General features: G+C 38.6%; 1 protein-coding gene and 2 long non-coding RNA genes across 6 annotated transcripts; 1 reads left to right on the forward strand and 2 right to left on the reverse strand.

The window, feature by feature from the left end:
- Positions 1 to 3,259: 3,259 nt before the first annotated feature.
- On the reverse strand, positions 3,260 to 16,751 carry ARRDC4 (arrestin domain containing 4). 4 transcript variants are annotated; one of them, XM_004311794.4, is made up of 8 exons: positions 16,327 to 16,751; positions 12,036 to 12,102; positions 11,638 to 11,785; positions 9,085 to 9,187; positions 7,826 to 8,082; positions 7,138 to 7,300; positions 6,402 to 6,556; positions 3,260 to 6,048 (listed from the first exon to the last, which is right to left on the reverse strand). In XM_004311794.4, exons 1-8 carry the CDS (start codon positions 16,613 to 16,615, stop codon positions 5,992 to 5,994), a joined length of 1,239 nt encoding a protein of 412 aa, XP_004311842.3. In that variant the 5' UTR covers positions 16,616 to 16,751; the 3' UTR covers positions 3,260 to 5,991. The 4 variants fall into 4 exon arrangements, with proteins under 4 accessions (XP_004311842.3, XP_019801464.2, XP_073657459.1 ...); XM_019945905.3 differs by having other exon boundaries at positions 16,609 to 16,733; XM_073801358.1 differs by lacking the exon at positions 16,327 to 16,751 and adding an exon at positions 14,236 to 14,453.
- LOC141278054 (uncharacterized) lies at positions 16,687 to 28,574 on the forward strand. The gene is made up of 3 exons (XR_012330261.1): positions 16,687 to 16,790; positions 24,259 to 24,488; positions 28,451 to 28,574. It is a non-coding gene; the product is annotated as an uncharacterized lncRNA (long non-coding RNA).
- On the reverse strand, positions 23,706 to 31,493 carry LOC141278053 (uncharacterized). The gene is made up of 3 exons (XR_012330260.1): positions 29,757 to 31,493; positions 27,990 to 28,568; positions 23,706 to 26,267 (listed from the first exon to the last, which is right to left on the reverse strand). It is a non-coding gene; the product is annotated as an uncharacterized lncRNA (long non-coding RNA).
- Between the last annotated feature and the right edge of the window lie 40,596 nt (positions 31,494 to 72,089).

Genomic DNA, 72,089 nt, shown 5'->3' on the forward strand with positions numbered 1-72,089 from the left:
CAATGCAGATACCATTTAAAACATCTTCCCATTGGCATCAGGGATTATTCTTGTTTTATTTCTGGGAGGACAATTCTGGAGCTGGTTGTTTTAAAATAGTTTCAAGTACAATGCAATTAATTTTCATAAAAACATCACACTTATCAGATGTGATCCTGCCACTCTCTTAGAGGAGCAGCTGTTGGTGTTTGCAGCCCTATGCGTTTATCTTTTTGACATGTTACGGAGGTTTTTTTGTTATGTCAGATAAGATAAAAGTAGGTGTTTGTTGCTACAGTTTCCCTTAGTACCTAGAATTCTGCATTTATCTAAAAGAGCCAGATGTTGAATTGAGGATGGAATAATAAACAGAGATTTGCTTTGAAATCCACCTCTGTAGAAGTATGTTCTCTTAAGAGATTTACAAGGAATCTTTGAGTTCGTCCTCTCCTAAAGAAGATGAACTAGAGATTTTGCTTGGTATTATACTCCTCCTATATATACACATACATGTACTTATGTTTTAATTTACGCAAGGGAAAAAAATTGTAAAAGTGCTTAGGTTCCTAAGCTGTTTTTCCATAATCTTAACTCTCTTGAAACTATTAAAATTAATCTGCAGTGAAGCTCTCAGATAGTGAATATTCAGTATAGCTTCTTACATTTTCTCACATGGGCTCCTGGATCCTTCTGAATTATGCCAGGGACTATTATGGTTCAATAGTAGGGTTTTGCTTTCAAATTCCCGAACTGTAGTGACTCAGGGTGTGTTATGAAACATAGAATTGTTTAGTTGAAAGCTTCTTTAACCCTTATCTGTTTACTGCCCACCAGTATATCAGCTACCAAAAAGAAGGCTCACCCTTTGTCTTCTAGTAGTGGGATACTTGGTGATGGTAATGTGCCCTCTTTTGAGTTCCCAGATACATAAATATAACTTTTGATACCCATCTTGCCTGCAGAGGGAAGTTTCCAGGCAAGAAACTGTTCTGTGTGCGCGCACATGCGCGCACCGTATTTTGAAGCTAATTAACTATAGATCATAAACCTTTATACTTTACTTGAATCAACTCAATAAACCAGTCCAGTCAAAACTGAATATTTGGAGTGAAAGCTAATACAGATAAGCTTTCATATACAGAATGCTTATCTCAGGGACTCAGATGGATTTTGGCATCTAAAAGACAAAATAAAAAAACATGGACATCTTTGTTATTATAAGGAGTTCCTATATGTAAAGTTAGCATTTTGTTTTGGAACACTTTATGTCCTTTAGTCATTAAATAGATATGGTACTGGGGTCCCAGTGGGAAATGGCTATAGTACCAGGAAGTAACTTTTTAAAGAAAAAGTCTTCCCCTAGACAGTACAAGACTAGTAGAGAGGTATTAGGGAAATATTATTAAATGAGTAAACCGAGGGCAGCAAATGCCCTTGCATTTTTTTGTATTTATCTTCAAAGACTTCACGGACTTTGGCAAGCTGAAAATGACCCCTAAGTTTGTGGAAACCTGCATTTAAATATTTTCTACATAAAAGGTAGTTCTCAAATGTAAAAACAATATTTACAAAGGTATCATGTGCACGTGTTACATATTTTCTTTGAAAATTGCAAGAAGGCATTTTAAGTAATAGCCGATATATTTCTTTTGAAATGTTGCAGCTGAAACACAAAGGAAAAAACTATCAATATGTACAACTTGCATGGATCTTAATGGTGTTATGCAGTGTGAAAAAGGCAATTGCAAAAGGTACATACCTAATGATCCCATTTATCTAAGCATTCTCAAAATGAGAAGATTACAGAGATAGGGAACAGTTCAGTCAGGGGTTAGGGAAGGGGAGGGTGTGATTGCCTAGGGGTAGCCCAAGGGAGTTTCTTTGTGGTGATGGAACAGTTCTTTATCTTGATTGTGGTGGTGATGTGAACCTAGACATGTAATAAAATGCCATAGAATTATATAGGAAAACATGCAAGAGAACAATGAGTTTATTCAGAAACAGGTGAAATCCAAGGAAGGCTTGAACTCTAGTTAATTCTTACTGTGTCAGTGTCAATTTCCGGATATTGATAATGTGTTATAGTTACGGTTGGGGGAGACTGGGTGATGGGTACACAGGATCTCTCTGTACTGTTAATGCAACTTTTTTGTGATGCTATAATTATTTCAAATTATAAAATTAGAAACAAATGCCTCTGCTGAAGAAAGGATTCTAGCTACCAATCAAACATACTTATGAAGCAATTTAGTCAAAGACTGGCATCCTTTTAGGAGGCAGGGCTTTTAGATATAAATGCTGAAGACTCTTGATTTAGTATATGCTTAGTAGTATTCAGGTCTGCCAAGTCTTAAGGTATGTAATTTAAAGCAATTCCTGTTTCCATAACTTCTATTAAAGTTGTAGAATCAGGAAATTTTAGAGTGAGCAGGAATCTTACAAAGAATGTAGGCCAAATTTTCAGGTTACACCTCTGGGTTTTGGTATCCCCATTTGTAATATAAGGGCTATGTCCCAGACTGCCATGTCCTGAAACTTTGCAATACAAACTACAGAAACTTTAATGGTAATCTTATAAATTTTGCCTCGATATTTACTGCATGAGACAAATATCTCGATTTATGTTGATTGCAAATGTGAATGCAGAAAAGACAATTATTTAACATCATCTCACACATTATAAAAACCTGGAGAGTAAATTACCTGGGTTAATTGTTACCACTTAGCTAAGATTTAAAATCTTCCAGGACAGAGGGTCAAGGCAGTTTTCCTGAGATGACATATTGTTACATATTCCCTGTACAAAATATATGACTTTTGTCCATTTGAATATGTGCGTGGAAAGGGGAGGCTTACGTACGGGTGTTTTGCAGTATGAGTCCACTGACTGCCCACCAGACCTACTACATCAATCCTGGAAAGGTTCTGGTCAAACAAACATGAAAACTCAGAAAGCTTTAAAGAAGTGGTCATTATTATTTGAGAATAAATGGAGATAATGTCCTCTCAATGACCAATATAGCTTAAGCTTAATCACTCATCTCAACTACTCTTTTTCATAGAATGCTAAAAACTGATTACCTTGGGGGAAACTGAGGCCATCATAAAAACAGGTTCAGAATCCACCAGGGCTGTGCCTGGTCTGATGATATAGCACACATTTACAAAAGGATCTCAACAGCAGTAACATTTTGTCTCACGGTATTGACTTCCCTTAAGTCTGTAACAATTTAAGTCATAGTCTTACAAAAACAAAAAAACAAAACTAGCAACTCACAGCATCAGTGTAATCATTTTATTAACAAAAGGAACCCATGGGGTTCAGACAAGAGTACAAAATACAATCTCCCCACCCCACCCCCCGGGTTAAATTGTTACATTTTTATAATAAAAATAAAAAGCTTTTATAGTTAACTTATCAAAAACATAACCCCTGCCTATTGAGTTTATTGTGCAAAACAAAAACATGAAAGTAAAGTTCTGCCCATGGAAGAATTTTGTGTGCCAGAAGATGCACTTTCTCAATTTCAAAATTTTTGCATCAAAAAGAAAATTCTAAGGCCACAGTTTCTTTGCAAACTAAGCAAGAGGAGAATAAACAAGCAAATAGCAGCTAAATTTTTACCTTCATTCCCAAGTATTCTCTGTTCCAATGTAGAATCTTCTACCTTCATCAAATAATTTGATTATAGAAAGGTATGCAGTTTCAACGTACTGCTTAAGGTCAGACGTACCAATATCAATTCAATAAGGCAAATCATACCTTTTAGCTATTCTCGTAAGTGCTAAAAAATCAGCTTTGTTTTAATTTGGTAGGTGCACTTCATTTCTTTAAAAAAGGTGACAAAACGATCCTACTGAAGGATTCCAGTAAGCAGCTGCTTTTCTACTTGCAGCCAGATAGATAATTAAACTTTCTCTTCCTCCATACCATTTTGTTTTGTTTCTTTTACTTTGTTTTGGTATCATGGAGATGGAAAATGTCTTGACAAAACATGTAAACTGCAACTCAGAGGTCAAGAAATAGCTGAAGGTGATCTTTTTTTAAAGTAAAAATAAAACTGTTTAGACAGCACATAGCTACCAAACACACAAAAACAAAGCAAAATAAAAGATCACCAAAAAACCAAAGCAGGGAAAAAAGATTTGTGACAATTTCAGTACCACAATTATTGGTAAAACAGTTTGTATTGTGATTTTCATTCAGTGGCTTAAAAGATGAAAGAACGGCTTAAGATGCTTATGTGATTACAGAGAAGAGAGGTATACCCAAGGGTGAAAAGCGTACATTTACCTAATGTTTGTATAAAAATCCCTGATCAAATGTCCAGCTAATTTTTACATACATAATTTAACCTTAAAATTTTTCTAACGGAATATACTGACTGAAAGAAAAGCTAATCGTTCAGCTGAATGAAGTACAGTATTCTGCATGGGAAGCACCAGGGTTTCCAGATCTAACCCTCAGGACATGGAGAAAACCAAAGTACTGGGCTGGTCCAAAATCTCTATCATGGGAACCCCTACCTCCCTTCTACTTAGTGTACAGAAATGCTCTCAGCTCACAAAACCAACAGATTAAAGTAAAAACAAGTGAACATGTGACTGTGACTAGGAGGGGACAGAGGGACAGTAAAAACACTGCTCAGTCTTTTAGCAGCAACACAATCTTGTTGGTCTGAATATCCTGAGGTTAAAGGATAATAAAATATTGCACCAAAACAATAAAAAAAATCACAGTTTAAACAGAATTACTAAAGAACTGGAATAACAATGAACAACACAGTGACTGCCATCAGGAGACTTAAGTCTCTTAACAGAAATTAAGTTTATATGACTTTTCAAAAAAAGGGAAAATGGTATTTCTGCCTTGATTTTGCATTTATTTTGAAATACCCTTTGGTATACACATATTAACGTTCAACTGATGTTAACCTTATAGATTTTGCCCTTGGTCCAGTTTCAGGTTTAGGGATAGGAGAGATGAGATTGCTACTGCAAATGAGCAGAAACTCCAAGGAAGACTTCACCGGCCTGGAGTTTTAAAACATATCTGATTCTGATAACCCCACCAGAGGTAGGTAAAAAAGGCCTTTTTTCCCCCTGTGCAGTTATCAAGGCATCCTAAGGATGCAAGCTTTTTTTTCTTCTTTTTCTTTTTTTAACCCTGTCTTTTTCTAATATGCTCCTAGGTAAATAAGATATGAGGAAAATTAAACATGTACTCTGCTGAAGTACTTAAAGGGGATAAAAAGTGCAACTTTCAACAAAATGTGTTTTCATATTGAAGTACACCTTTCCCCTTTCAACTGACAAGCCTTTCAAGGAAGGAACTCTTTCTTGGTTTCGTAATGCTGTATAGCCAACTTACAAACTACCTCTTAAACTACCATTAGAAGAGTGAAAACTGTATTACTTCATTAGAACCTCATAAGATCATGACCTCCGAAAAGGATTCTTTTAAGGACTTCAGTCCTATGGAATATGGTTAGAAATCATGAAGACCCTGACACCAGAGGGTCTCGCTTCATGTTTAATTTAGAGTGGGCCCCTTTCCTGTTCATGCACACCCTGTGCTGCTACGTTCTCCAAAATCAAGTCTCCTCCCAATGCGTCCATACTGCCTTAAAGCTGAGGATACATCTGTTCTACTTTGAGAAACCTCTGTAAAGATATGCTCGCATAGTGTTTTCACTGTTTACAGGCACCTTTCTCTTGGGTCAGCATAGGCACTCTTCACTTACTCTATCACCATCAGGACTTCCATTACATTCTGTGACTTTTCACATCTTTGTCCCATAGTTCTAAAGGGATACAAGACCACATCACAAACTTGTGCAACAATCCTGTTGGCCCACTGGAAAGTACATGCATTCTTTAATTTCTATCACCTTCAGTCTTGATGTCTATTTATGTTCTTAAGCTAATCTTCCCTCCCTCTTCCCCAAAAAGACAGGGGGAAAGAACCAACATTCTAATTTGGTGATGAACACAGTGATTTCTGAAATACGTTCAGAGAATGAAGGAAACAGGCTGGGTCTCTTCTACATCACTAGGATGTGGATCAACCTGCAAAAACGAGCAGACCAAGATTACTACTGCAGCATTCTTTAACGTGATTCTAGTATCTATTTCTAATTATATGGTCATAAGCCAAACTGCTTAAAGCCTGTTATTAAGAAGTCCCAGTAGGCCACTTAAGTTCTCTGTATTCCATGGCCTTAAAGGCAATCCATGGTACTCTACATGTATGCTACAGAGTACCAAGAAAACACCACAAAATGTGGTAAGTGGATCAGTGATAATCTATCACCATCGTAAAAATTTTTTTGTATGTATCCTCTACTAATTGGGAGTCAAAAACAGACACAGAGGATTATTTACAAACAGCACAACACAAGTCTAATTTTCTTTTGCTTTACCTCTGAATAAAGAGGCGGAGGCTGAAATCTGAATTCCTGAATGCAGGCAAACATAGGACAGCACGACTCCCCCTCACAGTTAGGGGGTTGAGGGTAAGGAGGAACGTGTCTAGATAATTCTTCCTCCGACACCACGTCTGCGTAATTTGGTGGTGCTGAAACAAAAAAGGAGTTGGCTCTAAGAAATCCACGCAAAAACTAATTACATTACTCTCTTCTGAACTCTTACAGGAACAAGAAACTTAGCTTAATTTGAAGATAAAACATTGGTATTTTTTCCTCTAAGCAGGAAGTTTTTGTGCCCATTACAACAAAAAAATATTCAGTAGATTCTGCTTTTATTAAAGTACTATTAACACTGATTTATATTCTCTTTGAGACGTGTGTGTTTTAGTCTAGGTTAAAAAAAATCATTGAAATGTGGCTACGGAAAACACCAACATAACACACTATACTCTTACTCTGATTATTTTCCATTCTTCTACTATTATAAATAGGAATCAGGAGATGTAGATTGTATTTCTGGATCTGCCATTAGGAGCTTTCTGTCTTGGCTAAGCTAAACTCTCAAAGTCCCCTCTGGGAATAATGTTTGATGATTTTTAGTAATAAAAAGAGTAATAATAGTTGTAGTGGCAGCAGTAATTATCATTTGAGCATTTCCTACCTCATACTTCCTGTTCTTAAGTACTCTATGTGTAAAACTGCATTCTGAAAGAACCTCAGAACATTTTACCTTCAGGCTGTTCTGGCAGAGTCAGCGTCAACCAGCTCATATCCATAAAAAACTGGCTGGCAATGCTGGAGTTTCTGCTGCCAAAACCATTGTATGGAACCGTGCCAATCACTACGGGCAGCTCAAGCATCAATTTTTTAGCACCGGGAATGTGAATATACACCTAATATGCCAAAAAACAAAACAACAACAAAGAGAGAGAGAGAGAGAGAGAAAGGCACAAATATAAGTTAAACCTCATAGTAAATAACCCAATTATTTTTTCATAGAAAAAATGCTTTTGTTGTCTGCTACCACCCCCAACACAACTGTAAATTGTCCTGACGAATAAAATGAAGAACTAAATGAAGAGCCCACGAAATACAGTGAACGCTCTGTGATGGGGAAGTGTGGCCTTAATACACTTCATTGTAAGTGAGCACAGCTTACACAGAACCATAGAAAGTTACTTATGTCTTCAATATAGCAGCCCTACTGCACCTTCATTCTTCCATGTTATTTAATTAAATACCTCAGGGGGATAGTTTTTGATTAAAAAACAAAGGCCAATCTTCACATATTCCACAATTTGTTGTAATGCTGACATAAAATGACATTTTCCTGGGTATTAAAGGTACATCTTCTCAGTAACATGGCACCAGGTATGGCTCCATGCTACGTCTTTAATTTCACCAAGCGCCATGCTCACAGCTAAGGAGTAGTCCACTCGGATGATGCAGCAGTCCAGGATGGATGGCGTCACAGGCGGGATCTTGAGGGTCTTCCCGTTCCAGGTGTCGGTGCTCCCGGAGGCGATGTGGTTCCCGCGCACGTGGGCCACCATGAGCCGCACGGTCTTCGTTTTCCCACTGGCCAGGTAAGTCTGCGTCTGGAAAATGGCAGCTTTGGGAACAATCAGACGAGAGGAACAATTCTCTATTTCTGCATAGATTGGAATAGCTTCTCCTAAAAAGAAAACAGAAACACCTTCAGAGACCCTTGAGGAAATTCTCTCCACAGTGGAACAAAGCTGTTACTGATGAAAGCTGAAATGTGGCAACGCTGCTTTAACAAGTTGAGAAGCCTCACGGAAAACTTACATTGCAAATCTGAGTCAGAGAAGTGAAAATTTATGGCAGTTTGTGGTAGATACTGTTTTCTAACTATCACATGATTCACTTTTCTAATGTAGCAATATTAGGCTACCAATTCTAAAGATCTGTAAATGACCAGTATCTATAAAAGTTAAGAGAAGACATACAAATAAATGATTCAGTACTACGTTAAGTACAGAAGATCACTAACATACTCATTAGTGCCTAACAAATTAAAATCTTCCCAACAGAAGAACAAAGTCTTCCCATTTTAGGAACTGATAAACACAAATAAAGCAATGGATGGAGTAGCCAAGTTTTACACCCACATTATACACCCACCATCATACTATTCTATTCCATATTCATTTCCAAGAAGCCAGAACCCTGGAGTGGGGGCCAAATCCACTGGATGGAATTGGGCCCTTCACAGATTGTTGTTCTGATATCAATCTGACTGTTAAGAGTGTCAATGCTCTACATTCTAGCCCCTCCCATATATTTGAATTTCCAGCATGGAGTCAGAATGCCTAACAGTATTTTCATATGACAACAGCTCTCTTCTGAGCAACACTGCTTGGAACATTTTTTTGCAACATTAAAATAAAATGCTGGCATTTTCCCACTCTACTGGTTTTAGTCTTTGCTATGAAAGTACCAGGACTAAAGTCAGAAATACCAGGATTATTGGGATCCGCTCATCTATTTACAAATATTTAAATATCAATTATTTATACTAGAACCAGACAACTGTATTATTCATGTTTTAAAATACTATATACTTGGTAAATTACAAAACACTATTAAAAATCACTTACAATTAGCTAATAAAATGAATGAATCTTGCATTTGGATTTTTAAACAGTTTGCTTACCATTACAGTATCCCTTTCTTTCAATTTTGGCACTCAGTGAGACTGGACCAGAAGTGAAAAACCAACAGCCAACCATTTTCTCTTGCGTTTTCAATACAGGGGTCTTGAAAAGTTCAAATAATAAAAATAATTAAACTGGTCTAGAAAACTCATAGAACTTAAAGTTATGTCATTTTTTATTAAACAGTTGTACAGCAATGTCTTCCAAAAAACAACAAATCAACCTTTCTTATCTTCCTGTGACAAACTAGGTACAATAGTTAAAGACAAAGCATTAAAAATCATTCCCTTTTCAGGAAAACTAAGGTGAATTTTCAGATTCAAATTAGGGTGACATCATTCTATTTTATCCTATGTTTTCATTGTGTTTCTGGGAAGTGATACACCATCCTTTAAAAAAGCAATCAAAAACTGCAGTAGAGGGCTTCCCTGGTGGCGCAGTAGTTGGGAGTCCGCCTGCCAATGCAGGGGACATGGGTTCGTGCCCCGGTCCGGGAGGATCCCACATGCCATGGAGCGGCTGGGCCCGTTAGCCATGGCCGCTGAGCCTGCGCGTCCGGAGCCTGTGCTCCGCAATGGGAGAGGCCACAACAGTGAGAGGCCCACTTACCACAAAACCAAAAAAAACAAAAAAAACAAAAAACAAAAAAAACTGCAGTAGAGGGCTTCCCAGGTGGGGCAGTGGTTGAGAGTCCACCCGCCGATGCAGGGGACACAGGTTCATGCCCCGGTCCGGGAAGATCCCACATGCCATGGAGCAGCTGGGCCCGTGAGCCATGGCTGGAGCGTCTGGAGCCTGTGCTCCACAACGGGAGAGGCCACAACAGTGAGAGGCCCGTGTACCGCAAAAAAACACAAAACAAAAACAAAACCCAAAAAACTGTAGTAGTACCTATTAATATGACAGAACTACTTTTTTTTTTTAAAGACTTTATGTGTAGATCAGGAAAAGGAGAAATGGTATAAAAATCAATAATCAGAATGTTCTTTTTGTCTTGGCATTTAAAATGTGGAATAAGGAAACAGCCTTTTTTCCTTACTTCAAAATGATTAGGCAGAAATTTCAAGCGTCCTTAACTTAGAATGATTTTTGGGTTTTGTGTAACGGTAGTGCAATAACACACCTAGTGTAATGGATCTAAAGGGTTATTGAACTCACCACCCCACTTTCTATTCTACAGTAGCAAGATAAGCGATACAAGACGCTTATATAATACTGTTTATAAAACAGTATTATAAAATACTGTTTAAAATGCTCAGTTTACAAGACGCACAAACCAAAAGTTCACTGTAAAACCCAAAGCTGCAATATTTTTTTCTATTATAAAAGGATAGTAAAGGACAAATAGTATCTCTTTTTGCCAAAAAATAAAAAATCTTTAAATTATTTGCCACAATGGCCCCATAAATAGTTTAGAATTAGTTAACCACCCAATTCCAAGTAGTTTTTAGAAACACAAAGCAGTTATCAGCATCATTAATTTTCAAAATAGGTGCTGAGCAGGTGATAAGTCATAGTTATAAGCTGGGTCAGCTGGGTCTGGCTATTGTACGATTTTGGCCACAAGGGACCATGCAACTAGGCCATATCTGTTACATTTTTATAATCTAAAGGTGAACATCAGAGTAAATTCTATTTCACTTTCGTGTGGAAGTAGAGTTAAACAACTTTTAACTCCTGTTTCTTTTCCTGATCTTTAAAAACACTGGGTAGAAAGAGAAACCTCCAATATTAAAAATATATCTCTGTAACATCAGTATCATGATGGAAAGTTTAAATTATGAAGTAAAAAATCATTCATTCATATTTAAATGAAGAACCATTAGGTCCTAGTAGCTATCATGAAAGTACAAGGTATAATTTTATATTATTTTGATAATATGGGTTTAGATAAAAGAATCTAGCTCATTAACTCCCATCTTGCCTATTCTGTTGTTACTTATAGCCTAATCTTTCTTACCAGCCTACAGTATTTCTGGTGATTATTAGAAGTTCAATGCTTTAATGTGGCCAAATCTGTCATAAGGAAATGATAAGTGAAAGGGTCTCCAGAGCAGCTGCATGCACTTACTTAATGTTAGAAAATGACATGCAAAATGCAAGGAGACACAGCATAATGGCCTGAGCTTCAATAACAGGCTGGGAGTGATTAATACTCTTCCATAATTACTGTTCCTCAACCTGCTATTAGCGAAGAGTTTAGAATACCACAGCCCTGTGAATGTGGCTGCTCTGGGAAAAGTAACTACTCTGTGTGTGTGCATTATTATTATTAAGCCTTATTAATGCATTTTAAGCCCATGTAACTTTCTGGCAAAAGAAGCCCTGAACAACAGGGACACAATCAATAGTACTAACACACACAATTTGTAATTTGCCCAACTTAGAATCACATATTTATAGTGAATGCCTATGGGTTATAAGATTGTATCGGAAAGTGACAGGACAGGCTGCCACCAGACTTGCTAAATGTAGAGACCACAGTTGAAAGGAAGGAGGATGGAAGGGAAAGAGGAAAAGGGGAAGGAGGAAGAGAAGGAGGAAGAACTTACTAGTAATGCTGGTGTGTTGACATCGATGTGACTGACGACCTGGAGTTCCCGCTTAATGCTCTGATCAGGTGCCTGGGGTCGTTCCAAAACTGCTCTCACACAGTACCGAATACTTCCATATTTCCCGGAGAATGAGGTTACCAAAGGTCTGAAATCAACCAAAGAGATGACTTTTTAACTTTGTTTTTCAGTTTAACGAAACTGGGAAAAGCCCTTAAAGTGTTGGGTGTTTTGTTTTGTTTTTGTTTTTTTTTTAAAAAGGTGAGCAGGGTTAGGTCTACTCAGTGGTTATTCAGGATAAACATGCACACCTGAATGTCAGAAGGTACTTGGTGCCCATACAACTGGATAGACAGGTTGCAGGGAAAGGAAATCCCCAGTTACACAGTTTCACTTACTCAGATGGAAGTTGGAAGCTAAATGGAAATTCATGTTTTCCAGGCTGTAGTAAGAGGATGCCTTCACCTAAAAAAGAGAATACATTTTATTTTTACTAAGGTTCATATTACATCAAGAATTTTCACAATGTAAATCATAGTTTTTTTAAAAGGTTTTCCTAGCTATATATAACACTGAACATACATCAAAAAGTACATTAAACTGAGATTTAGAGAATTAAATTTTGAATCAACTTTTACCAAGTTTAATCAATTTCAAACCACATATATATGTATATACATATGTATCTTCTATCTGCAAATAGACCAATTACACAAGTAATTACCATAAAATGCCAGAGCTCCCATATACATATATATGTGTATACAACCATATACACATACATACCTACATATACATAAACATTTATTTCCCCCACTTGTATACTAGCATGAGTATACTAATGTTAGTATACTATTATATTAACATGAGGTACCAATATTAAACTGGACCTAAAATTAATCTAGAAAAAAATAGATCTATTTATTTTGGGTATACCACAAAAATCAGACTAAATATTTTTTGGGCAGAGATGGAAAAGGAGAGGAAAAATTTACTTGGAATATTATGAATACTGAATACTAAATAGCCAAACCAACAGAACAAATTATTAGGCAGGAGTCATTACTGATTAATAGGGGATGTTGTTTAACTTGGGATATGGAGTGGGCCTGGCCAAGCATGGCCACGACTCCTTCCTCCTGCTCTGGGGTCAGCCAGCACCATTTCATTTCACGCAGAGGCTTATCCTTGACTGTGAGAAGGCCAGTAGGCAGCGTGTGGATGGACCTAGCAAAGCCAGAGGCAGTGCTGGAGCCCTGATGAGTGCAGAGACTGTATCGTTCAGATCTGAAGCCAACTCCAGGGCTATCAGTGTTGGTTGGGTGGCTCCCCAGAGATACTTACAAATGTTCCCTTCATTTTATGTGCATAGATTCAAGTTTAGAACTAAATTCCCTCATCAAGGGTGGGATGATTAATATGAAGAAAGTGCAGAACAGACTGAGAACTTTCTCTGAGATATGCCTGGTCAGTAGATATGAAATGGAGATTTCTACTGTAACCATTCATTAAAAAAAATTTAAAGGCCAGAAATCACGAGTGAAATGGGATAATTTTTCATTTAAATACTAGAGTTCTAAGACCATCATCAACTCAGTTAACATTTCAACCTTATACTTTTAGGAAACAGGAATGCATTACTGGCCCATTAAGTTTCCTGAATCTATCTCCAATTTTCAATGTGTAATACATTAGAAAAAAAAAACCTTACAAGTATTTGCCACTTAAGATCATTCAAATAGAAATACTTAAAAGGGGGGTGACTTGGAAGCTAAGTGAATAAGTCAAAGGGACATGAGACCATGTTAAATGACAGTGACAGAGTGAGTCCCAGAGCTCAGGTGTGTCCAGAGCCGCCCTATAAGTCCCAGCAGTGCTACAGCACTGGAATCAGGGAAGCCTCTCCATTTTATAGCTATCAGGTACTAGGCTCAAGGAATCCCAACACTCCTTAGAGCTGGGCTAAAGTTCTAATTTGTAATCATTAGCTTACTGAATATGACAAAGTACTTGAAACGTTTAAAAATGTGGATTTCATTTATGTCCAAAATTTACAGTGCTTAAATGTCAAGCACAAAGCTGATACGAAATGGATACAAACCTAAATAACTTCAATCCCCAAATAGACCTTGGGAGGAAAGGAGGCTATAGACACTTGTACACAAGTAATGACCCTAGCATGCTGGAGTCCACGGTAGTGGCGGGGGCATCTTGAGGACCACTTCTGCTGTTGAAGTAAGAGTTGGCATGGAAACAAGTGAGAAGGGGTTTAGATGAAGGGAAGGGAATGAGGCAGAGCATGACAGGCAAGTGTGAAGAACAGAGTTGCACAGGACATTGGAAGAGGTTGAGAGAGAGATGAAGTTCCCTCTTCAGAGAAAAAACAAATCAACATAGGAACTAGAACATTTAAAATGAGACTTTCAACTACCTCAAAACATAAACAGGAAAAATTTTTGAGAAAGTTGATAAACCTGGGTTATAGTATTTGGAAACAAATCTTTGCTTGCTTGCTTTCTCTTATTTATTAATTTTTAATTAAGTAGGTCCACAAGCTGAATCACGTGCCCGTTTCTGCTTCTGCTCATAGTTTATTACCTTTGTCTTATGCAACGAGAACTACAATGTCACAAGATGTTTCATTCGCTAATGGTCCTTCAGCCCAAACTCGTAATTCAGAGCACTGGTGAGCGTGGGAGCTAGAAGACCATCACAGAGGCAGACTGGGGCTCAGGAAGGATGAGTAACACGCACAAGGTCATACTCCTGGTGTGCGACCAAGAAGTGAAACCAACTCTCTGATGTGTCTTGTCTTTCTACCATAATTATTGAATAAAAATATGAAGAAAATCAATCACCATGAAAGCAAGTAGTTAGATTAACAATGCTGAAAAATTATCCAGTAGATTTTTTGAAAATAGATCCCACAGCCATACTTCCTGAATATCTGGATTTCTAAAAATCTCTACAGGTGGCTGAAATTCAGCTAGGTTTTGGAATTAGATGAACCTAAGAGTCCACAACTATGTAAAGTTGCTAGCCTCTTCCAAGCTACAGATATTCGGAATGATTCTTTTTCTCAATGAAATCAACTAAAACAGACTATGATTTTACTTTTTGCAAAGGTTTGTTTTGGTACATTCTAAAACAAGCTAAGATTTTCAGGTTGTCTAGGGTTAGCCATTCTATTCCGTTAGAATGACAAGACAAAACCTGACTTGTGAATCAAACACTATTTGATAGCCCAGATTTTACCAAAGCGGTTTTTTTACTTCGAATCCCAGGTCCAACTGCTATTTATCTTACATCTATTTACTGAGGAGTTATGGGCACAGAAATACAGAGTCCAAAGTCCTGGACAAAAAAACAATTTACTTCCCTTTTCCATTGCCCTTGACTCCAGTCAGCCATCTTGAAAATCTGTGTTGTCTGTTACCTTGGGGTAGGCATGTATAGGTTGATTCTGGAAACCATATTGATGAAAGGGCATAAGGCAGGTAAGAACTGTCACCTAACATACTATACTTGTTAATCCAAAAGAGGGCTTTGGTTCATACATGTTCTCCTCACCACAGTTTTTGGGATTACTCGATTCTCACATACCTTGAGGATTTAACTGTGAATAGTCTACTTCTCCACAGCAGGACATGGAAAAACTGCACTTACTACTGATTTTTGTATAATACATAGCAAGGGTTAAACACTGATACGCCGTATTTTATTCTTCAAGGGCCGAGAGTCTATACCATTATTTATTTTACAGATAAATGCTGAAGCTGATGAGGCAGAAAAGTAAAATAGTTTAAAGTAGCTCCTACCAACTGAAAGAAGACTAAGACTCACCGTTCCTAGTATTTTTTTGCACCTAATATTGATAGAATACCCATGTAGTGAGTTTCCACATGGGCACTTTTAATAGTGTAAAAGCCTACACTATTAACTGGACTTCACAAGAAGGGTCATCAATCTTCCAGAAACTCTTACAGTGCCCAGATCCCACTGTCACTAAAGGTCTATGGGGGTGGGCCAGGGGAGGGAGGAAGAGAATGCAAAGGAAACAAAAAGAAGCGAAAAATAAATACAAAGAAAGTAAGACAGACGTAGAACTCTTAAGTTACCCCACTCCCCAAAGGAGAGAAACCAAGTATGATGATCAAGTCAAAAAGCACTTCCTTTGAACTCGTAACGCTCAGGAACTACTTCCCTCTTCCTAAGACTGAGGTTTTGCTAACTCATCACGAACCAAGAACTAGCATCTAGAGACGGGGCGGGGGAGATGGGGCCCCCATAAACTGGGCACCCGAGAATGGAACCTCGTAAACTCTGGTTCCGCCCTCCACTCCTCAGACCACAAGAGAAGGAACCTAAGTCCCCAGATCCTCGATTCCTGACTGCCCATCACAGGTTCCCATGGCAACGGCTCACTCCCAGAGCTGTCCTAGATGGTCCTGGGACCGTGGCGGCAGTCAGACCCCAGCGAGCCAGGGGCGGGGCGCCAGCAGAAGTGAGCACCATCTCCCCGGTGCTGTGAGATGGGGGGCGCAGGCATTGTTGCCCGCCCGTCAAGGCGACCAAACTGAGGCCGGCTACCCCGTGGGCGGACCCCCCGCCCACCCAGCCGGTGGGCATCCGCCGGCTTGCCCTCTCCCAGTCCCGCCAGCCCCTCTCCGGGCCGTGGCCCGCGCTCACCGGCCGGGGGCTCGCGCAGGCTCAGGCGCACGTTCAAGTACTCCACCTCCGAGGCGGCTGCCGGGGCAGTGGCGCCGGCGCTCGGGCCCCAGGCGGCGGTGGCGCGACCCTGGGCCTCCAGGCGCAGCGCCCGGAGGGTCACCGGCTCTGCAGCCTCCAGCAACACATGCCCTGCCACCGTATCGCCGCTCGAGTAGCAGCCCTTGCGCTCGTCCTCGAACACCAGACCTAGACTCTTCACGCGGCTCTCGGGGCCCACCACCGCCGCGGACCCCGCCTCACCGCCCATCCTACCGGCCGACGCGGCCGCACCAAGGACGTCGGCAGCGGCCCGGAGCCGGCGTCGCAAGCAGAGCAGCGCCGCTGTCACGGGCGCCAGCTCACGCCGAGGGCCCGCGCGGCCGCTTTGCGGTGCCCGGTGGAGCCCCGGTGCGCCGTAGGGCCTGTCGCTTTAACAAACCCAGGTGGGAATGGAAAAGGGCCGGGACACCCCACCCCCGGCGCGCGCCCATAGGCTGGCTGTGAGCCGCGCGGCGTGCTGATTGGTTATAAATGGCTACTGAGTCATTTCATTGGCGCCGCCGCGCACGGGCTGGCGCAGGAAGGCAGTGCGTGATCAGGGAGTGGTGACCAATCAGAGTTCGCGGTGTACACGTGCACAGTCCGTTTATTGGCTGGGGCAAGGCACAGTCCTGGGGCACTGACCAATAGTGAGGCGGTGCGCCCATGTGGACAGATAGTGGGGAACAATATTGGTTAGGGAGGGGGCGGAACCGGGAATCTCAGGCTCGCGGCGTGCCAGCCGTTCCTATGGTTACAAACGGAGGCGAGGTTTCTAGCAGCTTGGGAACTGTTTGCGGGAGTCAGGGGGCTTCACACTAGAATGTGAGGTTGTGGCTGCGACCAGCTTGTGTTTATGATTACATCTGCAATACTCGAGAGGAAGTAGATACCCTGGAAAAAGGAATTTAGCAGTATTTCCTTGTGAGATTTGGGGGCCGACCGCCTCGGAACTTTAATGGACAACTTGGCATCTACTAACCTCCAGGTTCCTGAGCCCCGCCTCTCTCGGGTTTCAGAGTTCGCAGCCTAAGAAAGAGCTGCAGAAGGGAAGAATGAAGGCTGTGGTTCTCAACCTGGAACAACCCTAAGGAGTTCTGCTGCCCGGCTCGTCTTGCAACCTCTTTAAACTGAGAATGGCTGGAATGGTCATTCTTCCTGCTCTAAATAAGGTCATCAGTCTCGTTTCTAAACAACATCTGCCACCCAAGTTTCTTCCCCACCCAAAAGGAGTTCCTGACCTCGGTGTCACAGTCCACGAAAATTTCCAGTTGCCTTGTTCTCCATGCCCACAGCTCCTGTCGCCTGTCCTCGGTTTCATTTTCTTCTTTAATCCTTCATTCCTTTTCTATTCTAATTTTTTGTTTTTATCATCTAACATCGCTGCCACTATCTAGCCATCGTATTCTAACCCTTATAAATTCTTCCCTTATAAAAATACCAAGGTTGTGAGCTATCACGGATTGATCAATGTCATATCGAGATTTAAAAATCTTTCCTGAGGTAGTTGTTTCTTTTATTTTTTAAAATAATTCCAAACAAAAGGTTGCTTTTCTGCTCTGAGTTTAGAGTATTAACGTGGAAATTTAATAAGGCTTTTCAAGTCCAACTTTTTCTTACCACTCCCTAAAGAAAGTGGAAAAGGCCAGAAATCTCGCTCTGCATAAATTTCCGAAATAGCTGCTATTCTGTTTTTCACTTTATCTAGACTAGCCCCCAATATGCTCTTACTCTGCCACTGTTCTTTATGTCACAACCTGACCATGTATACTTATTTGCATATAGTCCTCTCCCCCACTTGAAACACAGAACTTTTTCTCATTATTGTTGTCCCTCTAGTACTGAACTCAGAGTTTAGCACACAATTAGCTGAAGTACTTGGTAAGAGTTTGTTGGCTGATTGAATCTATGAGTCCCAACCTGTGCAGTATTATTGGTTCTGAAATGAATCCTCTAGAGGCAGATGTTCTTCTCCATCCAAATGAAGTGGCTGAGAAAGGGGGTAGGACAATGGCCCTAATAGTGCCCAGAAGGCAGAATTGCCCAGATGGCGTTCTGTGCTGAGAACGACCAGACTATCTGCTCATTTATCAGTTAATGTTATTCTGACCATAGGTAGCAGAATGCATGACCAACAGGGGCTTAAACGATAAGAATATTTCTTGTTTACTTAATAAGAAGCCCAGTAGTAGGCACTCTTAGGGATGATTCCCAGACTCCCTTTATTTTTCTCTTCTGCCACACTCAGCACTTTTCCTGGTGCCATTGGTTACCACAGCTCTAAGTATCTCATTCTCATGTAACAGAATTCAAAAATTAAAGCAAGGGAAAAAACCCACCAAAAAGGGGGAATTTTTTCTTCTCCTACTCTCTCCTCTCAGAAGGAAAATATATTTCCTAGATGCCCCCTACAAACTTCTTATGTGATGTGGCCAAAACTGTCACATGTGCACCAGTAGGTCATTAACTGGCAAAAAGAAGTAAAATTTTTACAATTCATTCAGACAAGTGATTTTTTTCCTCTGGAGGCTGAACAAAATCAGAGCTCTGTTAACAAGGAAGAGGACAAATGGCTGTTGAGTGGTTAACCTGGGGCCGTTGGACTGGCTTACATGGGCCTGGACATGTTTGCTATAGAGCAGAGCTGCCTCAGCCAAACCTTAAAAAAGGAGGATATTTAAACAAACAAAAAATATTGTACAACTAGGCAGAATGTAGTTTATAGTGACCCACCTGGTTCACAGATAAAATTCCATTTTTATTGTGCATATATTATTGTGACTATTTAAGTTCTGCTAACATTAATATAGCAGCATATAGCATTTTAAAAAGTCCAATCTGACAGTCTCTGTCTTTTAACTTTGTGTGTTTAGACCATTTACATATAATGCAATCATTGATATGGTTGGTTTTAGGTGTATTATTTTATTATTTGCTTGGTTTGTGGATGTGGTGTTTGTTTCTCTATTCCACCTTTCCTGCCTTCTTTTCGATTGTTTGCATATCTTTTAGTAATCTGTTTAAATGTATCCACTGATTTTGAGCTATATCGCTTTGTAGTTTTGTTTTCTTTTAAGCACTTGCCCTAGGGGTCAATATCCCTCTTTATGCCATAATTGGCATGTATATTACATCCACATGTATTGACAACCCCACCAGACAATGTACATTCTTGCCTCAGGTAGTTATATGTATTTTATTTTATTATTATTATTATTTATTTATTTATTTTTGGCTGTGTTGGGTCTTTGTTGCTGCGCGTGTGCTTTCTTTAGTTGCAGCGAGCGGGGGCTACTCTTTGTTGGGGTGTGCGGACTTCTCATTGCTGTGCCTTCTCTTGCTGCGGAGCATGGGCTCTAGGCTCACAGCCTTCAGTAGTTGTGGCTTGTGGGCTCTAGAGCGCAGGCTCAGTAGTTGTGTATGGGCTTAGTTGCTCCGCAGCATGTGGGATCTTCCCAGACCAGGGCTTGAACCCGTGTCCCCTGCATTGACAGGCAGATTCTTAACTGCTTCACCACCAGGGAAGCCCAGTTATATGTATTTTAAAGAATCTAAGAGAAGGTAGTCTATTATAATTATCCAGATATTTATCATTTCTGTTGCTCTTTCTTTATTCTGAAGTTCCAAGTTCCCTCAGGGAATATTTCAGGTTGAAGGATGCCCTTTAGTATTTTAGAGAAGGCCTGCTGCAGTGAATTCCCTTAGTTTTTCTTTGAGAAAGTTTTATTTTGACATCATTATTGAAGGATATATATGCTGAATATGGACCTTTGGGCTGGCAGTTCTTTTCTTTCCCTTTTTTTTTTCCTTTTTTACATTGTCATATACTTTATTTTTACTAAAATAATAAGAGCATTTTAAAAATTCAAATATAGCTGGTTTACAATGTTATATTAGTTTTAGGTGTACAGCATCATGTTCTTTCTTTTAGTACTTTATGGATGTTATTCCATTGCCTTCTGATAACCTTGGTTTCTAATGAAAAACCAAACAGTCCTTCAAACTGTTATTTCCATATTCATAAACATAAAGGGAATCTTCTTCTGTCTGCTTTCCAGATTTTTTCTTTATCTTTAGTTGTCAGCAGTTTGACTATAATGTGGATGGGTTTGGTTTCCTTTCAGTTTATTTTGTTTGGGGTTCTTACAGCTGTATATGTCTTTCACCAAATTTATGTTTTCTTTGATAATGTCTTCACTTTTTTTCTGCACCCATCTCTTTTCTCGCCTCCTTTTGGGACTTAAATATCATGAATATTAGATCTTTTTGATATTGTCCCACAGGACCTCGAGACTGATTTTTTTCAATCTTTTTTCTTTCTGTTATAGAAATTGGATACATTCTATTGATCTGTTTGCCAGTTCACTGACCTTTTCTTCTATCACCTTCATTGTGTTATTGAGATCATCCAGTGACTTTTTAATTTAATATATTGTATTTTTTAGTTCTAAAATACTCACTTTAAAAATAGTTTTTATTCCCCTGCTAAGAACATCTTTTTGTACATTTCAAGAACGTCTACCTTTATCTCATTGAGCATGACGATAATAGTTGTTTAAAGATCTTGGAAAAAATTTCTATATCAGGGTAATCTTCAGCTTGAAATCTGATTGTCTTCTCCCTTGAGAAGTTACATTTTCCTTTTTTTTTGTATGTTGAATAATTTTAGATTATACCATAGACATTTTGACTCTTATAAGACTCTGAGTCCTGTTAAAATCCTCTGCAGAATGCCAGCTATTTTATTTTGACAGTCAGTGAACCTGGGAATGTTCACTGTTCAGACTGTTCTGAACCCTCCTTCTGTGGGCAGAGGTTCCAATGGCAGTTCAGTTCTTACAGGCTTTGCTCTCCTGCTATGGGTCTTTACCCCAGGTGAGCAGCTCAGAGTGAGCCTGGGACTATATCAGTTCATACACAGAATTAGGGGATACTTTTCCATATTTCTTTCCTCTTCATTATTTCCCTCATTCCCTGTAGCTCCCCAGGGCCCCTTCCTCCAACCCACTGGGTAGAAATTTGTTGTTCTTCTAGGGATTATAGCTACAAGTGCTGCTGCTATTGGGGTTACTCTCAAGGCAAAACAGTGAGGAAAAAGAGAGAAGAAAATGGGGATCTTCACACTCCTGGCCACAGGGTCATCTTTTCCCATTTCCTCCAGCCAGATAGACAAGTATTCTCCTTGGGTTTTAGGTTCCTGTGCCACCAGGGACTCCTCTGTGGAGCTCTAGGACCAGAGCCACCCTTAGGGAAGGGCCAGGAGGAAAAAAAAGAGAAAGAAAATCCCAAATCGATGTGAATCCATACTGATACAGTAAATGATTACATAAATTAAAAAATGGAGAAGAGCCAACTCTTCCTTACAGAAGAATTCCCAATTATTGATGTAGATTCTCTTCTCTCTCCCGTTGAGTGTGCACTAGACTTAGTCACTTGTTTGCAACCCAGCAAACATATTTTAGCCAGGTTAACATCACCAGTCATTAGTTATGTTGACAGCAGTTACCCCTGATAGGATAGCTTGAAAAGGACACTTCACCTCTTTGATATTCTTCCCTAAAACCCATAACTCCAGTCTAAGCATGAGCAAAGCATCCAGCAAGCCCAAATTGAAGGACATTCTACAAAACACCTGATGGGTGTACCTCAAAACTCTCAAGGCCATGAAAGCAAGGAAAGACAGAGAAACTCACAGACCAGAGAAGACCAAGGAGACATGATGACTGGATGTAATATGGTGTCCTGGATTGGATCCTAGGACAGTAAAAGGATGTTAGTTGAAAAACTAGTGAATCTAAATAAAGTCTGAAGTTTAGTAATATATTGATTTCTTAGTTTTCAAAAATGGAACATATTAATATGAGATGTTAACAGTTGGGGAAACGGGGTAAGGGGGGCTCAGGAACTCGATTCTATCTTTGCAGGTTTTCTATAAACCTAAAGTTATTCCACAGTGAAAGTTTACTCGAAACAGCAACAACAACAACAACAAGGATTTTCCCCGTACTTTCCTGCTTATAGGAACACCTTTTCTTGGTTCTCTGACTAAATGGTAAGGGTTCTTTCTGATTTTTTGCTGCCTGTGTCTCCTTTTGTAGTTCCACCCTGGGACCACCCTTAGTTTCAGGTCAGGAGATAAAATAAAACCCTCTGTAAAGCTCACTTGGTTTGCTTTTTTTCTTTTTTAAAATATTTATTAATTTATTTGGCTGCTCTGGGTCTTAGTTGCTGCATGCTGGATCTTCATTGCCGTGTGAGGGATTTTTAGTTGTGGCATGTGGGTTCTTTAGTTGCAGCATGCGGGATCTAGTTCCCTGACCAGGGATCAAACCCGGGCCCCCTGCACTGGAATCTCAGAGTCTTAACCACTGGACAACCAGCAAAGTCCTAATATGGTTTGCTTTTTAAGTTTTGATTTCCCTCCCTAAGCTACTTGCAGTTATTGGTGCTCAGATAATTGCTGTTATTATTATTGTTGTTGGTATTTTAATCATCATCTGAGTTTTAATTGTAGTCACTGGGAGAAAGGTTATAGTATGTTGACTCCATGTTGCTCAGAATTTATCTTTCCTGATCCTTCAGGTCTTATAAAGGTAGTTGAATCACTGCATAAGTACCAACTCTCATTCATTCTTGTATAGTGCACACATTCATCTTGTTTTTGCCTAGACATTTTTATCTTGTAAATTCAGTTTATGCTCACTCATACCTGGATCTTAATTTGGGGGTTGCACTGGTACGGTTGCTGACATTTGAAATGTGTTTGCTTTCTGAATTCTTGTTTGACAGTTGGAAATAAAGTGTACAAAGCAAAGATCTCTAGGAAGTGGGAGAAAGACCTAACTTTTATTGCACACCCACTGAACGCCAGTCTAGATGCTCAGTGTACGCGGTCCCATTCAGCCTCACAATAACCTGGTGAAGGGGCATCTTGGGATAAGGTCCAAATTTACAGATCAGGAGTCTGAGGTTCAGAAAGATGGAGTAGCTTGCTTTATTCCACAGCCAGCAGGTGGCAGGGCCAAGGTCAGACCCAAGGCCTTCCATCTTCATTAAACTGCCTTCAGTGTAAGTTAAGGAGAAAAGAGTAAGGAAGGAATAGAAGAAGGATGGAAAAGAAAGGAGGAAGGAAAGAATTTTGATAAGTAATGAGATCAGCTGTTGACCACTGGTAGGGTATGGGTTCCCTACCATCACGGTATATGCACAGTTTACGCTGCTGTGCTCCTCTCTGAGTTAGTGATGCTCTTTAGGACACAGTTAACACCGTTCTGGAGCACGCTTTCCATCCACAGGCCTAAATTGACCCTCTGCTTTCTTCCAAAAATGATTTGTGGCAGCAGCAGAGGAAATAACTGAAATGAGCTTTTTTTACTTAAAGAAAAGTTGGAAGGGAGAAAGCATATGAGGGAAAAAGGCAACTAAGAACAGGGAAACAAAAGAAAACAAAACACAACTCAATAAAGAAATACTGCCGACAAGTTTTATTTGATTCTCCGTTTTGATGGAGAGACAGGAGTCAATATAGGGGCACAAGGACTCTTTTGCTAAAGGTATCTTATTCTGAACAGCAGAAAGGTCCTGCCTTCTTGCATGGTTTATGCACACCTAATGTAGTTGTATTGTGATGACAACAGAAGAGGCAGAGCCAGGAAAGTGTTTCCTGCTGATGAACTAATAGTAGATTACATTCCATTACTAAAACTGAACAGGTAGATGTGAAATCAAGACATGTGAGATAAGTAACCATTAAGGGTCTTAGATAAATATAATTAGGTCTGTATTGAATGCAGACTCGATGGGAAAAGCTTATCTGTGACCAAACATCATTCGTTCTACATGATTGCCCACTACTCTCCCTTTTCTCCACAGGGTCTGCTCCGATGGAGATGGCCACGTGATAACTGACTCTATTATTGATTTCACAAAACACCTCCTTGCAAATATTTGATGGCTCAGGAAGAATTCTAATTAAATTAAATAATAAAATTATCATAAAAGCAATGTAAATTCTAACAACTTTTAAAAATCACTTTATGAACTGAGTCCATAGAATCAAGACTGTTTTCCAATGGACTTACGCCAAGAGCATGTGAATGGGGGTAAGTCCCATGCCCCTGTTCTGGTTGCATTCAGACCCTTCCACTGCCAGAAACTTTCTCCCTGGTCTGAAGCCATACCCACTGTTGTCAGCTTAGTATGTACATTTGCAAGCATATGTGCATTAGTTTTATGTGTTTGTCTTACACACACATACATAGAATTATCTTATGGGTGCTACACCTTGTTTTTCTTCAAAGTATCCTGGAGCTGGTTTTATCAGTACATAAAGGTCTGCCTTTATGTAACATAGGATTCCATTTCGTGACTGTGCCATTGTTTGTATAATCATAGCCCCACTAATAGGCATTTAGGTAGCTTTAGATTTGGGGTTATTAATAATAATAGTGCTGAACATCTTGTGTAAGTCTCTTTGTATATATGTGTAATTATTTCCCCTAGGATAGAAACCTTACAGTGTAATTGCTGGGTCAAAGGATGTGTCATTTTTAATGTAAATAGATACTGCCAAAATGTCCTCCAAAAAAATTATATCCTCTTAAGGAGTGCATGGCATCATTTTTTATCTTGCCAACACTGGACATAACCAGTCTGATATATTTGCCGATCAGATGGGTGAAACATGGTATTTCACTGGGGATTAAATTTACCTTTTTATGAGTATGAGTGAATATGAGTGAGATTGAGATATTATCGTATGGCATGTTGTTTCTGCAAAATGGCAATTCACCTTGTCCTTTGTCTCACTGAGTTGTAGTTTTTTTTTTTTTTTTGTATTTTGAGTATTGAGACTTGGTGTTATATATTGCAAACATTTTCTCTCATCTTATGCATTTTTAGTCTTTTAATTACAAATGCTTTTAATTTAAATTCAATTTAATATAAATTCATGTACTATAGTCAGATTTATAAATCATTTACATTATGTGATCAATTTTTTTAATCATAAAAAGGTCTTCCCTTTCCCATAACTATAAGCCTTTCTCTATATTTTCTTCTAAAATTTTCTAATTATTTTTTACCTTAAGCTCTTTAATAATCTGAGTATCTTGTCAGGAAAAATACTTATTTTTTCCCCAAAAGATAGTTAATTCCTCCAACATAATTTATTGTAATTGATTTATTCCTATTCTCCACTGAATAGAATATTCCTTTTTATCACACAATGAATTGACAAAGTCGAATTGAAAAAGTACATCAGTCTGTTTAAAAAAAATTCTCTGTCTGAGAGAATTGAGCACTGCTCTGTTGTCTATTCCTGCACCAAATCAACACTTTTGTTTATTTCAGGTTTGTCTACAGTATGCTTTGATAGCTAGTAAAGAAAGTATCACTTCATTTCTATTCTTTAAACATTTTATTTTGGCTATTTTCATACATTTTATCTTCCTGAAGAAATTTTAGGACCAACTTGTCAGGTTTTCATTTAAAAAACCTGGATATTTGATAGGGATAGCATTGAGAGAATATTGAATTTATCAGTTAAATTGTCAAGAATGAGCAGTTTTAAACACTGAATTTTCCCATTCAGGAACTTATGTATTCTTCAATAAAATTGTATCTTTTTCTTCATATGGGTCTTGCATATTTCTGGTGAGGTTTGTTATATATATTTTCTCCGCTATTTTGATGTGATGGGATTTTTTTCCTCCTGGACATTTTCAGATTGCTTATTGATAGTGCATAGGAAAACTGGTATTTTCATGTCTGGCATGTTTTCAGTGCACCTCAGCACTCAGTGGACTCTCTCCACCTGTTAGAATACAGGGCTCAGACATGAAGCTTTGCAGGTTTTTTTCAAGGGTCAAGTAGATCACGGGCTAGTGGGGTAAATAAGACATAGAGGTATTAAAACGGTAGATCCTTTCATATCGTCAAATGTTAGCTTCCCTGAGTCCTTTTGATCACTTGGGAACACTATCAGGCTAGGCAGGGAAGGTTTCCAGTGTCCCACGTCACATGTCAGGATGGAGGGACCCCTGGCCTTTAGCATCAGCTTCAGGGCTGTTCGCTGCTGAGTGGGGCTTGTTGTGTGATGTTCAAAGGCACATGGAGAGCTGATCTCTACCTCATGTGAAGCCACAAGGGCAGTGAAAAGATCAGGATTCAAACCTTACTTCTAGCATTTGCTGTGAAAAGTTGAGGAAGGGACTAAGCTCTCTGGGCTTCAGATGTTAACGCCTTCCTCACTGTGGGTCATGTTAAATAAAATACTGCATGGAAAGTGCCAGCTATACAATAAGTGCCCCGAAAATGGTGGCCCTTGTTGTCCTTGGTAAGATGATGGTAGTGGACATGAATTTTGAGTCTGACAGTCCTGGTTTTGAGCCCTGGCTCTACCACTTCCTGAAGGCATGACCTTGGATGAGCTATTTGGACTCTTTAAGAAAGTCGGGCTGGTCATAATTTAAGGATTCAGTGAGAAAATGTATGTGTTAGTACTTTGTGAACTGTAATATTTCATGTGACAGTAGCTGGTAGTCATGTCACTTCTGACAGTCTTCCTTCTCTAGGCAAGAAAAAAAATGCTCTTGTTGAGATGTAGAGAAGAAATATATTTTACTAGCTCACATTACAATCACATTTGTAATTAGAATATTTAAAGGGAACTTCAAATGCTATGTGTAACCAGGGAAGAATTTCAGGATTTTGGATGACTGGAGTTGTGTGTGTTTTAAAGATGTTCTCAGCTAGGCTATTTCCCATAAAGATGTGTAATAAGATCCAAGGTAATCATCCAAGCCATTTGCTCAAAAACCTCATGTCTGACTTCTCTCTTGAAGCTGAGCCTCACAGGACACTGCTTTTCAAAGACATAATGACACTGAGTACAGCCTTGGTTTCATGTCCAAGCCACACCATCATGGATTAATTGATGCGGGGGAGGGGGGTGACAATGAAGACATCTCAGTTGCTTGGGTTCAGTATTCTTCCCCTATGACCTTCAGAGTAGAAATCATTCTTTTATTCATTGAATGTAGGCTGACATAAGAGGCATTTCAATTACTGTTATTAAAATGGAATAACTGATTATCACAAATGTTGCATCTGAGTCAGAAGTTCTTTAAAATTGGGCACAGTGGGCTGCAGTGTAAGAACTAACACTTGACTGAAGGAAAGCTTATTGCTGAGACACTGTTATTTTCAAAGTATCCTATCCGGATAGAGTCTGCAGCCAGGCAGTGGCTGAAATTTTAGAGGCGAAGCCAGATGCTAGCCATCCACCAAGATGTGGCAACCATGTATTCTAGCCTTGAAACAAATAGAGAATTTTGTAAAGAAGCCATTAGAAGTAATGAACTTTTTCCAGGTTGAGCTTTAAGACTGCCAATTAATTCTTCACATTTGTTGCCAATACTCCTGAGCTTTAAATTTATTGCTCAGTGATTTTCAGAGAAGTAACATACTTGAAAGGTTGACTGGAAAAATCCACGTCCTTGTCAAAGCATGTGGAAATGACATGCATATACAGACGGAGGTAGACTTATAGGCAGGCATCTTTGGGATACTGACGTTTATTTACCAAACATCAAGTGACTCACCTGAAATTTCACAACCACAAGTGGTGATTCTGAGAGAAGTCAGAGGCATGTCCCCACCCTGCTTGTGAAAGACTTTTGTACGTGGTGTAGAGGGGGTGGAGTCGAAGATCCATGGCTTATTGACAGGTGTTTGTTAACTTGGGTTTTTATATCACTGAATATCTATATGAAACAGAAACAGACTCACAGACATAGAAAACAAACGTGGTTACCAAAGGGGAGGGGGAAGGGAGGAAGGACAATTTAAGAGTATGGAATTAAGAGATACAAACTACTACGTATAAAATAGATAAGCAACAAAGATTCACTGTATAGCACAGGGGATTATACCCATTTCCTTGTAATAACCTATAATGGAATATAATCTGTAAAAATACTGAATCACTATGCTGTATACCTGAAACTAACACAATATTATAAACCAACTACACTTCAATAAAAATTTATTTTTATTATTTCAGGTTTCATGTTTAGGACGTAAACAGGATTGTACCCGAGGGAAAAGGATACAAATAGAAGATTTTCTTCATCTCACTTTACCCTGGGTTGTGCACGTCTGCTTCTAGTACAGAGGGCTTGCTGTAGGGGCAGGGGAAGGCAGAGTAGTGATTACTGCTTATCCCAGACCCAGTTTAGGCAAAATCACCCTAGAGCAGTGGTTCTGAACTTGGGATGCACTTTACAATTGCCTGAGAGCTTTAGAAACATAGATGCTTGTGTTCCACCCAAACAAATAGAATCACAGCCTCTAGCCTGCGCACTGGTGTTTATTGTGAGCTCTCCTGGGAATTCCAGCTTAAGCAGCACATCTGATGTGAGGACCGCTGCTCCAAACATTCATTGTCTGAAAGGTGAGTTAGTTCTCACTGGAAATGGAAAACTACCTGGTATTCCTTATTTGTTTAGAAACAATGGTGGTGTCAGGGTTTAAAGTTATGGATTCAAAGAAGAAAAAAAAAATGTATGGGAAGTGCCAGGCATGAGTTCTTAACCTGAGGTCCCTGAGATCATACAGGTTCTGTAAGCCCCTGAAATTGTGCCAAGTTTTGAGCTTATCTCTACATTTGGTGGATGGGGAGAGAGGAGTAAAGATTCATCCATTTCAGAAGATTCTCAGAAGAAGCCACAAAGGGAAAAACCACCTCCCTGAAATTCATACCCACACAAAGATGCACAGTTTTTAAGAAAAACACCCTACAGGTGGGAGGGTCTTGAGTGCTTCCCCAAACGTTCACTTTTCTTCTGTTTCTCCCGTATTCCCTGATTACTCTGGTCTGGTCACCATTTCCTGGTTCCCAGGGGACTGCAGCAGCTCCCATCTGTAGTCCTGACCCAGAGAAAGTCATCTTTCTTTGGGACACCTCAACATAGCTGAGTGGGTTTGATCTTCTCAAAACTACAAATGATGAAGTAGAACAGACAATCAAGATGAGCCAACATGAAGGAAATCATGACAAGATACATCATAAGACTCAAGGGTCACACGGAGCGTCTTCTAATTATTATCATGCTCCAGCTCCAAATGTCTGTTCCACTTCCCAGATATCTTTACTGGCTTCTTTCGAACCTGCCATCTCCACTTGGCTGGGACCATCTTAGTTCTGGCTACACGGCAACCTTCTCATGAGCCCAAAGTCTCTGGTATCATTGCCCCTTAGAGACTCTGGTATCATTTCTGAAATGAGGGACATCTTCATGCCTTCAGCACCCCCAATCTCAGTCTGTTTTCAAAGCAGGGATGGCAAATATTGATAGGTTTGAACTCACATTCTCAATCCCACCAATCGATAAAAGTGTCCTCGGGCTTCCCTGGTGGCGCAGTGGTTGAGAGTCCGCCTGCCGATGCAGGGGACATGGGTTCGTGCCCCGGTCTGGGAAGATCCCACATGCTGCAGAGCGGCTGGGCCCGTGAGCCATGGCCGCTGAGCCTGCGCGTCCGGAGCCTGTGCTCCGCAACGGGAGAGGCCACAACAGTGAGAGGCCTGCATACCACAAAAAAAAAAAAAAAAAAAAAAAAGTGTCCTCACAGAACTTCTTAAACTGAAACGCTCATGTGTATTCTGTGGACATCTTGCTAAAATGCAGATTCTGATTCCCTTTGAGAACCACTGTGAGTAGCAAGGTCCTGGAGGGTTCTGTTGAGAATGACTCAGCGGCTGGGATCCTCTGGCTACACACAATTGCCAGAGGGTCGGGGAGGGGGTGGCAGAGCCCTGAGGTACCCTGAATTTGACAGATGAGATAACAGCTCTTTGTGCAGATTAGCAGCCCTGCTCCTGCCTGGAGTGCTCTGTGGCTGCTGCAGATGTACCATTACTGTGGGCTCCATGCTTTCCTTTTCCTTGTTGATTTTATTCCTTCCTTTAGCTCAGAGAGGGAGATCATATTATCCCTACAGTCAAGGAGCAGCTCACATTACAGCACTGCCTTCAGTCTGCCAGAGAGCTGGTCTTGGTAGCACCATGCGAACTTACTTACTCCCTTCAGCTGATTGGATGGACAGTCAAGGAGCAGCTCACATTACAGCACTGCCTTCAGTCTGCCAGAGAGCTGGTCTTGGTAGCACCATGCGAACTTACTTACTCCCTTCAGCTGATTGGATGGGTCTGGAGAGTTTCTGCTGCCCCGGGCACTGCAGTGTGACCAGAGCCCTGGGTGTTCCAGAGTGTCAGTAGGGCCCTTGCAACTGTCTTGTTTCTTGCCCAGGTCCAGGCATCCACTTCCGTTCTCTACTGGGTGTGGAGCCCAGCCCTGATACTTACATGTGTTCTCACCTCCTTTCTTCTGAGGGCTGGCTCTACTTCTGTCTGCTGGTCCAACCCCGATGGAGTATGAAGGTGAGATGCTGACAGTGTCTAGTGATGGAACTTGGACTCTGAGCCACAGCATCTTGCCCCACCTCCCCAGTTGCTGCTCTTAAAGGCTGATGCCAATCCTGCCTGGCCCAGCATTAGTTCCGCAGCTGTGACTTGGTGAATCACTGGGCCTTGCTTTTCCAGTCCTGGAAGCTGCTGGCATGTTAAATTATTATTGGTAGTATTATTAGTAGTAATAATGATAGAAGCAGTAACAATTAGCATTTATTGATTGCTTCCTAGGTTGCAAGCTATGGACTAAGTGTATTACACATATTGTTTCATTTAATTCTCAGAAGAACCCTATGAGATAGTTTCTATTTTTGGCAAAATTTTCCTAATGGGAAAACTGGGACCCAGAAGGGTTAAGCTGGGACTGAAACTCAGAGTTTTCAGGTTTAAAATCTGTGCTCCTAATCACTAGGACACAGTGTCTCCACTGCAAAGTGCCCAAGCCTGTCCCTGATTGACAGCTGCTGGAAATTCAACCTGAAAAACCACTAATGAGTTTCTTTCAGAAGCTGCTGAACATCAATGGGGGAAGTATTTCCGGGAGCCATCTGATTTTGCAACTTTGCGCTCTGGCCTCTGATAAGGAAAATTGTCAAAAGTTCATGGGAGGGCTTCCCTGGTGGCGCAGTGGTTGAGGGTCCGCCTGCCGATGTAGGGGACGCGGGTTCGTGCCCCGGTGCTGGAGGATCCCGCATGCCGCGGAGCAGCTGGGCCCGTGAGCCATGGCCGCTGAGCCTGCGCGTCCGGAGCCTGTGCTCCGCAACGGGAGAGGCCACAACAATGAGAGGCCCGCGTACCGCGCGCACACACACACACACACACACACACACACACACACACACGTTCATGGGCACACTTTTTGCATACAGATGACTGCTTGCAGTTTAAATATCCGAGAAGGGAGTTGATACTTTCTGTCATCCCCAATTGGTATGGCGAATTAGGAAGGAAACATGACCAGCTGAAAGTGGAAATCATGTCAGGCCCGGAGTGACTGTAAAAATAACCTGAAATAGATGAGCGAATGGAGCAGCGACCTGAAGCTGCCATATGTCCACGGGAAGCAGGCGGTGTGATGCCATCACCTTCATAGCCTGAATATGAATATTTGGTCCAAGGGCCAGAAACTTTGGCCTCTCCTAGTATGTGATATCCCTGGCATACAGCAGCATTGCCACATGGAAATGCTGCCAGACAATGTAGGCTTTGCAGAAAATACCATTTTAGGGTAGTTTCTATAGCATTAATTGTGATTGCTTTGCATTTTTATTACATTTGTCCTAAGTATGTTTAAAGAGTTTTCAAAGTTTTTTTTTTTTTTTTTTTTTTTTTTTTTTTTTTTTTTTTTGCGGTACGCAGGCCTCTTACTGTTGTGGCCTCTCCCGTTGCGGAGCACAGGCTCCGGACGTGCAGGCTCAGCGGCCATGACTCACGGGCCCAGCCACTCCACGGCATGTGGGATCTTCCCGGACCAGGGCACGAACCCGTGTCCCCTGCATCGGCAGGCGGACTGTCAACAACTGCTCCACCAGGGAAGCCCCAAAGTTATTTTTTAAGTGCCAGTAATCATCTGAGGGATCTCTTGGTGCTTTGTTTATGGCATCTTCTGGTCCCTACCTTTGGAAGGAACACCAGAGCTTGTCTGGACATGAGCTGAGTGCTTCCAAGGTCACTGGATTCTCTGGCTGGGTTCTTTGACGGTAAGCAGCAGAAACGGACTCTGACTAACTTAAGCAGGAAAGAATGGACGTTTATAAGAAAGCATGTGCTAGTTTACACAAGGAATAGCTGAAGAACCAGACGGGACAGGAAGTAGGAAATCTCCAGAAATCTAGGTGTCAAGAGCTAGTCCTCTGTCTTTTCAAACTGCTCATTGTCAGGATGAAACCATTTATTTTTCCTCTTGAGTCATACAGTCAAAATTCCTGGGGTGGAGAGCAAACTCTCCTTGCTGTAGTCAAGAGCCCACTCTTGGGACCAAGGAGGGGAAACACCTTGACTGACTGATAATTCTGTTATGGTAGCTTGATTGTCACAATGGCCCCAATTATTCCCATCCCTTTACCCATGCCCCTTGTAATGTGACTACAGCTTTTTCCGTCAAGGGGAGGTGATTGTTTCTTCACCCTTGAACCTGGCTGGCCTGGTGACTTGCTTTAGCCAACAGTAGGTGGCATGCCATTTCTGAGGCTGGGCCTCGGGGCGCTCATAAGCTTCTGCTTTTTTCCTTGGGAAACTGTCAAGCCATGAGAACAAATCCAGACCAGCATGCTGGGGGATGAGAGGCCATGTGGAGTGGAGATGAGCTGTCCCAGCTGAGTCATCTTAGCCAGTGTATCCATTATCTATCACTGTGCCTCAGACTACTCCCCAAACTCAGTAGCTCAACTCAACAATCCCCATTTATTACCTCACGCAGTTTCTGAAGGTCAGGAATCCAGTTGCAGCTTAGATGGGGCGTTCTGGCTTGGGGTCTCTCATGAGGTTTTTGGACAAATGTTGGCTGGGCCTGTGGTCATCTGAGGCTGGAAGATTCTCTTCCAAGGTGACTTCCTTACATGGCTGGCAAGTTGGCATTGTTTGTGGCTGGAGGCCTCCGTTACTCCTCACAGGGGCCCCTCTCCGCAGGCTGCTTGTGTCCTAACAATAAGATGCCCCCCAGCCCCACCCCCACCGAGCAAGCAATCCAGGAGAGCAAGTTGGAAGCAGCAATGCCTTTTGTGCTCGCCTCAGAAACTTCATAATTTCACTCTGCCACATTCTATTAGAAATGAGTCATTACCTTTGGCCAGTATTCAAGGGGAGGAGAACTATGGTCCACCTTTTGAAAGGAAGAATGTGAAAGAATTTCCAGACACATCTTGAAACCACTACAAAAAGCCAGCTTCCAGTCACCCCTCCAGCTGACCACAGAGGCATAGGCCCCTGGGATCAGCCAGGTCAGCCGACATCAGCAGAAGGTCCCAGCCAACCTGCAGACACATAAGGTTAAAAAATGTGTGTTTAAGCCACAAGGTTTTAGCATAGTTTGTTATACAGCAATAGTTAATTAGTACACTTGTTAAGACTGCATGCTGTGAGGGAGGGCTAGTTCTCCAAAGGAAAGTCAGACACAAACAGAGATCTGCTAACATACCTGTTTTCACAGAGCAGGCAGTTCTGTGAAGGAATGGCACAGGTAGATGTCATACAGTGAAAGAATCATAGGAGTAGAAGCATTGCAAGGCCCAGACTTCTGTCACACTATAAGCTCCCAGAGCAAAACTGTCATGTTTATCTTCGGTAGCCCTGTGAAGGAGATCACAGTGCGGATGCCAAGTGACTGACTCTTTTTTAAAATTTATTTTATTGAAGTATAGTTGATTTACAATGTTGTGCTCATTTCTGCTGTACTGCAAAGTGATTCAGTTTTACATGTATATACATTCTTTTTCATATTCTTTTCCATTATGGTTTATCACAGGATATTGAATATAGTTGAATATAACTATGTTGAGTATAGTTCCCAGAAGGACCTTGTTGTTTATCCATTCTATATGTAACAGTTTGCATCTGCTAATCCCAAACTCCCAATCCATCCCTCCACTATCCCCCTCCCTCTTGGCAACCACAGGTCTGTTCTCTATGTCTGTGAGTCTGTTTTTCTTTCGTAGATAAGTTCATTTGTGTCATATTTTAGATTCCACATATAAGTAATATCATATGGTATTTGTATTTCTGACTTACTTCACTTAGTATGATAATCTCTAGGTCCAACCATGTTGCTGCAAGTGGCATTATTTCATTTTTTTAATGGCTAATATTCCATTGTATATATATATATGTACCACATCTTCTTTAACCATTCATCTGTTGATGGACATTTAGGTTGTTTCCTTGCCTTGGCTACTGTGAATAGTGCTGCTATGAACATTGGATTGCCTGTTTCTTTTTGAATTATAGTTTTTTCCAGATATATGCCCAGGAGTGGGATTGCTGGATCATATGGCAACTCTATTTTTAGTTTTTTCAGGAACCTCCATACTGTTTTCCATAGTAGCTGCACCAATTTACATTCCCACCAACAGTGTAAGAGGGTTCCCTTTTCTCCACACCCTCTCCAGAATTTGTTATTTGTAGACTTCTTAATGATGGCCATTCTGACCAGTGTGAGGTGGTACCTCACTGTAGTTTTGACTTGCATTTCTCTAACAATTAGCAATGCTGAGCATCTTTTCATGGGCCTGATAGCCATCTGTATGTCAAGTGACTGACTCTTGATTAAAAGAAGAAACTGGTCATCCCTGGAGGGACATTAGCCTTGGCCTTTCCTAAGAGGTGCCATCTGAGCAGGGTTTCAAAGCTCCATAGAAATTTCTGAAGTACTCAGTTTTAATTACTGAATTATTCAAAGGGTTTGAATATGCAAAGCCTTAATGGTATAAAGCAGGATGGCATAGTTTAGAAACCAGAGGTAGTTCAGAATTCCTAGAACTTGAGGTCCAAGGAAATACTGGTTGAAAAGCAGCATAAGCAGGTAGAAAAGGTGCAGACCACCAAAAGGTCACCATGTAGGTGATCATTCATCTTAGGGTTCCCAGGACAGCCTTAGTGGAGGCATGCAGTCTTAGTGATGCTATTAATAGGGCTCCCTTTTGATATAAAATAAGTCCTGGTTTAGACAATAAATTATATGGTCAGGGCTTCCCTGGTGGTGCAGTGGTTGAGGGTCTGCCTGCCGATGCAGGGGACGCGGGTTCGTGCCCCGGTCCGGGAGGATCCTGCATGCCGCGGAGCAGCTGGGCCCGTGAGCCGTGGCCACTGGGCCTGTGCGTCCGGAGCCTGTGCTCCGCGACAGGAGGGGCCACAGCAGTGAGAGGCCCGGGTACGGCAAAAAAAAAAAAATTATATGGTCAGCTCAGTCCTATGCCATGATGAGAAGAACCAGTGTTCACAGTTTAATCAATGACTGGACTTTTTAGTCTATAATGAAACAATGAAAAAATATAACTTTATTTTTGAGTTGAGAGTAAATTGGAGAGAAAACTAAGAATTATGAAAATTATTTTTGGTGAGTGATTGGCAATGCAAGACTTTCAAAAAAGTCTCCTTAACCCTGTTTTTCACAAGATTATATTTTTTCCCTACAGCTTCCTGTTAGAAATGCAAACAATTTTTAATATGAACTGAAAATTTTCATTTGCTGCATGCACCGGTGAACAACTGTTATGACACCACCATTATTTTTAAAAGCTGCATGAAATAACTAAATTTTTTTCTCTGATCAGAGAAAATGGTCATGCGAGAAACTTCACTGTTTTTATTTTTCTAATTAATATTTAGTTACAAGAGTATGCTCCTAATGATGGCTCAAATGATGCAGACAGGTTTACAATAAAAGTTATTATTTAATTCCCTCCTGATTGTCAATTAACTCCTCTGAGTTAGGTAATGGCCTTTCTTACCTACAAAGTTATCAAGATATTGTCATATATTTTATTGAAATATTCTATAGTTTTATTTATAATTTCATTTCATTTAAGCATTTAAATATAGGTAAACTTGAGATATGATACGAGGTAGGAATCTAATTTTATAATTTTTTTCATTAGACAATTTTAATCACTAATTTAAATACTTACCTTTATTCTCATAAATGTATGCTTAGTTTGGGGACTTGTGTTGTGTCCCATTAATCTAAGTACATATAGTTTTATATTTATTCACCACTGTTTAAATTTCTGTGGCTTTTTATTATGTTTTGATCATTGATAGGACAAATTCTCCCTTATCGTTCTATTTCTCAAAAATTCCTTATTGGCTTTTCGCACATTTTTTTTTTCTTTTAAATAATTTTACAATAGGGTCATCAAGTTCCAGTTTTAAAAATTCCTCTTGTGCACAGGGGATTCTGAGGACAGTGAAACTATTCTGTATGATACTGTAATGGTGGACATTACAAATTATGATATTATACATTCATGAACACTGAAAAAAACCTGTACTATATGAAGAGTGAACCTTAAAGTGAACCTTATGGATTTTAGTTAATAGTGACTCATCAATATTGGTTCAACAGTTGACACTAATGCAAGATGGTAACACAGGGAACACTGAGGGCAGGGGGAGAGGAAGTATATGGGAACTCTCCACTTTCTGCTCAATTTTTCTATTAACCAAAAGTGCTCTAAAAAATAAAGTCTATTAATTTAAAAAGTCCTGTTGGGACTTTAGTTGAGGGGTTGCACTGATTAACTTGTGGAGAATTGACATCTTTAAAATGGCAAGTCTTTGCATCCTGGAACATGGTGTGTCTTCCATTAGTTCATGTATTCTTTGATGTCCTTCATTAATGTTTTATTGTTTATTTCAGGTATGTCTTCCACACTTTTATTTATTCCTAGGTATTTGATGACTTTTTTTTTGCCATAGTGAATAGCATTTCTCTTATTTCTACCATATCTTCTTGTTGGCTGTCTCTGCTATTTAAGAAAGTTGTTGATAATTTTAGTGTAATTTAAAGTAGTTTATTAATATATACCATGTTGTTAATGTTCTCCATTAATCACTAAATCTATATTGTTCCAAAATCAGAATTTTTTAATAGTTATCTTTTTCTCTTTATGTCTTATCTCTGGTTTTTCATTACGTACAACACACGTAGGCATATGGGCTAACCCAAAATATTTTTACACTGACTGAAAAGAACTTTTAAGCCTCTCTCTCCAGGGACTCCAAGTAGAGATTTTTAACTCAGAAAATAGCAGTTTTGTGATGAGCTACAGGAGAATTTACATTATCTGTCAATAATGGTATTGCTTATGCACTTCCTTTCAGATCCCCAGTTATTAAAAATAGAATTCAATTAGTGTTTGGTGCTTTGGAAATTCTGGCATTTATGATGCAACTCAAAAGGACAGCATTACATAGACAACTAAGTGATTATATAACAATACTTCTGAGTACATTGGAGGAATTTCAACACACTGAATAGAAAATAATTTTTCTCATGTATGCAAGTAAATAAATTAGTTATATATTTAGATGATGTTGTCCATCTTTAAATCAAAGATTTTAATGTCTCTTCATTAAATTTTAATTCTTTACCTTGGTCAGATTCTTTACCTTGGTTATTACTCATCTATAAGGTTCCTATATAATTTTTGCAATCATAGTTATTTAAATTTTATCTTAAAAATTTAGATTGATACATCTTCCCTTAGTTTCAAAGTAAAATTAAAGCAGGAAATAAAGAGATAAGGGCAAATATAATGTAATCCAGTATGATTTTATTTTTAATCCCCTTTGCTGGCTTAATGGTTGTATAGAGTATATCTTTACTGACCACAGTCTACTTCAAAGTGCTAATATGCCAGTTCATATATAGTTAAAGAACCTTACATTAATATACTTCAGTTTCTCTCCCTGCAGCCTTTGTATTATTATTGTGATACATTTTACTTTTTTGTATATTATAAACTATACTACATTTTATTAGTTTTGTTTTAAATAATCAATTATCTTTTAACAGTGGAAATCACTTTTCTATTTATCCATGCAGTCACAGTTTATAGTGCTCTTCATTTCTTTGTGTACATTCCCTGCTTTGGAGGAACTTCCTTTGGCATGTTTTGTAGTTAGGGTCACTGGTAATAAATTCCTTTAGCTTTTGTAAGCCAGAAAAAGTTTCTATTTCACCTTCTTTTTTTTTTTTAATTTTAATTTTATTGGAGTATAGTTGATTTACAATGTTGTGTTAGTTTCAGATGTATAGCAAAATGGTTCAGTTATACATATACATATATTCATTCTTTTTTAGATTCTTTTCTCATATAGGTTATCACAGAATATTGAGTAGAGTTCCCTGTGCTATACAGTAGCTCCTTGTTGGTTATCTATCTTATATATAGTAGTGTGTGTGTGTGTTCATCCAAGCTCCTGATTTATCCCTCCCCACATTTCCCTTTTGGTCGTCTTTAGTTTTTTTTTTTAACATCTTTATTGGAGTATAATTGCTTTACAATGGTGTGCTAGTTTCTGCTGTATCACAAAGTGAATCAGCTATATGTATACATATATCCCCATATCATCTTCAGTTTTGAAAGCCATTTTCACAGGTTATAGAACTCTAGGTTGGCAGTTTTTTCTTTCATTACTTTAAAGATGTTACTCCACTGCCTTCTTTCTAGCATTGTTACTTGGAGAAATATGCTGACATTCTTATCTTTGTTCTTCTGTACAGAATATGTTTTTTCCTTCTGCTTACTTTAAAAATGTTCTCTTTATCACTGTTTTTGAGGAATTGATTATGATGTGGGGTTTACTGAGTTCTTAGATCAGTGAATTTAGAGTATACGTCAAATTTGGAAGACTTTCAACCATTATTCTTTTCAAACGTTTTTTTCTTTTTTTTGCTTATCCCCTGTCCCTCAGGCACTACAACTGCATGTATATCAGGCTGATTGAAGTTGTCCTATAGCCCTCTGAAGCTCTGTTCATTTTTGAGTCTTTCTTTTTTTCTATGTTTCAGTTTAGGGTTTTTTTTTGTTATTTCTTTAAGTTCACTAATCTTTTCTTCTTCAATGTCTAACTTACTTAATCTTACTTAATCCCATTAAACTTACTTAATCCCATTAAACTTACTTAATCCCATCTAGTGTTTATTTTATTTTAATATTTTTATTTTATTTTATTTTTAGCTCAACACATTGTAGTTTTTAATCTCTTGATCTTCCATTTGGGCCTTCTGTCTCTGTAACTTTTTGCATATATGGAATATAGCTATAATAAATGTTTTAATGTATTTGTCTGTCTGTAACATTCATGTTAGTTCTGGGTTGGTTTCTGTTGAATTTTCTCTTTATTATGGGTTGTATTTTTCTGCTTCTTTGCATGCCTGGTAATTTTAATTAGATGCCAGACCATGTAAATTTTATGTCTTTTGGATGCTGTATATTTTTGTATTCCTATAGATCTTCTTGAGCTCTGTTCTGGGATAGAGTTAAGCTAATTGGAAAGAATTTGACAGTTTCACATCTCACAGTTTTAGGGTCTGTTAAGAGGAACTAAAGCAATGATCAGTCTATGGTTAATCATTTCCAACTACAAAGCCCTCTTTGGACTCTACCCAGCACCTTGAGAATTGTGAGCATTTCCAGTTTGACCACTTGGGACAGACATTATTTCCAGTCTTATGTGAGTACAGAGCCCTGTTACCTCTAATACTTCCAGGTGATTCTGCCCCCAGCCTTAAGTAATTTCTTCACACACATGCACTTATTGGTACTCAGCTGAATCCTTAAGGGAGAACCTGTACAGACCCATAGCGCCATCTCTGTCCTGCTCTCTTCTCTCTGTCACTCTATTCTACAGACTCTAGCCACCTTGGTCCCCCAGACTGTTGGCTGTATCTCTGAATTAGGAAGTTTGCCTATTTTCTTGTGGGTCCCTTCTCCCTGCTTGTTGAATTAGAAAATCTCTTCAGGCTGTAAGTGTCAAAAATCACAGGGCTTACCTTGTGACTTTTCCATCTGTTAGGGACCACTGCTCTTCATTGCCTAATGTCCATTGTCTTGAAAAACCCTCAAAACTATTGATTTTTATTTATTTATTTTCTAACCTAGTGCCTTACATGACTCTTATGTATTTCTAAAACTTACTGAATGATATTCTTAGATTTTCTAGGAAAGAATCATATCAGTATAAAAAGAGATACTTTTTTTTTCCATTTTAAATTTAGTACTTTGGTTTTTGTCTTATCTTCTTCTAGAAGGTAATACTTTTAGTTCAGTAATGAATAGTAGAGGTAAAAGGATAGTTGGTCTTTCCTCAAACTTTAATGAGAATGCTTCTAAGCTTTCATAATTAAGTATGGTATTTGCTGTACATTTTCTAAAATTTATCATCCATTCCTAAACAAGTTAAGAATTTTTCTTTTATGTTTTTGTGAAAATACAAGTATTACATCTTTCTAAATGCTTTAGGAGTCTATTCAGATGATCATGTGATTTTTTTTCTTGTTTAATATATTAATATAATTAATTCCATTAATGTATTTCCTAATGTTGAACCAACGTTGCATTCCTGAACAAATCATCAGTGGCCAAACTGTATTTTAAAAAAATCATTAAATTTTACTTGCTAATAACATACAATTTTAAAATCTATGTAAGTGGGAGTGGCTGATAGCCTATGTATGTATGCACATGTGAGCACATGGGTATTCAATCTGTGTCTAGTTTTGGAATCAAAGTTATACTAGAGTCATAACAATAGCAAGTTGGTAAGTGACTATGTTCAGGAAGTAATAAAATACATGAATAGCCCTATAACCAATAAAAAAAAATATATCAATATTAAAAAATTCCCCAGTGAGTACTATCAAACCTTCAAGTAGCTAATAATTGTAGTCTTATACAAATTCTCCCATAAAATAGAAAATATAAGACACTAAAAAACTAATTTTATGAAGCTAGAATAACTGGGATTCTCAGACCAGACAAAATTTATAAATCACACACACACACACACACACACACACACACACACCCCTAATCTCTGTGTAGGAAAGGATTAATAAAACTAAGGAAATAGGGGAGTTAAACAGAGAAATTCAAATTGAAAAAGCCTATTCATTATAAAGTTTAAACAGGGAAGAAGCTATTTTCATAGTATATAACTTTCAAAGGGTCAGTATGAAAAACAGGTTTTAGAAAGGCCTTCTAAAATCAATGAGAGAGACAAAGTTTATCAGTACAAATAAGGGCAATTATGACAAAAATGTTGCTTTAAAAACCATCAAGCAACCATAATACACCTTGCTGGTTAGAATGTAAATTCATGAAAGCATTTTGTAAAATAATTTGTCATTTAAAAAAAATTGAAGATGCATATAATCTACAACCCATTCCTAGGGATATATGCAATGCACTGAGATGTGTTCAAGAGTGTTCATAGCAACATCATTTGTAATAGTAAAGTTTTAATAACAAGAAAATGTCCATTGATAGGAAGATGAATGGACTGTGATATATTAATATAATAGAATCCTGTGCAACAATGAAAATGAGTCGAATAGAGCTCTATATATCTCAATAGGAATAAGTCTCATGATAGTGTTAAATGAAGAAATCATGTTGCAGTAAAAGCAGACATTTATATGAAGCTCAAAGGCATATAAAGTATAAATAATATATTATCGAGGGATTCATACGTTATGACAGTAAATGAGAAAATGATGCATATAAATTTTAGAAGACTAGCTACTCTTAAGAGGTGATGAGGGAGAGGGGGGGAGTTGATATAGAGAGGAAAGAGGGTACAACCCATGGGGGGCTTCAAAAGTATTGCTAATACTCTATTAACCTTTGTGAAAGGTTTATGAGTATTTTACAATTATTTTTATACCTTATACCTTTATATTATTTAGTTTTCAGATATATAAAGTATTTCATAATAATAAAATAAATGAAATAAATTTTGCATTCATACTAGCTATATAGGTAATGGAATTTTAATTGTTTAACTCAATCTTATTCAGCCTCCTAAAAGAGCTGTCCTTAAAACCGTAATTTATTCAAATGCATTATAAACTAATTGAATTTTAAGATGGTATTTGGAGGTCTCAAGTTCTTGAAAATAATTTTGTCTTTTGAAAAGTTACCTTATGAGCAACCAATTAAAATATTTAATTGAAAATATTAACCTTACATTGGCAGAATGTGTAAACACAATCAACTTCTTTTAAAATCCCTGTTTGAAATAATTAACATGTCTTTTGAAAATGAAAGTTATAATTTTTATTCATTTAAAGATAAATTCCTAACAGTAACATTAAAAGAAATTATGATTCAAACTGTGTTTTAACCATTAATTTTGTTTTTAACTGTAACATTACATTAAAAAAGAAGAAATATGGGCTTCCCTGGTGGTGCAGTGGTTAAGAATCTGCCTGCCAGTGCAGGGGGCACAGGTTCAAGCCCTGGTCTGGGAAGATCCCACATGCCGCAGAGCAACTAAGCCCATGAGCCACAACTACTGACCCTGCGCTCTAGAGCCTGCAAGCCACAACTACTGAGCCCACGCACCGCAACTACTGAAGCCTAGAGCTTCAGTGCCTAGAGCCCGTGCTCCGCAACAAGACAAGCCACCACAATGAGAAGTCCGCGCACGGCAACAAAGAGTAGCCCCCGCTTGCCGCAACTAGAAAAAGCCTGCGTACATCGACGAAGACCTAACACAGCCAAAAATAAATAAATTAAATAAATAAATTTAAAAAAAGAAATATAACTTCTATGTTGTTAGAACTGACAAAATGCCAAAAAGTGTACTCATACAGTAATAACACAAAATTAAACAAGTTTGATGTGAGTGCATGAGTGTGTGTGTTCAGCGTGTATTTTACATGTAACATTCTTCACAGACTATCATCTTAAGGGAAAATAACTATCATTGTGAGTCCAAGAAGTCATGATTTTGAATTGAGAGGAAGAACTCAATCTTCTCTCACATCAGGCATGCTGACCTCAGGGTCTTTGCAGGACTTGTTGCCTTTGCCTAGGATGTTCTCTTTCCCTAGGTATCCTTATGGCTACCATCCTCACTTTATTCAGATTTCCACTTACCTTTTCAGAGAGATCATCCCTTGTCATTCCATCTAAAATATTAACTTATCCCTTAATAGTTCATATCTCCTTATTTGTCTTCATTTTTCCTCCATCACACTTATTGTTTTCTAACATGCTATTTATTTTACTTTTTTTCCCGCTATCTGTCTCCAAAACATAATTTAATTTAACTTTCTCAAGGACAGGGATTTTTGTATTTTCTTTTCTATCTATCTATCTATCTATATCACTGTATCACCAATATTTTAATAAATATATCAAATATTTGTCAAATGAACAAAATATGAGTGAATGCCATTATGAAATAAGAACTATCCATCATTAGAAGTTGAACAGCTTTGATTAAAATAAACTTAAGTAACTGAGCTAAAGTATACCATAGACATGTATCTTCCACAAGTTCATTGGAATCCAAATTGTTACAAATAATGCAAAATGAACTAATTTTATCATAAAGTATTAGGAGATATATTTAAAAATTGTCACAAAAGACTTTAGTGGTAAGAATTATATATCACAGTGTTACACTGGTAAGTTTTAGACATATTTTGCTGTTGGAACAATAAATAAATATTCACATTTGTTTTAATTAAGATTTTATTTAAAGGCGTATTGCATGGCTTATTGATTTAGAATAGTTTAGGTAGAAGATTAAATATTCAGTTGGGCACATAATGCAAAAATGTTAACAGTAAATTTAAAATACTAGTTTAAACTCTTGATTTAAAAATTACATATTATTTCTATCTTTTCACCATGTACTCAAACCTCACCTGTACTCACAACAAATGATGTGATTTATATACCTAGCCCCAGGTTTGGGCTCTAATACTCTTCTCACTATATGTTATCTGGGCTGCTGGGAAAGAAGTTGAATTTATGTTTTGGAATAGGGAGTTTTCAAAGTGGGTTGGGATTTTTGTTGTTCAAAACAGCAAAGAGTGCTTTTAAAGGTTTAGAAGTGGTATAAACAATTTTCAGAAACCATATGAAAGGTGACTTTCATTGGAAAAATTTTGATAATTTGACCAATTCAGATAAAAGTAAATTGTAGATAAGACAGCTTACATCTGTGAAAAGCAGGGGTCAATAATGGTATTGGAAATATAATAAATATCTTTAAAGATAGCTAGTACTGTATTTTGTGTGATTATATTCAAATAGAAAACTCTTCTTAAGTTTACTTGTATGTATCTACCTGCCTATACTCCTGCTTTGTGATGCCGGGATGTGCCTGGGATTCTGCAAAACACACTCCTTTGCTGCCAGCTGCCTTCATGTTAGGTTTTTGTCAATCAGGACCCGGAAGAGAGCCTGCAGGGCTGATGGAGGGAGACTTGACAGGCTCTTTCACTTCTGTCCCTGTGGGTTTTGCATCTGGTTTCTTCTCCTGTAGCAGTTGATTGAAATTTGCATATTTTCTCATATATTCAGAACAGACTTCACAGCACCCCTCAGATTCACCAGCTGGCTAGCACCTCCTCCTGAGATATGAGCCCCAGGCCCGCAATACCCCTCTTCTGAGCGGTCTCCTGCAATTGCTCCTCTGTGATACCTCAGAGTTCTCTTTCTGCCCTTTCAGTTACCAAGTTAACAACCTCATACCTAGTTAACATTTTTTTCATATTAAATTCTTTAAAATAAGTTTTATGATTCTGTCTTCTGACTGGTCCCTGACTGATATCTCTCATCCATTCCTACTCTTGTCTACAAGGTAACAACCATCAAAAGTTGGTCTGAATCCTTCTATACATTTCACCCTGCTTTTAGAATTATACATACATGCAAACACACACACATATACAGACACACACACCATGCAATCTACAGAACCTTGAATATTTTATCGTATAATGTTTAGGGAAGCCCAAACCTCTCCAGGATTATTTTTAATTCTTTGGAACCTCTCTTTCATGTATCTTTCTTCTCTGTGTGCTGTGGCTTTGTTGCATGACTCTATACTGTACCATATTAACCCCATGTGAAGTTCAAAACTCTCTGAGTTCCCCTTAGAGAGTGCAGTCACACAAAAGCACTGGTGGGCATTAGACTTTACTCTTGATTCCATATGGGGATGGAAGAAGCGTTTACACTAGTTTGTATTAAAGATTTCTGTTCCCAAAAGTTTCCTCAAACTTGTTTCATCAATGGAGGTTTTCACTTTATATATATATTTTAAAGCTATCTTGTTCGAGGCATAGAGATTCATGCTTATTTTATGATTTTGGTGGGTTATATCTTTTATCTACATTAAAAAAACATTCCTTTCAACATTCTTTGTTCATCCTAGACCTTTTTGTCCCTATACCCATTCCTTACTCAACTCTGCTCTTCACTGTATTATGGGGCACTGATGTATGAGGCTGTGTTTCCCAGGCTCCCTGGCTTTCAGGTGGGTTTGGCCAGTGCGAGGCTGTGGAGGGAGATGCGAGTGTGCAGGAAGAGAACAATTAGGGTACTTATCCCCTTTGCTTTTTGCCTTCTGTTTAGGCTGCTTCTCCTGGTGACTCCAGCTTCCACCAGTCATCTCACAGTGGTTTTAGAGACAAGACACTGGAAACGTTGCCTCCTTCCTTTGTCCCTCAGCCTAGTGCCACCACACCCTCTTCCCTTTTGATATCTCAGCCACTCCACAACTATGAATAGTTCTCTCCATTAAATTCTCTCTATTGAAAATACTTGCAGTGGTTTCCATTTTCTTGGTTAGACAGGAAGAAAATGCCATTTCATGCCTTCTAACTTGTCTGACATGGACGCTGCCATTTTTTTTTCTTTTTGTTAGTATTTATCCGACATATCTTCATCTATTCCTGTGTTATGTCTCTCTTGTTTTAGTGCTTTTCTGTTAAACAGCATGGAACTGGGTTTTACTTTTTTACTTAATTGGAAAGGATTGTTTACTGTTAAAAGGTGAAGTTAGCCTTTTTGCATTTATTGTGATCACTGTTTTTTGTTATCTTATAATCTGCTAATTACTATATTTCTGTTTTTCTTCCAGTCCCTTTCTTGACTTTTGACTGATGGATAAAACTTTCTTTGTTCTCTTTAACTATAGCAGTTTGAAATTTCTAAACATGTGTTTCGACATTGAGATTTTTTTCAGACTTTAATTTTTAGAGCAGTTCTATGTTCACAGCAAAATTGAGAGGAAGGTACAGAGATTTCCCATATTCTCATGCCCCCATACATGCATATAGTCTCCCCCATTTACAACACCCCCCTCCAATAGTACATTTGTTATAAAAGATGAACTGACATTGACACATCATAATCACCCAAAGTCCATAGTTCACATTAGGGTTCACTCTTGGTGCTGTAGGATAAATGCATAATGACATGTATTTACCGTTATAGCATCAGGCAGAAAGTGTTCATTACCTTAAAAATTTTCATCCTTCTCCTTCTACCACTGATCTTTTCTACTGTCTTCATAATTTTGCCTTTTACAAAGGCAAAATATCATATATTTGAATATCGTACATTTGAAATCATACACTATGTATCCTTCTCAGATTGGCTTCTTTCATTTACTAATACACATTTAAAGTTCCTCCAAGTCTTTTCATGGCTCAGTAGCTCATTTCTTTTTAGTGCTGAATATTCCATTGTCTGGAAGTACAACAATTTATTTATTCATTAATCTACTGAAGAATATCTTGGTTTCTTGCAAGTTTGGGCAATTATGAATAAGGCTGCTAAAAACATCTAAGTGTAGGTTTTTTGGACAAAGTTTTCAAATCCTTTGGGTAAACACCAAGGAGTGCATTGCTGAATGGTATACTATGTTTAGATTTTAAAGAAACCACCAAACTCTCTTCCAAAGTGGCTGTGCCATTTTGCATTCCTACCAGAAATGAATGAAAGTTCCTGTTGCCTTCACATCCTTGTCAGCATTTGGTGTTGTCAGTGTTCTGGATTTTGGTCATTCTAACAGGTGTGTAGAGATATTTGTTGTTGTTTTGATTTACATATTCCTGATGACATATGATGTAGAATGTCTTTCCATATACCTTTTTGCCATCTGTATATCTTCTTTGGTGAGGTTACTGTTAAGGTGTTTGGCCCATTTTTTAATCTGGTTGTTTGTTTTCTTATTGTTGAGTTTTAAGAGTTCTTTGTATATTTTGGAAAACTATCTTTATCAGATATGTCTTTTACAAATATTTTTTTCCAGCATGTGGGTTGTCTTCTCATTCACTTGACACTGTCTTTGACAGAGCAGAAGTTTTAAATTTTAATGTGCTCTAACTTACTTCTTTCATGGATTGTGCTTTTGGTATTATATCTAAAAATCATCACCATATCCAAGGTCATTTAGGTTTTCTCCTGTTATCTTCTAGAGCTTTTATAGTTTTATGTTTTATATTTAGGTCTATGATCTCTTTTGATTTAATTTTTGTGGCAATATTGAGTCTTCTTATTCATGAACATGGAATATCTCTTTATTTCTGTAGGTCTTCTTTGATTTTGTTCATCACAGTTTTGTGATTTTCTTTATATAGGTCTTGTACATATTTTGTTAGACTTATACCTAGGTATTTCTCTATTTGTGTACTAATAAAATGGTGTTATATTTTTAATTTCAAATTCCACTTGTTGATTGCTGGTGTATAAGAAAGCAATTAATTTTTGTATATTAACCTTGTATTCTGCAACTTTGTTATAATGAATTGTAAGTTCCTGAGGTTTAAGATCAATCTTTTGAAAATAACTTTTAATTAAAGTGTAATATATATATAAATATATATATATATAATTGCTCAATTCAAAAGTGTACAGCAAGATGAATTTTCAAAAAGTGAGCAGCCTGTGTAATCAGCAATCCAGAAAGTTCCTTCTTCTTTTTTAGTCACTTTTCCCCCAAAAAAGTTACCCCTAATTTTTGGTAAGCTTTTTTGAGTTTATGTTTTTCTGTCACATCAGTATTTATAATCTCTGAAGAAAATAAAACCTTTAGCATTTCTAAAAATTTCTGTTTGTCTTCCTGCTCCCCAAGACTCAGGTTTTCATAATATCTGTTATTTAAAAAACACTCTATATTTTAGCTCCAGATTTTTTGTTTTTTCCTGGCGATCGTCCATTTATTTTCACTGCTATACAGTATTCCATTGTGTGATGATACTAGAACTCATTCTGTTATTGATTTAAGTTATTATCAGTTTTGGGCTATTAAAAATAGTGCTATTATGAACATTTATATACAGGTCTGTTGGTAAAAATATACATAAACTTCTGTTCGGCATATACATAGGAATGGAATTGAATATATGCATATGTTCAGCTTCTGATTATACTTCCAAGCTATTTTCCTTCCAAAATGACTGTGGAAATAATAATTCCCACCAGGAATGTATTAAAGTCCTGGTTGTTCCACATCCTTGCCAACATTTGATACTGTTTAGCTCTTTCCTTTTAGCGATTCAGGTGGGATATAGTGACTTTTCTCCCTTTTTCATGATAAAAATATACTTAAAAATATATAATTGGGCTTCCCTGGTGGCACAGTGGCCGAGAGTCCGCTTGCCGATGCAGGGGACACGGGTTTGTGCCCCGGTCCAGGAAGATCCCACATGCCACGGAGCGGCTGGGCCCGTGAGCCATGGCTGCCGAGCCTGCGCGTCGGAAGCCTGTGCTCTGCAACGGGAGAGGCTACAACAGTGAGAGGCCCGTGTTCCGCAAAAAAAAAAAAAAAAAAAAAATATATATATATATATATATATATATATATATATATATATATATATATATATATATATATAAAATATGGTGACCTACAGAAAATGGTAGTTTTATTGTAATGTCCTTAATAGGCAAAATTTAAAGTTGGTTTCCAAATTAAATTTGAAATTTCACACATCTCTGAAATCTTTAAAGTCTTGTTTATACATTTTTAAGGATTTTTCATTGCAAGGGAGCTTATTTTTTAAACATCTCCTACCATCCTGTGCCAGTACCTTTTGCTTTATAACAAACTACCCCAAAGCTTTGTGGCTTAAAACAACAGTCATTTTCTTATATTTTGTAGATTCTTCTACATGAGAAATCTGGGTAGGACTCAGTGGGGTGAATCTTCTCCTCCTCGTGGTTATCAAGAGAGGTTGGTCAGTAGTCTGGCCTGGAGAGTCAAAAATAGCTTCATCCACGTATCTGGTGCCTTGAGGGAAATGGCTGGAAGGTGGGCCTCAGCTGGGACTGTCAACGGGAATGCCTACATGTGGCTTCTCCAGCATGATGGTCTCAGGTAGTCAGATGGCTTTCCTCAGATCGAGTGACCCAAGATAACCAAGTGGAAGCTGCTTCTGACTGAGCCTCAGAAGTCACCCAGCATAACTTCTACCACATTCTTCAGGCTCTTTGTCCTCTGAGTGATAGATTAATAGATAGATTACAGGTCAGGCCCAGAAGGATCTTGACTAATCCCACGTGTACTTTACAGATGAGGAATTTGAGGCCTAGAGAGGAAAGGGACTTTCCCAAGGTCTTACTTCAAGTAAGTAGCAGAGTTCCGGCTTGCACAGCCAAAATACAGCCTCCAATGGGTCTTAAAGAATGTCAACACTTGCTTTCCACTTTGGACTTCCTGAAACTAAAGCCACTCATTTCTGTTTCACGTTCATTGCCTCACCATCACAATGTCCTTTTGGCTTCTTGGTTCAGGAGCAAAATCAATGCTGGCAGTCTTCTGTGCCCAGAGAGGCCTGTCCCAGCCCTGGCCTGGGTCTCAGCCTTCAGAGATGGATGGGGGAAGGGAGGAACACAGATATGGCAAGTTGGGATCCATATAACCAGCCCCGCTCCAACCACCTCCTTGTACCCCAGACACAAGTAGCTTCTTTTGATCCCAAAGTCCAAGAATTCTCTGAATTCAAGAATCAAGTAGCAGCCAGTTTTGAAATTTTCTGGGCATCCAGGATTTAACCTAGGGTTGTGATGACTGAAGTCAGGCTGAGGATAAATTGGAGGTGATGTAAAGCAAGAAGACACAACTCTTAAGGCCAGGTCCAAGAGACAATAACTCTGTTACATTAAAGTCTATTTCCTCTGTTCACTTCAAACAAGCAGACTATGGGGCCCAGAGTAGGGATCCCAGGCTGGGCTATCAGACATCCCATAGCATCAGCAGCTGGATCTTCCTTTTTTTGGCCGTGCCTCGAGGCATGTGGGATCCTAGTTCTCCAGCCAGGGACTGAACCCTTGCCCCCTGCAGTGGAAGCACGGAGTCCCAACCACTGGACTGCCAGGGAATTCCCAGCAGCTTGATCTTGAGGGAAGAGCAAGGGCTGGAGAAAAAGCAGGCGGCTGGCACGTTGCTCTGGGATCTGACTAGTAATGATGTGGAGAACAGCCTGCTAAGAAGCCTCTCAGAACTCTTTGTAATCCACCAGCCCAGTGCTTTCGGCCACAGAGAGCAGTTCTGCAAGTCGGTGATAAGCTGAGTGTGGGACACAGGCATGCTGTCAGGGAAGTCACCTTAGGCCAACAGTGAGAGTCCCCAAGGCTGTCTGAGTGCCTGGGAAAGAGGGAGAAGTGGCATCTGTGGAGGACTCTTTCTTTCTTGCTGGGGTGCCTTTCTCCAGCCAAACGAATACAGGAGCCATTTCTTTTCCTTCATACTCCCCTGCTCAGCAGACTCCGTGGCTTCGTCCTCTCCAGAAGCAGGAACAGCCAGCACAGGATTCTCAAGGCTGACTGGACTGGCACCGGGACCCAATTTCACTTCAACGCACATCGCAGGAGGCTGGCGCCGACTAACTTCAGATTTTTAAAAAATGGTTTAAAAATTTTCATTATGCCTCTTGTTTTTTTTTTAACACGTCTAAAACAAATTTATTAGTATTTGCTTGTAGTTGAGCAAAATCTCCAAACAACTTCAACTTCATTCCTTCTCTATTTGTCTTCAAGTTGCCACTATGTTCCCATTCATCTTGATTCATCGAGACATCAGCACACCTTTGAGTTTCCCTTTCCTTGTACTTATTCAATCATTCATCTTTTGAGCCTCTGCTATCAGCCAGGCTTCATGCTATGTTCTAGAGAGTGTGCTTCCATGCCCTCTAATTTCAAAAAACTCATGATCTAGCCCCCAGCATACCATCCACCTTAAGTCTTCACTTAAAAGCATCTATTCTAAGCATTTGCAGTAAACTTTAGAAGTACACTGTCACTCTTGTTTTGATGTAACTCTAGGGTTTACTGGTTGTTTCTATCTCCAGTGTGTTTCATATACAAGATTTTTCTCTTTTTTGGATTTTATATATATATATATTAGATTATATATTATATATATATTTATATTGGATTATATATTTTGGATTATATATACTTTTTTTTTATTTGGCTTGACTATATAATTGAGTAATTTTCCTTTTCAAAAAAACCAAATTTGTTGGTATTTTTTATTTTGAGTCCTAGGAATGTTTAGCTTGTCTTCATGTGCAAATGATAAAGTGGGTTGTTAAAGAATTCAAGGATAGCAGAATTTTCTTCAGAACAATATAAACATTTCTTCATTGTGTTTTAGTATTTAGCATTTTATGATACATTCAGTATATGTTTATTTCTCTTCCCTTTTTAATAATTTTCTTTTGTCATTCTAGAAATTCTTAGTAGTATTTTTTACTACTCTGAACCTCTGAATTCAGAAACAATTGCAGAATCCATCTGGGAATATGTGACTACTTTCAGTATTTTTTTAGTATTTAGCTGACACTTTAGTTATGGAAACTCAAGTCTTTCTCATATAATTTACATATATATCACTTGTCTTTTCCTTTACATTCTCAAATTGGACTTTTAAATTAATGCTTTGGTTGTTGAGTGTGTGTACATTTTGTTATTCTATCTTTCACTGTGTTTTATATTATGCTAATCATATTTTTGTCTAAGAATTAAAAAAAAATTCTAATTGTACCTCTTTATCAGCCTGCTCTTTTTATATGATACAATATTGCTTTCAATATCAAAAGCAATATTCAGATTTTTGGCAACATTTTCTTCTCTTCCCTACATTAATTCTGTTTTCTTGGGAAACTATTTGTTTTGCTTTTACAGGGCAACACATCACTTTCATGCCATTATGCTTCTTTAAATCCCTGGTGATTCTTGCTTGTCTATATATATATATATATATATATATATATATATATATATATATATATATGCATTAATACCTAGAACAGTCAACATTAGTAGTTGTTGTAGAGCTATACCTTAACATATGTTGACTTTATTATAAAATGCTAAATACTAAAACACAATGAAGAAATTCCTATATAGCAGCTGTAGGCTCCCCTTCCTCCAGTCATAAATGGGAGTATTATCTACAGTTTTAATGGGGTGAAGAGGTGTGGGTCAACTTCTTTTAGGGTATACAGACCCATATTTACTGTGGTGGCCTGAAATTGCCTGGGAACTACTCCACTTTTCTTTTTGGCTTTAATACCCATGCCAGGAACCCATACTTTGTTCTTGCTCTGTGAACCTGCTGACTCTGTAATTGAAGATTTTGGGGACTTTCTGCAAAAATTATTATTCATTCCTTCAGCACCATCCTTGTTTGCCTGGATTAGGTTACAACTCAGTTTGATCTCAACCTCAGTTCTGTCCCACTGTTTGGTGCCCTGTAGATAATTTCCAATGTTTCTTGTCTTCTAGTGGAAAAGTTTTGGCTCTTTACTGCTTCTATCAGATAATTACTATTTATTATTTTGCTTTTATCACTCAGTGGGATTTTTTTTTGGAAGATAAATTGGTAAATTTTATTTATTTATTTATTTATTTATTTAATTGGAGTATAATTGCTTTACAATGTTGTGGTAGTTTCTGCTGTACAATGAAGTGAATCAGCTATACGTATATCTATATCCCCTCTCTCTTGATCCTCCCTCCCACCAACCAATCTCATTCATCTAGATTGTCACAGAGCACCGAGCTAAGCTTCCTGTACTTTATAGCATGTTCCCACTAGCTATCCATTCTATGCATGGTAGTGTATATATGTCGACCCTAATCTCCCAATTTGACCCACCCTCCCCTTCTCCCTCTGTGTCCACATGTCCATTCTCTACGTCTATGTCTCAATTTCTGCCCTGCAAATAGGTTCATCTATACCATTTTTCTAGATTCCACATATATGCGTTAATATACGATATTTGTTTTTCTCTTTCTGGCTTACTTAACTCTGTATGAAAGACTCTAGGTCCATCCACATTTCTGCAAATGACCCAATTTCATTCCTTTTTTATGGCCGAGTAATATTCCATTGTATATATGTACCACATCTTTATCCATTCATCTATCGTTGGACATTTAGGTTGTTTCCATGTCCGGGCTATTGTAAATGGTGTTGCAATGAACATTGGGGTACATGTGTCCTTTTGAATTATGGTTTTCTCAGGGTATATGCCCAGTAGTGGGATTGCTGGGTCATATGGTAGCTCGATTTTTAGTTTTTTAAGGAACCTCCATATTGTTCTCCAAAGTGGCTGTGTCAATTTACATTCCCACCAACAGTGCTAAAGCGTTCCCTTTTCTCCACACCATCTCAGCATTTATTCTTTGTAGATTTTTTGATGATGGCCATTCTGACTGGTGTGAGGTGATAGCTCATTGTAGTTTTGATTTGCATTTCTCTAATGATTAGTGATGTTGAGCATTCTTTCATGTGTTTGTTGGCAATCTGTATATCTTCTTAGGAGAAATATCTATTTAGGTCTTTGGCCCATTTTTGGATTGGGTTTTGGTTTTTTGATATTGAGCTGCATGAACTGCTTGTATATTTTGGAGATTAATCCTTAGTCAGTTGCTTCATTTGCAAATATTTTATCCCATTCTGAGGGTTGTCTTTTTGCCTAGTTTATGGTTTTCTTTGCTGTGCAAAAGCTGTTAAGTTTCATTAGGTCCCATTTGTTATGTTTGTTTTTATTTTCAGTACTCTAGGAGGTGGGTCAAAAAAGATATTGCTGTGGTTTATGTCTATGAGTGTTTTTCCTATGTTTTCCTCTAAGAGTTTTATAGTGTGTGGCCTTACGTTGAGGTCTTTAATCCATTTTGAGTTTATTTTTGTGTATGGTGTTAGGGAGTGTCCTAATTTCATTCTTTTACATGTAGCTGTCCTGTTTTCCCAGCACCACTTATTGAAGAGACTGTCTTTTCTTCACTGTATATTCTTGCCTCCTTTGTCATAGATTAGGTAACCATAGGTGAGTGGGTTTATCTCTGGGCTTTCTCTCCTGTTCCATTGATCTAGATTTCTGTTTTTGTGCCAGTACCACACTGTCTTGATTACTGTAGCTTTGTAGTATAGTTTGAAGTTGGGGAGCCTGATTCCTCCAGCTCCGTTTTTTTTTCTCAAGGTTGCTTTGGCTATTTGGGGTCTTTTGTGTTTCTATACAAATTGTGAATTTTTTTGTTCTAGTTCTGTGAAAAATGCCATTGGTAGTTTGATAGGGATTGTATTGAATCTGTATATGGCTTTAGGTAGTAGAGTCATTTTCACAGTGTTGATTCTTCCAGTCCGAGAACATGGTATATTTCTCCATTTGTTTATGTCATCTTTGGTTTTTTTCATCAGTGTTTTATAGTTTTCTGAGTACAAGTCTTTTTCCTCCTTAGGTAGGTTTATTCCTAGGTATTTTATTCTTTTTGATGCCTTGGTAAATGGTATTGTTTCCTTAATTTCACTTTCTGATTTTTCATTGTTAGTGCATAGGAATGCAAAGGATTTCTCTCATTAATTTTGTATCTTGCAACCTTACCAAATTCACTGATTAGTTCTAATAGTTTTCTAGTGGCATCTATAGGATTTTCTACATATAGTATCATGTTATCTACAAACAATGACAGTTTTACTTCTTCTTTTCCAGTTTGTATTCTTTTTATTTCTTTTTCTTCTCTGATTGCCATGGCTAGGACTTCCAAAACTATGTTGAATAAGAGTGGCGAGAGTGGACATCCTTGTCTTGTTCCTGATCTTAGTGGAGATGCCTTCAGTTTTTCACCATTAAGTATGATGTTTCCTGTGGGTTTGTCATACATGGCCTTTATTATGTTGAGGTAGTTTCCCTCTATGCCCATTTCCTGGAGAGTTTTTAGCATAAATGGGTGTTGGATTTTGTCAAAAGCTTTTACTGCATCTATTGAGATGATCATATGGTTTTTATTCCTTAATTTGTTAACATGGTGCATCATTTATTTATTTGCATATATTGAAGAATCCTTGCATTCCTGGGATGAATCTCACTTGATCATGGTGTATGATCCTTTTAATGTGTTGTTAGATTCTGTATGCTAGTATTTTGTTCAGGATTTTTGCATCGATGTTCATCAGTGATGTTGGTCTGTGATATTTTTGTCTGGTTTTGGTATCAGGGTGATGGTCACTTCGTAGAATGAATTTGGGTGTGTTCCTCCCTCTGCAATTTTTTGGAAGAGTTTGAGAAGCATAGGTGTTAGCTCTTCTCTAAATGTTTGATAGAATTCACCTGTGACGCCATCTTGTCCTGGACTTTTGTTTGTTGGAAGATTTTTAATTACAGTTTCAACTTTATTACTTGTGATTGGTCTGTATATATTTTCTAATTCTTCTTGGTTCAGTCTTTGAAAATTGTACCTTTTGAAGAATTTGTCCATGTCTTCCTGGTTATCCATTTTATTGGCATCTGGTTGTTTGTAGTAATCACTTGTAATCCTTTGTATTTCTGCCCTGTCAGTTGTGATTTCTCCTGTTTTATTTCTAATTTTATTGATTTGCACCCTCTCCCTTTTTTTTCTTGATGAGTCTGACTAATGGTTTATCAATTTTGTTTATCTTCTCAAAGAACCAACTTTTAGTTTTATTGATCTTTGCTGTTGTTTTCTTCATTTCTATTTCATTCCTTTCTGCTCTGATCTTTATGATTTCTTTCCTTCTACTGACTTTGGGTTTTCTTTGTTCTTCCTTATCTAGTTGCTTTAGGTGTAAGTTTAGATTTTTTATTTGAGTTTTTCTTGTTTCTTGAGGTGAGATTGAATTGCTATAAACTTCCTTCTTAGAACTGCTTTTGCTGTGTCCCATAGGTTTTGGGTCATCATGTTTTCATTGTCACTTGTTTCTATGTATTTTTAAATTTCTTCTTTGATTTCTTCAGTGATCTCTTGGTTATTTAGTAGTGCACTGTTTAGGTTCCACATATTTGTGTTTTTTACAGTTTTCTTCCTGTAAATGATTTCCAATCTCATAGCATTGTGGTCAGAAAAGATGCTTGATACGATTTCAATTTTCTTAAATTTTCTGAGGCTTTATTTGTGACCCAAATGTGTCCCTGGAGAATGTTCCATTTGCACTTGAGAAGAAAGTATATTTTGCCACTTTTGGGTGGAATGTTCTATAAGTATCAACCAGATCTATCCGGTCTATTGTGTCATTTAAAGCTTGTGTTTCCTTATCTGTTTTCTGTTTGGATGATCTGTCCATTGATGTAAGTGGGGTGTTAAAGTCCTCTACTATTATTGTGTTAATGTCAATTTCTCCTTTCATCATTGTTATCATTTGCCTTGTGTATTGATGTGCTCCTATGTTGGGTGCATAAACATTTATAATTGTTATGTCTTCCTCTTGGATTGATCCTTTGATCATTATGTAGTACCCTTCCTTATCTCTTGTAGCAGTCTTTATTTTAAAATCTATTTTATCTGATATGAGTATTGCTACTCCATCTTTCCTTTGATTTCTATTTGCATGGAATATCTTTTTCCATCCTTACACTTTCAGTCTGTATGTGTCCCTAGGTCTGAAGTGGGTCTCTTGTAGACAACATATATATGTATATATATGGGTCTTGTTTTTGTATCCATTCATCCAGACTGTGTCTTTTGGTTGGAGCATTTATTCCATTCACATTTAAGGTAATTATCGACATGTATGTTCCTATTACCATTTTCTTAATTGTTTTGTGTTTGTTTTGTAGGTCTTTTCCTTCTCTTGTGTTTCCAACTAAAAGAAGTTCCTTTAGCATTTGTTTTAAAGCTGGTTTGGTGGTGCTGAATTCTCTTGGCTTTTGCTTGTCAGTAAAGAGTTTGATTTCGCCATTGAATCTTAATGCAATCCTTGCTGGATAGAGTAATCTTGGTTGTATGTTTTTCTCTTTCATCACTTTAAGCATATCCTGCTACTCCCTTCTGGCCTGCAGAGCTTCTGCTGAATAATCAGCTGATAACCTTATGGAAATTCTCTTGTATATTATTTTTTGCTTTTCCCTTGCTGCTTTTAATATTTTTTTCTTTGAATTTAGGTTTTGTTAGTTCAATTAATATGTGTCTTGGTGTGTTTATCCTAGGGTTTATCCTGTATGGGATCCTGTGTTTCCTGGACATGGGTGGTTATTTCCTTTCCCATGTTAGGCAAGTTTCTGACTATAATCCATTCGAATATTTTCTCAGACCCTTTCTTTATCCCTTCTGCTGGGCTCCCTATAATTCAAATGTTGGTGTGCTTAGTGTTGTCTCACTGGTCTCTGAGTTTGTTTTCAATTCTTTTCATTCCATTTTCTTTATTCTGCTCCTTGGTAGTTATTTTCACCATTCTGTCTTCCCACTCACTTATTCATTCTTCTGCCTCAGTTATTCTGTTATTGATTCCTTCTAGTGTATTTTTCATTCCTGTTATTGATTGTGTTGTTCATTTCTGTTCTTTAGTTCTTCTAGATCTCTGTAAACATTTCTTGTATTTTCTTGGTCCATGCCGCCATTCTATTTCTGACATTCTGGATTACTCTGAATTCTTTTTCAGGTAGGTTGCATATTTCCTCTTCATTTATTTGGTCTTGTAGGTTTTTACCTTTCTCCTTCATCTGTAATGTATTTTTTTATCATCTTATTATTATTATTATTTTTGATGAATGGGATTGTCTTCCTGTCTTACTCGTTGTTTGGCCTGAGGCTTCCAGCACTGGAGTTTGTAGGCTGTTAGGTAGAGACAGGTCTTGGTGCCGAGATGAGGACCTCCGGGAGACTTCACTCCAGTGAATATTCCCTGGGGTCTGTGATTCTCTGACAGTCTGGTGGTTCAGACTCAGAACTCCCACCACAAGAGCTCAGGCCCAACCCCCAGTTCATTAACCAAGATCCCACATGCTGCATGGGAGCTTTTATTTATTTATTTATTGATCTTTATTTAGTCTTAATTAATTTATTTATTTAGTCTTTTATTTATTTATTTTTTAATTAATTAATTATTTTGGCTGTTCTGGGTCTTCGTTGCTGTGCATGGTTTTTCTCTAGTTGTGGCGAGCAGGGGCTACTCTTCGTTGCGTTGCAGTGTGTGGGCTTTTCATTGTGGTGGTTTCTCTTGTTGTGGGGCATGGGCTCTAATTGTGTGGGCTTCAGTAGTTGCAGCAAGTGGGCTCAGTAGTTGTGGCACACAGGCCCTAGAGCATGTGGGCTTCAGTAGTTGCGGTGCGTGGACTTAGTAGTTGAGGTGCATGGACTCTAGAGCGCAGACTCAGTAGTTGTGGTTCATGGGCTTAACTGCTCCATGGCATGTGGGATCTTCCTGGACCAGGGATTGAACCCATGTTCCTGCATTGGCAGGCAGATTCTTAACCATTGCACCACCAGGGAAGTCCCTCATCTTTTATTTGTACTGTGATACTGAATACAATCACATCCAATTAATCGATTGTTTATGTACACCACATGTTGTTGAGAAATCTAGAAATCATCAAAACAGCCATGAAGCAGGTAGACAATGGAAATTGGAGAATCTAAGACTTGACAATTATTGGATATATTGTGATTGGACAGTTTGTCAAAATAAGCATTTATTCAGTTGTTATTTCACATCATTCAAAAAGTTTTCTGGTAAAGTTGTGACATTTTTCTACATGCCTTATAGTTGGCTTATTTGTTTATTTATTCTTATAGTAAAATGTTGTTCTTTTTGTAATACAGCTCGCAAGTAGATTACGCTGGTTTATAAAGATGCTGTTGATTTTCTGTACATTTCTTGAGCCCAGAAACTGTGTGTTTCTACTGTTATTTTTTTTCTCTTTTTTTCATTCTACTGGTTTGTTTGTGGATTCTGTTTGATTTATTATGTAGATCATATGAAAACTTTTTTGGGGAAGGGCTGGATGGCAAATATTTTTGTCTTTGAGGGTTATTGCCATTAATTAACTCTGTCATTGCAGGATAAAAGCAGCCATGGACAATATAAAGAAATGGGAGTGGCTGGATTTGGATCACAATAGGCTTGATCTGGCCTATGGGTCTTATTTTACAGACACGTAATACAGATAGACTTTTAGGGCATTTTTTTTCTTAAAGCCATACCGTAGGCCTTATGTTTCTTTTTCTTATCATATTTCATGGGCTCAGATTTCTATATTATAGTATTATTCAGTGATGCCAATGGTGGTAATTCTTGCCTTTTCCCTGAATTTACTGGGATTCACTATGACGTTTGTTGTTAAGATGATTTCATCTTTGAATTAAGAAAATTTCTTTCTATTCCTACCTTGCCAAAAGCTTTTTTTTTTAAATATAAGGTTTTTACTTTCAATCCTGAACATATAAAATTTAATATTTCTATGTGAGGAAAAAAATAAAATAAAAATTTAAAAAACAGCAAAAATATGGATTACTAGCAGCATTGGCTCCTATAATAACCATCTATAAAATAACACCTGAAAGACTCAATGTCTATTCTAAGGACTGCTGGATTGTTAATGAGTAATTCATGACAATTTGCTACTTAAATGGAATGAATGTACGTTATTACATTAAGTGTGTTAAACCATAAAGAGAATAGATAAGCAAGAGTTAAAAGTAGTAGGAAGAAATAATGTAATAAGTCAATCAAATTACCATGAGCTTAAAATAAGTACCTTTTATACCTTTTGTTCCATCAGACAAAAGTCACTGTTTACCTATTTAAAGTGACTTAGACCAATTTGCATTTTTCTCCTTTTAATACATTAACAAAATTTTTTAACATCATTTTTGGAGTATAATTGCTTTACAATGGTGTGTTAGTTTCCGCATTATAACAAAGTGAATCAGCTATACGTATACATATATCCCCATATCTCCTCCCTCTTGCATCTCCTTCCCACGTTCCTTATCCCATCTCTCTAGATGGACACAAAGCTCCCTGTGCAATGCGGCTGCTTCCCACTAGCTACCTATTTTACCTTTGGTAATATACATAAGTTCATGCCACTCTCTCACTTTGTCCCAGCTTACCATTCCCCTTCCCCATGTCCTCAAGTCCATACTCTACGTCTGCGTCTTTATTCCTGTCCTGCACCTAGGTTCTTCAAAACCTTTTTTTTTTTAGATTCCATATATATGTGTTAGCATACAGTATTTGTTTTTCTCTTTCTGACTTACTTCACTCTGTATGACAGACTCTAGGTCCATCCACCTCACTACAAATAACTCAATTTCATTTCTTTTTTTGGCTGAGTAATATTCCATTGTATATATGTGCCACATCTTCTTTATCCATTCATCTATCAATGGACACTTAGGTTGCTTCCATGTCCTGGCTATTGTAAATAGGGCTGCAATGAACATTGTGGTATGACTTTTTTTTTTTTTTTTTGCGGTATACGGGCCTCTCACTGTTATGGCCTCTCCCGTTGTGGAGCACAGGCTCTGGACACGCAGGCTCAGTGGTCATGGCTCATGGGCTCAGCCGCTCTGTGGAATGTGGGACCTTCCCGGACCGGGGCACGAACCCGTGTCCCCTGCATTGGCAGATGGACTCTCAACCACTGCGCCACCAGGGAAGCCCTGGTGTGTAGCTTTGACTTGCATTTCTCTGGTGATTAGTGATGTTGAGCATTCTTTCATGAGTTTGTTGGCAATCTGTATCTTATTTGGAGAAATGTCTATTTAGGTCATCTGCCCATTTTTGGATTGGGTCGTTTGTTTTTTGATATTGAGCTGCATGAGCTGCTTGTAAATATTGAGATTAATCCTTTGACAGTTGCTTCATTTGCAAATATTTTCTCGCATGCTGAGGTTGTCTTTTTGTCTTGTTTATGGTTTCCTTTGCTGTGACAAAGCTTTTAAGTTTCCTTAGGTCCCATTTGTTTATTTTTGGTTTTATTTCCATTACTCTAGGAAGTGGGTCAAAAAGGATCTTGCTGTGATTTATGTCATAGAGTGTTCTGCCTATGTTTTCCTCTAAGAGTTTTATAGTATCTGGCCTTACATTTAGGTCTTTAACCCATTTTGAGTTTATTTTTGTGTATGGTGTTAGGGAATGTCCTAAGTTCATTCTTTTATATGTAGCTGTCAGGTTTTCCCAGCACCACTTATTGAAGAGGCTGTCTTTTCTCCATTGTATATTCTTGCCTCCTTTATCAAAAATAAGGTGACCATATGTGCATGGGTTTATCTCTGGGCTTTCTATCCTGTTCCATTGATCTATATTTCTGTTTTTGTGCCAGTACCATACTGTCTTGATTACTGTAGCTTTGTAGTATAGTCTGAAGTCAGGGAGTCTGATTCTTCCAGCTCCGTTTCCCTTTCTCAAGATTGCTTTGGCTTTTCGGGGTCTTTAGTGTTTCCATACAGATTGTGAAATTTTTTGTTCTAGTTCTGTGAAAAATGGCATTGGTAGTTTGATAGGGATCGCATTGAATCTGTATATGGCTTTGGGTAGTGTAGTCATTTTCACAATGTTGATTCTTCCAATCCAAGAACATGGTATATCTCTCCATCTGTTTGTATCATCTTTAATTTCTCTCATCAGTGTCTTATAGTTTTCTGCATACAGGTCTTTTGTCTCCTTAGGTAGGTTTATTCCTAGGTATTTTATTCTTTTGGCTGCAATGGTAAATGGGAGTGTTTCCTTAATTTCTATTTCAGATATTTCATCATTAGTGTATAGGAATGCAAGAGATTTCTGTGCATTAATTTTGTATCGTTCTACTTTACCAAATTCATTGATTAGCTCTAGTAGTTTTCTGGTAGCATCTTTAGGATTCTCTATGCATAGTATCATGTCGTCTGCAAACAGTGACAATTTACTTCTTCTTTCCTGACTTGGATTCCTTTTATTTCTTTTTTCTTCTCTGATTGCTGTCCTGAAAACTTCCAAAACTATGTTGAATAATAGTGGTGAGAGTGGGCAACCTTGTCTTCTTCCTGATCTTAATGGAAATGTTTTCAGTTTTTCACCATTGAGAATGATGTTGGCTGTGGGTTTGTCATATATGGTCTTTATTATGTTGAGATAAGTTCCCTCTATGCCTACTTTCTGGAGGGTTTTTATCATAAATAGGTGTTGAATTTTGTCAAAAGCTTATCCTTCATCTATTGAGATGATCATATGGTTTTTCTCTTTCAGTTTTTTAATATGGTTTATCACATTGATTGATTTGCACATATTGAAGAATCCTTGCATTCCTGGGGTAAACCCCACTTGATCATGGTGTATGATCCTTTTAATGTGCTGTTGGATTCCGTTTGCTAGTATTTTGTTGAGGATTTTTGCATCTATGTTCATCAGTGATATTGGCCGTAGTTTTATTTATTTTTTTAGGACTGTGTTACGTCTTCGCTTTTGCATGCAGTCCCTCTCTAGTTGCGGAGATTGGGCTACTCTTTGTTGCGCCTCGTGGACTTCTCATTGTGGTGGCTTCTCCTGTTGTGGAGCACAGCCTCTAGGTGCGCAGGCTTCAATAGTTGTGGCTCACGGGATCCAGGGTCCAGGCTCATTAGTTGTGGCACACAGGCCCAGTTGCCACAGCATATGGGATCTTCCTGGACCAGGGCTCGAGCCCATGTCCCCTGCATTGTCAGGCAGATTCCTAACCACTGTTCTACCAGGGAAGTCCCTGTAGTTTCCTTTCTTTGTGACATCTTTGTCTGGTTTTGGTATCAGGGTGATGGTTGTCTCGAAGAATGAATTTGAGAGTGTTCCTCCCTCTGCTATATTTTGGATGAGTTTGAGAAGTTAGATGTTAGCTCTTCTCTAAATGTTATATTTGATAAAATTTGCCTGTGAGTCATATGGTCCTTGGCTTTTGTTTGTTGGAAGATTTTTAATCACAGTCTCAATTTTAGTGCTTAGATTGGTCTGTTTATATTTTCTTTTTCTTCCTGGTTCAGTCTCAGAAGATTGTGCTTTTCTAAGATTTTGTCCATTTCTTCCAGGTTGTCCATTTTATTGGCATACAGTTGCATACAGTTGCTTGTAGTAGTCTCTCCTTCATATTTTTACAGTGTCAGTAGTTACTTCTCCGTTTTCATTTCTAATTCTATTGATTTGAGTCTTCTCCCGTTTTTTCTTGATGAGTCAGGCCAATGGTTTATCGATTTTATCTTCTCAAAGAACCAGCTTTTAGTTTTATTGATCTTTGCTATTGTTTCCTTCATTTCTTTTTTATTTATTTCTGATCTGATCTTTATGATTTCTTTCCTCCTGCTAACTTTGGGTTTTTTTTTTTTGTTGTTGTTCTTCTTCTTTCTCTAATTACTTTAGGTCTAAGGTTAGGTTGTTTATTTGAGATGTTGCTTGATTCTTGAGGTAGGATTGTATTGCTATAAACTTCCATCTTAGAATTGCTTTTGCTGCACCCTACAGGTTTTGTGTCATCGTGTTTTCATTGTCATTTGTCTGTTATGAGAATTGCTACTCCAGCTTTCTTTTGATTTCCATTTTCATGGAATATCTTTTTCCATCCCCTCACTTTGAGTCTGTATCTGTCACTAGGTCTGAACTGGGTCTCTTGTAGACAGCATATGTACGGGTCTTGTATATGTATCCATTCAACCAGTCTGTGTCTTCTGGTTGGAGCATTTAATCCATTTACATTTAAGGTAATTATCGATATGTATGTTCCTATTACCAATTTCATAATTGTTTGGGGTTTGTTTTGTAGGTCTTTTCCTTCCCTTGTGTTTCCTGCCTAGAGAAGTTCCTTTAACATTTGTTGTAAAGCTGGTTTTGTGGTGCTGAATTCTCACAGCTTTTACTTGTCTGTAAATGTTTTAATTTCTCCGTCGAATCTGAACAAGATCCTTGCTGGTTAGAGTAATCTTGATTGTAGGTTTTTCCCTTTCATCACTTTAAATATGTCCTACCACTCCCTTCTGGCTTGCAGAGTTTCTGCTGAAAGATTGGCTTTTAACCTTATGGGGATTCCCTTGTATGTTATTTGTTGCTTTTAATATTTTTTCTTTGTTTTTAGTTTTTGATAGTTTGATTAGTATATGTCTTGGCATGTTTCTCCTTGGATTTATCCTGTATGGGACTCTCTGTACTTCCTGGACTTGATTAACTATTTCCTTTCCCATATTAGGGAAATTTTCAACTATAATCTCTTCAAATATTTTCTCAGTCCCTTTCTTTTTCTCTTCTTCTCTGGAATTCCTATAATTCGAATGTTGGTGCGTTTAATGTTGTCCCAGAGGTCTCTGAGACTGTCCTCAATTCTTTCCATTCTTTTTTCTTTATTCTGCTTTGCAGTAATTATTTCCACTATTTTATCTTCCAGGTCACTTATCCATTCTTCTGCCTCAGTTATTCTGCTATTGATCCATTCTAAAGAATTTTAATTTCATTTATTGTGTTGTTCATCATTGTTTGTTTGCCCTTTAGTTTGTCTAGGTCCTTGTTAAACCTTTCTTGTATTTTCTTCATTCTATGTCTAAGATTTTGGATCATCTTTACTGTCATTATTCTGAATTATTTTTCAGGTAGACTGCCTATTTTGTGTTCATTTGTTTGGTCTGGTGGCTTTTTACCTTGCTCCTTCATCTGCTGTGTGTTTCTCTGTCTTCTCATTTTGCTTATCTTACTGTGTTTGGGGTCTCCTTTTCGCAAGCTACAGGTTAATAGTTTCCGTTGTTTTTGGTGTCTGCTCCCAGTGGCTAAGGTTGGTTCAGTGGGTTGTGAAGGCTTCCTAGTGGAGGGGACTAGTGTCTGTGTTCTGGTGCATGAGGCTGGATCTTGTCTTTCTGGTGGGCAGGTCCGCATCTGGTGGTGTGCTTTGGAGTGTCTGTGACCTTATTATGATTTTAGGCAGCCTCTCTGCTAATGGGTGGGGTTCTGTTCCTGTCTTGCTAGTTGTTTGGCATAGGGTGTCCAGCACTGTAGCTTGCTGGTCGTTGAGTGGAGCTGGGCCTTGGTGCTCAGATGGACATCTCTGAGAGATTTTTGCCCTTTGATATTACGTGGAGCTGAGAGGTCTCTGGTGCACCAATGTCCTGAACTCAGCTCTCCCCGCTCAGAGGCACAGGCCTGACTCCCAGCCAGAGAACTGAGACCCTGTCATCCACATGGATCAGAGTAAAAGGGAGAAAAAAAGAAAGAAAGAAAAAATAAAAGAAATTAAAGTTATTAAATTAAAAGATAAAAAATAGTTATTAAAAATTTTTAAAAGTGTATATAATATATATATTATATATATAATTAAAAAAAAGAAAGAAAGAAGAGAGCAACCAAACCAGAAAACAAATCCACCAATGATAACCAGCGCTAAAATCTATGCTAACAAACAAACAAACAAACAAATGGACAGAGAGAACCTTAGGACAAACGGTAAAAGCAAAGCTATACAGACAAAATCACACACAGAAGCATACACATACACACTCACAAAACGAGAAAAAGGAAAAAAAAAATTATATATTGTTGCTTCCAAAGTCCACCACCTCAATTTGGGATGATTCGTTGTCTATTCAAGTATTCCACAGATGCAGGGTACATCAAGTTGACTGTGGACATTTAATCCGCTGCTCCTGAGGCTGCTGGGAGAGATTTACCTTTCTCTTCTTTGTCTGCACAGCTCCTGGGGTTCAGTTTTGGATTTGTCCCCGTCTCATGTGTAGGTTGCCTGAAGGTGTCTGTTCTTCACTCAGACTAGACGGGGTTAAAGTAGCAGCTGATTAGGGGGCTCTGGCTCACTCAGGCTGGGGGGAAAGAGGGGTATGGGATGTGGGGCGAGCCTGCGGCAGCAGAGGCTGACATGACATTGCACCAGCCTGAGATGTGCTGTGTGTTCTCCCAGGGAAGTTGTCCCTGGATCACAGGACCCTGGCAGTGGCGGCCTGCACAGGCTCCCAGGAGGAGAGGTGTGGATAGTGACCTGTGCTTGCACACAGCCTTCTTGGTGGTTTTAGCAGCAGCCTTAGCATTTCATGCCCATCTCTTGTGTCTGTGCTGATAGCTGTGGCTCATGCCCGTCTCTGGAGCTTATTTAGGCGGTGCTCTGAATCCCCTCTCCTCACACACCCCAAAACAATGGTCTCTTGCCTCTTAGGCAGGTCCAGTCTTTTTCCCTGACTCCCTCCTGGCTAGCTGTGGTGCACTAGCCTCCTTCAGGCTGTGTTCACGCAGCCAACCCCAGTCCTCTCCCTGGGATCTGAACTCCAAAGTCCGAGCCACAGCTCCCAGCCCCCACCTGCCCTGGTGGGTGAGCAGACAAGCCTCTCAGGCTGGTGAGTGCTGGTTGGCACTGATCCTCTGTGTGGGAATCTCTCCACTTTGTCCTCTGCACCCCTGTTGCTGTGCTCTCCTCCGTGGCTCCAAAGCTTCCCCCTCACTACCCCCGTCTCTGCCAGTGAAGGGGCTTCCTAGTGTGTGGAAACTTTTCCTCCTTCACAGCTCCCTCCCAGTGGTGCATGCCCCATCCCTATTCTTTTGTCTCTGTTTTTTCTTTTTTCTTTTGCCCTACCCAGGTACGTGGGGAGTTTCTTGCCTTTTGGGAAGTCTGGGGTCTTCTGCCAGCTTTCAGTAGATGTTCTATAGGAGTTGTTCCACATGTAGATGTATTTCTGATGTAATTGTGGGGAGGAAGGTGATCTCCATGTCTTACTCTTCTGCCATCTTGAAGATCTCTCCCCAATACATTTGCCTAAAGCTTTTATATTAGATAAATGTTTGTATTTGAAAATTTTCTACATCTGTTGAGATAATCATATCATTTTGTTCTTTCCTCTTAGTGTTAATTTATTTTATAATTTTGAAATATCTTTGCCTTACTAATGTAAATTCAACTCATTCATGATATGTTATTTTTATATGCTATTGATTTGACACTATTTTTTTTTATTCTGGCATTAATGCTTATAAATGATTTGGGCTTTTAATTGTCTGTGGCATGGCCCTTGACTGTTCTCAACCTAGGGTTATAACAACATCAAAAAAATGAGTTGGAGAAGTTTCCCTATTTCATTTTTTCTGGAAAGTTTGTTAAAAAAAAGAGAGAGAGAGAGAGATTTAGGTTTTGTGAGTTAAAATTTTCCCATGAAATTGGTTGGGGAGAGAGAGTTTTCAGACTGCTGATTCAAATTATGTGATGTTTGTGGGCTTATTCAAAATTTATTTGTTTTTGGGCTTCCCTGGTGGCGCAGTGGTTGAGATTCCGCTTGCTGATGCAGCGGACACGGGTTTGTGTCCCAGTCTGGGAAGATCCCACATGCCGTGGAGCGGCTGGGCCCGTGAGCCATGGCCACTGAGCCTGCGCGTCCGGAGCCTGTGCTCCGCAACGGGAGAGGCCACAACAGTGAGAGGCCCATGTATTGCAAAAAAAAAAAAAAAAAAAAAAAAAAAAAAGAAAAATTATTTGTTTTTGAGGTATTTTGATTAAAATATTTTTTGGAAAAATTTACATTTAATGTATATATTCAAATTTATTGACACAAAAATGTTTCTAGTATTAACTTATAACATCTATATTTATGTATAAGTTATCTATAACATTTCTTTTCCATTCCTAATTTTGATAATTCATGGCTTCTCTGTTTTTTCTTTAACAGTCTGGCTAGGGATTTATAAATAGTACTTATGTTTTCAAGGAACTAGATTTTGGTTTTGTTGTTCATCTCTCTCTCTATATATATATGTATATATATATAAGGTATGAATTTTTACTCTTATGCTTATTCCCTTTCCACTACTTTATTTGGATTTGTTTTCTTGACCCTTTTTCTGTGCACTTTAGTTGAATATTTGGTTCACATTTTTTAAATTTTTTGGATGATTTTTTAATTTTGCATTTCATATATTATCCAGTTGCACATTCTCACAGGATCAGCAATTACAACAGCCTCCTCGTCTCCCAAGTCTGAAAACGGCAACACAGCCACAGCTGCGGCCAAAGGCAATGCACTGATGTGCACACGAAACAAAAAATTGCACAATTTTTCCTTCATTTTTCTTAAACTAACAGCTGACGCTAAGGCTCACTGCTGGAGAAAGGAAACCCTTTTCTTCTTCATGCCTTAAACTAACATGTTAAACTTATCTGACAGGGCGGACAAGGTCTGTTCAATAATTAATTGCACACACACATGAAAAATCCTTCATGTTGCATAAATATTTTGTTACACAGGGTACAAAAATACTTTCACTTTTTGGTTGGTTTTGAAGTTTGGAAGTTGAAGTTTGGAAAGCATGAGGAACCATGGCAGGGGCGGGGAGTGCCGTGGAGAGGTTTATTTATTTTTAATTTTAGAAAAAGTTTATTAAGCCTTCAAAATTTCCTCAAAGTACACATTTAGCTGTAACTTACATATTTTGATACTTGCTATCACCTAGTTATAAATATTTTATGTCTTATAATTTAGGAGTGTGTTTTTTTAGTCTCCAGTGTGTGGTGATATTTTGGGAACTTTATTGTAAATTAAAAATTACATTGCAGATGATTTAATAATATTTTCATTATATCAAATTTGTGTTGAGACTTTCTATGTAGCCCTGTGTAAGATAAAAACATCTGTCCTACATTCCTTGGCGTGCTGGGGTGGTGCAGCATAAAGGATCAGTGAATTCACATATGGGTAGGTTCAGAGATGCTCCCGGGTGGATGTCGGCTTACCAAGGAAGCAAGCCTGTATTGTTCTTCAGTAATCTTAAGCTTTCTCATTTGTCAACCTATCAAACTTTATGATGCAGATTTTTGTAGTATAACGTCTTGCATTTTTACATTCTCCACCTTGGCATCAGGTATGTATTTTACTTAAGGACAATTTACAAATCAAAACAGAAACTTGCAATAAACTCCCTTTACAGTTGTGATTATAAGAAGCCTCAAATTCCCTTAGGCTTGATTGATAAAACATGCCATTTATCCTATGATGATGTTCAGCAAACTTTATGACAGAGGGAAACAGCTGGTGAAGTGGGTTCATTGAAAGGTGACGGTAACATAGCCATAAAAAACAAGAGGATAATGGTTTTAAAAGGGATAGTAGTTGTAACAACACCATTAACCTTTTGGTTCAAATTATTGACTGTGTGGTCTTTTTCAGAGGTCTAATCAAAGGTTTTCAGTAACTGCAATGCGGGAAAAAGAAGAAGCAATATAAAAATTGCCGTAATTATTTCCCTTCACATTATTTTTTTCCCTAACCCATTAAGAGATCAAGACCATTACTGGATTTGGACTTTTTTTGAGTTTATATAATTTGCTTTATAGTGGAGAGAATGTTAAAGAACTATACATATATCCATACAGTAGAACAGGATTCAAACACCTGGTTGTAAGAATACACAGCAATGCTGAGAGGGTATGGCATTTTTTAGGAAGCCTAAACATAGCACAGTGTTTTCTATTTTAGGTTTATAAATCCATTTGGAAGTTTGTATGCCACTTGGGCAATAGTTCAATTTAGTGGAAATTGGAATCAGTCTCCTTTTTGACTTTGTGATTTTAGAACTGATGGAGGTTGCATGCATGCAGGAAAGGTGAAGTTAATTGCAGAGCGAATGGGATGAATGAAACCCAGATAATGTAAACATTAATGGGGCTAATTTAGATGATAAACTATGATAACAGAATTTTTGTTGACGGAAAGGAGAATTATCGAGACTGGGGGCTCTTAAGCTGACATCCAGGATCAGGTTGATGTCCTCAGACTTTTGCGAACCTCTTGAAATATTCTGCACAATTATGTGGGAAGGTACCTTTTTGGAGGAGGCTTATAGTGTTCAGCAACTTCTCAAAGTTATGGGGGGTATGGGTCTGTGACCCCCATAAAGGTTAAGAACAAATAATCTAGATTTTTCTTTCCATATTTACCTTGTTACCTGATAACTGCTCCATTTTCTGCTTACATTTCTATAGCTAGAGTTTTGAGACGTGATGTTTCTCAATACCCTCCTCTCCCCCAAAAAGCTATTAAAATCTTCTTTGACCACCTTCTCAGAGACTTGAATGTATATGGAATTTACTTTTCAAACCAACCTTTGGGGTATATGGTCCACCAAGTAAGAGAGCACTTGTAAGTTCAAGAAGATGCAAGAAGATGAGATACTGAAGTCTGGCTCATCTTGGAATATCTGTGGCAAGGCTCCTATACACACATGAATTTCTCTACTTTATGTATGAAATATGAACCAAATATAGTTGCCCTATTGTTAAGGCCTTTGCTCATTTTTTTTAATTAAATGCAAATGTTGCATTTAAATTCGTATTTGTTTTATATATGACTCCTATACAACTCTTACGTATCTCTATTTATATAAAAATTCCACTTTTGTGAACTGAGCTTAGGTCAGATGATTGTCAACTGCAGAATGTTATTGTTTCAACTTTAATATGTTTTGGGCTTTGTTGAGAACCTGGGGAAAGGTACAGAGTCTTTCCTCAGAGACATGCTCATTCCCACATTTGGGACATGTAGTCCAAGGATGTCCATAAATCCTTCAAAAAGTGTGGGTCCCAGAAGAAGTACTCTCAGTTGAGGCCCTGCTCATTTCTCACCTGGTTGCACAACCTCTGACTTTGGAAACTGCAGCCCCAATTCCACAGTGGTCTTTCTCAAAGGCCAATGTGGTTATTTTGCACACCTGCTGTAAAACCTTCCAGGGGCTCCCAGTGCTTACAGGCTAAAATCCATAAAGCCCAGCCTCATCCAGGTGCTGCATACTTGCTGGGATCGTCTTCTTGTCTAGCCCCACCCCGCCCCCCCGCCCCATCTCACTCTGTATGCTCTAGTCATGTGCACACCCTGACTCTTTTGCCCTTATTATGCATATACCCTGCCCAGCTTTTACTGAACCAGCCATGCTGTTCTGGAGCCTGGTCCTGGCATTTGCTGCTCTCTGCTTGGCTAGCTACCACTTGAGTATGCTTTGTGATCACACATCCACCCTCTGAGACCCATCCATCTCTTCCTGTGTGAAGCCACACTGACACCTTCCCTGCCCACTCACACCTAGTATGGTGACTCTTGGCTCCTTTGTACCACTATGGGTCCTTGTAGTGGCCTCTATGAGCACAATGGAGTTTGTTTATTTGTTTGTAATCTTACTGTAGTTGGAAACTATTTTTTTATTTCTATCTGTAAACTATTTCCTAGTACCTAGTAGGCTTCCTTTCAGTCAGGTTTTTTTTTTTCTTTTTTTCTTTTTTGCAGTACGCGGGCCTCTCACTGCTGTGGCCTCTCCCATTGCGGAGCACAGGCTCCGGACGCGCAGGCTCAGCGGCCATGGCTCACGGACCTAGCCGCTCCGCGGCATGTGGGATCCTCCCAGACCGGGGCACGAACCCATGTGCCCTGAATCGGCAGGCGGACTCTCAACCACTGCGCCACCAGGGAAGACCTCAGTCAGGTTTTTTGTTGAATTTTAGGTTTGTTGAATGAATGTTTCGTTTGGGCTTGGGTACCATGGGAAATTTATTAGCAGG

This window comes from Tursiops truncatus, chromosome 2 (genome assembly GCF_011762595.2).
Source record: "Tursiops truncatus isolate mTurTru1 chromosome 2, mTurTru1.mat.Y, whole genome shotgun sequence".
Taxonomy (NCBI): Eukaryota; Metazoa; Chordata; class Mammalia; order Artiodactyla; family Delphinidae; genus Tursiops; species Tursiops truncatus.

Coding starts and splice junctions, on each gene's coding strand:
- ARRDC4 (XM_004311794.4), bottom strand. CDS start 16,615: ATGGGCGGTGAGGCGGGGTCCGCGGCGGTGGTGGGCCCCGAGAGCCGC. Junction 12,103..16,326: donor CCTGCGCGAGCCCCCGGCCG/GTGAGCGCGGGC, acceptor TCTCTTTTTTAG/GTGAAGGCATCCTCTTACTA. Junction 6,049..6,401: donor CTCCGCCTCTTTATTCAGAG/GTAAAGCAAAAG, acceptor TCGTTTTTGCAG/GTTGATCCACATCCTAGTGA.